The sequence below is a fragment of the Elaeis guineensis genome, chromosome 14 (genome assembly GCF_000442705.2).
Source record: "Elaeis guineensis isolate ETL-2024a chromosome 14, EG11, whole genome shotgun sequence".
Lineage (NCBI taxonomy): Eukaryota > Viridiplantae > Streptophyta > Magnoliopsida > Arecales > Arecaceae > Elaeis > Elaeis guineensis.
Genome location: NC_026006.2, coordinates 27,915,153 through 27,987,241, shown reverse-complemented (window position 1 = coordinate 27,987,241; position 72,089 = coordinate 27,915,153). Strand labels below are relative to the sequence as shown.

General features: G+C 41.5%; 2 non-coding genes across 2 annotated transcripts; both read left to right on the top strand.

The window, feature by feature from the left end:
• Nucleotides 1–36,689: 36,689 nt before the first annotated feature.
• LOC140853869 (small nucleolar RNA R71) lies at nt 36,690–36,794 on the top strand. The gene has a single exon (XR_012137012.1). It is a non-coding gene; the product is annotated as a small nucleolar RNA R71 (small nucleolar RNA).
• A 2,334-nt stretch (nt 36,795–39,128) lies between these two features.
• On the top strand, nt 39,129–39,234 carry LOC140853917 (small nucleolar RNA R71). The gene has a single exon (XR_012137058.1). It is a non-coding gene; the product is annotated as a small nucleolar RNA R71 (small nucleolar RNA).
• The last annotated feature ends 32,855 nt before the right edge of the window (nt 39,235–72,089 follow it).

Sequence of the window (72,089 nt, the reverse complement as noted above, 5' to 3'; positions counted from 1 at the left end):
GACCTTGTGTGGGGCATGAATACTCATGGTGTAAGGGAGTGGAGGCATGGAGGATCACTTAAATAGATGGGGTTTAGTTGGTTTAGTCCTATTCCAAATAGGGCTCATGAATTTTGGTCAAACTCTAACTAATTCTTGGACCTAATCCTAACTAACTAGGAATTAGTTATAACGAACTAACTAATTAGGTCCTAGCCCAATTATGAACTCAATTAGGTCCTAATCTAATTAAAAAAGTTTTAGATTAAAACTCCATTGATCTAGGGATTGATTTTTCTCATGTTAGTGGATATCAGGGAAGCATTTGATAATAGGGCTTGATCCAATCAAGCCTATTATCCAATAGAGTTTGATCCAATCAAAGCATATATAAAACTAAATTGAATCTTATTCAACTCAAAATTTAATATGCATCCCTAAGATCAATTGGAACAAGCCCTGTCATCCAATAGGGCTACATCCAATCAATCCAAAGCAAACCTAACTGAATCCAATTCAATTAGATTTAATCTAATTCTCATTGCTCAATCAAATTGAGCTAATAACAATCAGATTGTTAATTAATTATTTTTTTAATTTACCAACCATTAGTAAATAATTTATTACAATCATTGCACAAAATTAATCATCAAGTACATTGATAATTAAACCCTTCAACAATTCATAATAATCGAATAGCCATTTGATCAAGCGATACTTCTATGTGTGTGACCCTATATGTTTGAACCTAGGCCAGTAGCACAAAAATAATTTTTGTACCAATTGATGTTACCATCCAGTAATGGTTTTTGATGTTCGAATAGGCTGAATGTATGCCCAGTAATACTCTAAAACCTATATTGATATAGTTACCATATAATTCATTCCTTTGACACTCGATGCTTAAGGATGACTAAGGGTTAAACTGTCAACTCAAGATGAGTGGTCCACATTGTATCTCAATCTCAAAAATTCTGTGACTCCTCACTAGGACTATTTTGGCTAAAGTTTTACTGAATTGAAATATAGTGATGCATCATCTTCAATTTTACTTAGAGCGGTCAATCCCATCTTAACTCCTACTCAGACTTCACTAGTACTTAATAGTACCTGTTGGGTATAAAATCCCCCCCCTCAGCCGAAGTTTGAGTCAGGAGTGACCCTCCAGGGGTTTTACCGACGTTCGACCTATGGCGACATCTTTTTGAACCTCTCCGGTGGCCGAGCCTCCACAACATTCCCAAGTTCTGCCAACGGATAAACCCCCACCAACGTCGACCGGACTCCTACGGGAGCCGGACTCCTTCCCTGACTTCGACTGCAGGAAGACTTCATCCAGACTCCTACGGGAGCCGGACTTCATCCCTGACTTCAACTGCAGGAAGACTTCATCCGAACTCCTACGGGAGTCGGACTTCATCCCCGACTCTGGCTGCAGGAAGACTTCATCCGGAATCCTACGGGAGCCGGACTTCGTCCCTGACTTCAACTGCAGGAAGACTTCATCCGGACTCCGACGGGAGCCAGACTTCGTCCCCGACTTCAACTGCAGGAAGACTTCATCCGGACTCCTATGGGAGCCAGACTTCATCCCCGACTTCGACTGCAGGAAGACTTCATCCGGACTCCGACTTCAACTGCAGGAAGACTTCATCCGGACTCCTACGGGAGCCAGACTTCATCCCCGACTTCGACTGCAAGAAGACATCATCCGGACTCCTACGGGAGCCGGACTTCATCCCTGACTTCAACTGCAGGAAGACTTCATCCGGACTCCTACGGGAGCCGAACTTCATCCCCGACTTCGACTGCAGGAAGACTTCATCCGGACTCCTACGGGAGCCAGACTTCGTCCCAGACTTCAACTGCAGGAAGACTTCATCCGGACTCCTACGGGAGCCGAACTTCTTCTCTGACTCCGACTGCAGGAAGACTTCATCCGGACTCCTACGGGAGCTGGACTTCGTCCCCGACTTCAACTACAAGAAGACTTCATCCGAACTCCTATGGGAGCCAGAATTCGTCCCCGACTTCAACTGCAGGAAGACTTCATCCGAACTCCTATGGGAGCCGGACTTCATCCCGACTTCAACTGCAGGAAGACTTCATCCGAACTCCTACGGGAGCCGAACTTCGTCCCTGACTCTAAATGCAGGAAGACTTCATCCGCAGTCCTACGGGAGCCGGACTTCATCCCCGACTTCGAATGCAGGTAGACTTCATCCGGACTCCTACTGGAGTCAGACTTCGTCCCTGACTTCAACTGCAGGAAGACTTCATCCGAACTCCTACGGGAGCCAGACTTCATCCCCGATTTCAACTGCAGAAAGACTTCATCCGGACTCCTACGGGAGCCGGACTTCATCCCCGACTTCAACTGCAGGAAGACTTCATCCAGACTCCTACAGGAGCCGGACTTCATCCCCGACTTCAACTGCAGGAAGACTTCATCCGGACTCCTACGGGAGCCGGACTTCATCTCCGACTCCGAATGCAGGAAGACTTCATCCGGACTCTTACGGGAGTCAGACTTCGTCCCTGATTTCAACTGCAGGAAGACTTCATCCAGACTCCTACGGGAGCCGGACTTCGTCCCCGACTTCAACTGCAGGATGACTTCATCCGGACTCAAACGGGAGCCAGACTTCATCCCCGACTCCGAATGTAGGAAAACTTCATCCGGACTCCTACGGGAGCCGGACTTCATCCCCGACTCTGAATGCAGGTAGACTTCATCCAGACTCCTACGAGAGTCGGACTTCATCCCCAACTTCAACTGTAGGAAGACTTCATCCAAACTCCTACGGGAGCCAGACTTCATCCCCGATTTCAACTGCAGGAAGACTTCATCCGGACTCCTACGGGAGCCAAACTTCATCCCCGACTTGAACTGCAAGAAGACTTCATCCGGACTCCTATGGGAGCTCGACTTCATCCCCGACTCCGAATGCAGGTAGACTTCATCCAGACTCCTACGGGAGCCAGACTTCATCCCCAACTTCAACTGCAGGAAGACTTCATCCGGACTCCTACGGGAGCCGGACTTCGAGCTTCTACTGCAAGCGACCCACTCTGAGCTTTTGTTACAAACGATCTACTTCAAATTTCTATCACGAGCGATCCGTACCGGATTCATTGTGGATGAATTTCTTTTGGATTTCTATTGCAGATAGGCCACGGTTGAGATTTCTCGATAAATGATCCCCATCCGGACTTCTACGGAGATCGGACTCCAACCGAACTTCGACCGACAGGTCTGGATCCCCTGGCAGGCCATAGTAACGGCCACGACTCTGCTCCACTTCCTGCAATGGATTCTGTGTGGCTCCATCACTTCCTGGCAGACCACACTAATGGCCATGACTCTGCTCCACTTCCAGCGATGGATACCGCACGGCTCTTTCACTCTCTGGCAAGTCACGACAACGGACGCCGCTCCACTCCCCGCAACAGACTCCACGTGGTGGGTCACGGTGATGGCCATGATTCCATTCCACTACTCTTCATAACAAGCTCCTTCTGGCCCCGAACGGCCCACTGTCAGACGGTTACAAACATCGCTATCAGTCTGTTGCACCCTCCGCCTATAAAAGGGGGACCCCAGATACGTTATTCTCTAAGCTCTAATTTCTATCCCAAAAACTTTGCTAAAATTTTCGTTCGAGCACTTCATTCTTGTTGAGGCAGAGAACTGACTTGAGCATCGGAGGGTCTTGCCGGAGCAACCCCAACTCCGGTTTAGACTTCTTTTACAGGTCCCAACGGCGACCGCGACTCCCTCGACTCCAGCTTCTCCAATGCAGACGAATTTTTGCGCCAACAGGATTGGCGCTAGAGGAAGGGGCTGTGTCTTCGTAGTACCCTTATTCTTAAAGAAGCGCTCAACGGGACCACCTCCGATCATCTTTTTGGACGTCCTCTCCTCCTTTCCCCCTAGATCTTCGCCCGATGCCTCCCCGCAAAGCATCCACACGATGATCCACGGCCTCCGTGGCCAGATCTCAAGCTCCAGCCTCACCTTCAGTTTCCCAGCCTCCTCCTCCTCCGACAATGGCGGTTGGCATGGAACAATTCGACCTACTGGCCCAGCAGGTCAGAGGCCTCGCTGAAGCGGTGCAGGCCATACAGCAACAGCAACAGACGCAGACGTCAGTGCGACTAGAGAGAATATCGTCGGAACTCCAAAATCCGACAGTAGGACGGGCCACTTGGGCCAGCCGCCCCGTCTTTCCCAGAAAGATGAATCCGAGGGTGGAGAGCCCTCAATCGGATCATGATTCTACTCCTGGAAGATCTCTACCTCCATTCTACCAGAAGATCCTCGGGACCCGCAGTCAAGAGGATTTCCTGGATCAAAGGCTCCGGGAGATGAACCGGTGGATCGAGGAACTCTGCCACGCACCCTCCGCTTATGGTGAGGACATTTGTACTGACCCTCCCTTTTCTCAAATGATCATGCAAGAACCGATCCCGCCAAACTTCAAGCTCCCTCAATTTGAAAGCTCGATGGGATTTCGGACCCAGTTAACCATCTGGAGGCCTTCCGGACAATGATGCTGCTTCATGGTACGCCCGACGCCATCCTATGCCGAGCTTTCCCATCCACCTTGAAGGAAGCGGCGAGAAACTGGTACTCGATGCTGAAGCTGGGTACCATCTTTTCCTTTGATCAGATGAGTCATCAGTTTGTGGCTCATTTTGTTAGCAGCCGGCATCCCCGGAAGGGTTCGGAGTCCCTCATCAACATCAAGCAGAGGGAGGGGGAGTCCATCCGGGCTTACGTCAACCGTTTCAATATCGCCGCATTGGAGGTCCGGAACTTGAACCAATCGATCGTGATGGCCGCTCTAAAAGGCGGCCTTCAGAAGAATGACCTTTTATTCTCCCTAGAAAAGAAGTACCCCAGGGATTTTGTTGATCTGTTGGCTCGGGCTGAAGGGTACGCCCGAGCAGAAGAAGCCTTCAAAATGAAGGATGAGGAGACCGCGAGAGAGCGACAGATGGGAGACTCGAGTAAGCCCGCAATCAAAAAAGGACCGAGAGAAGCTCGACCGTATTCTCGAACTCCTCCCGGGCACAAGTGCGCCTAGACTCCTCTCCAAGCATGCAAGCAAAGAAGCCCGAAGCGTCGGGTTCGGCGAGGCTCTCCCCCAGGAAGATTCCACAGCTATGCCCCCCTCAATGCATCGAAAACCCAGGTGCTGATGGAAGTCAGAGAGTAGCTCCTTAGGCCAGAAAGGATGTGCACGCACCCCAGAAAGTACAATCCTAATAAGTTTTGCCTCTACCATCGTGACCACGGCCACGACACGGAGGAATGCATTCAGCTTCGAGATGAGATCGAGGAGCTCATCCGATGAGGTCGGCTCGACAGGTTCATTCGACGCTGGCCTGAGGGTAGAGAGGATCGACCAAGGGTCCTGTCGCAGCCTGAGCCATCGAGGAGAGAAGAGCAGTCCGGAGATCGGCCTCCAATTGGGATCATCAACTCCATCTCTGGAGGACCTTGACAGGAAGCAGACCTTCTACGGCCCTGGAATTTGAAAAACTTGTAAATGTATTATGAACGATCCCGCTTTAAATCAAGATTCCTTTCAGGTCTGCATATCTTTTCTTTTTTGGCATGGACTTGTAATGATAGGGGATGACCCCTTCGGACAACGAAAACAAACCCTAATGTGGGCAAAGTTGAAAGTCCGATTATTTGTAGACTGGATGGGGGGAGAGGCCATACAGCGCCCATATACGCCCCCACAGCCATGTTAGGGACAGGAGGAGAACCTCGCCCTAACATGAGCAAGATCGAAGGCCCGATTATTTGTGGACCGGATGGGGGGAGAGGCCATACAGCACCCATATGCATCCCCACTGCCATGTTAGGGACAGGAGGAGAACGTCGCCCTAACATGAGCAAGATCGAAGGCCCGATTATTTATAGACCGGATGGGGAGAGAGGCCATACAGCGCCCATATGCGTCCCCACAGCTATGTTAGGGACAGGAGGAGAATCTTGCCCTAACATGAGCAAGGTCGAAGGCCTAATTATTTGTAGATCGGATGGGGGGAGAGGCCATACAGCACCCATATGTGCCCCCACAGCCATGTTAGGGACAAGAGGAGAACCTCGCCCTAACATGAGTAAGGTCAAAGGTCCGGTTGTTTGTAGACCGGATGGGGGGAGAGGCCATACAGTGCCCATATATGCCCCCACAGCTCCGTTAGGAACAGAAGGAGAACCTCATCCTAACTTGAGCTAAAACTGATCACATCAAAAGAACCTCGTCCTGACACCAATTAAGGTCCGGCCATTCGAGATCTGACAAGAAAGAAGAAAACCTTCTCGACGGCCCTTCTACGCTACCGCGACTCCGTAAAAGGCTAGGAAAAACCCTTGCCTAAAAGAAGGAGGGAAACGTGAAGGAACAGCGATGGGCTACCCCAACGAAAAATAGAGGCCAAACTGCACTAAAAGCACGAAGGACCTCATCTTTATGAAGAGGGAGGAAGAGAAAGTAAGATCTACGGTCGCGAATAAAAAGGCAAATCGACACGACGATGGCTAGGAACCTCCAAGCAGCGTCGATACCGAACCAATCAAAAATGCAAGAAACTCGGTAATGATGACTTAATACAAAGATGAACAAGGAACCTTCGAACAACATCGACATCGCACGAGACAAAAATGAAAGAAGTCCGGCACATGACAATTCAACACAACGTACGGGTAAGGTAACAAAGATCTTTTCATTTCATTAGCAAAGTGTGCATTACAGAGCTTGGAAGGCCCAAAAAAAAAGAAAAACACACAACAACAAACAACAACGACAATAAATAGACAAGCAGCAAAAGAAGATACCTAGAAGGACGAAAGACAAAAAGAGCCCTAAGGGGGCTCGATTTCCTCCAACTTCGAACTTTTGGCTTCGACCCTCATCAGGGAGTGCTTTAAGCTCTCAACTTCTTCTTCCAATTCCTTCTCTCTCATTAGCATCTCCATATATCTCCGATGAAGTCGCTGGCTTTCATTCTCCACTTCTCGATGCCTTTTTCTCAGGACCTCGAATTCTGCCTCCGCATCTTTGACTGCCCGCTGCTCGTATACCAGCTGGATCTTCAATTGCTGCAGCTCGGCCTTCCCCTCCCCAAGGGTGACAGATAGCTCTTCTACGGTTCTTCTCAGGGATTGGAGTTCGTCGGGATCCCGAACGGGAGCAAACTGAGCTCCTTCAGCTAGCTGCCTTTGAAGGCGGGCAACCTCGTCGGTCGCCATCCTGAGCTTCCCCCTATAGTCGTCCACCTGCTTGCACCAGCTGGCACGGTATACGTTATAGCTCGCCTCGACATCCTGGAGCTGTTGCTGAAGGTCGGAGAACTTCTTCGACCATTCCCGATCGCAGTAGGCCCGAGTCAAAAGTCAAGACGAGCTTCCTTCCAACTAGCTAATCCTCTCCTGTGCAGCTGACAGCTCCACTCTGAGAGAGTTGATCTTGGCAGCTTGGGCCCAAGATCGATCGCTGGCGTGCTTCTTATGTTCCTCGAGCTCCTTCTCGAAGTTCGCTTTCCTCCGGCTGTACTCCATGATCTCCTTCATGTGGAGGTTCCAAAAGTGGGTGGCCTCCGTGGTGGCCTCAGAGTGACTCTCCCTCAACCTGCGAAGTTCGCCATCCATCTCCTTCGACTTTTTTGTTAAATGATGAATTTTCTTCTTCAGACGTTGGATCGTGGACTTCAGCGGAATTCCCTGTGGCAAGGGAAGCGCTTCGGCAGGACACTGCCATCGGGAGACAAAAGTGTCAAGGTGCATCTCATTGTAGAGAGAAAAAAAAAAAAGAGGAGGGAGGAAGAGTGGAGAAGCCCTCCAAAAGGAGAAACCCAATTTTATTGATCAAATGTTTCTTAAAGACAAGAGAGAAAAAAAAATTACAATAAAAGAAAAATACAAAGTCAGAGGTCTCAGACATCTGAAATAGGAGTTGGGGAGCTCGGTGTTCCCGGAAGGGGGGCTGCGGTGGCAGTAGCAGTGGGGAGGGCCCGACTTCGCCTTCGGATGCATCGTCCAAAAAGCTGAGGTCGAGCTCGAAAATTTTTTTGACCACCTTCTCTTGACAGAGCTCGAATCCTTTGATGAATGCTTATTGGCCGAACTTGACGTTCAGGTCCCTCATCTCCGCAGAGGCCTTGAACTCCTCCACTGCTAGAACCCTGGCCTCCGAGATCAGGATCGAAATCTACTCCATCAAATTCGCAACCTCGGCCTCCGCCTTCCTCACCGTCTCCTCCGAGGTCTGCTTTTCTTTCTCAAGGGCCTCTTGGAGGTTGACTACCTCGGCAGCCTTTTCTTTGAGGCGAGCGACTTCGGCCCGACGACTCTCCTCCACCTGGATGGCATCCCTCCTCGCCCGATTTGTCGCCTCGATGTTGGCAAGGAGCTGGTGCCCGATCTGCAAGGGTGGCTAGGAGGTCAGAACGGAGGTTGAGAAGCTAATTAAATGAAGGTGCGAAGGGAAGGAGGAAAGTGAATCTGTTTACCTCGAGAAAGGACTCTAAGGAGTCCCAAATCCACTGTTCGAGATCGGTGCGATCAATCCTCTGGATGACTTCGGACAGGATGCAGCCATCGATCAGTCACTTTATCAGGTCCCTATCATTAAAGGGATTCTCCCCCGGCTCTCCTTCAGAACTGTGGTACTCTTCGATGTTGGCTCAACGGCTACTCACCCTGCGGGCCACCGACTTCCTTCTCCTCCCCCTCTCAACCCCTGGCACCGCCTCGAAGCGGACCCCCAAAGCGGGAACCTCAGCGGGGGAACTCCTTGAAGAGGCCCAGGGAGCCAGAGGTTTGACATCTGAAGGAACGTCGACCATGAGGGCCGCCTGGGCAGGCGTGGCCGAGCTCGTTTCCTCCATTCTGGCCTTCTTTGCTGATCCGGAGGCTGCGATGCATTTTCTTTTATGAGCCTTGAGGCCCCTGGCGAGTATCCGTGCTGCTTCGGCATCCATTCCTAAAAAAAAAAAAAAGAAAAAAAAAAAGATCAGTGATGGGGTGAAAAAGGAAGAAGTGACACGAAAAAAAAAAGGGGGAGAGAAGCAGAGCAGGAGAAAAGTAGAGGAAAGGAAAGATGAGATACTTGCAGGATCCAGGAGGCTCAAGCCGATGTTGAACAAAAACTGCTCCTTCAGAAGGTTGGGAAGGAAAGGAGCCGAATAACTAAGAAGCTTCCGGGCGGCCTGAAGGTCGTCCTCCCCCATGCTAGGAGCCCAGCAGACAGAATCCCTCAGGGAGCCCTAAGGGGGCAATCCCAACCTCAAGGTCAAGCATTGGATGAAGAGGTACTTCCCTTTCCAGTTATGGATTGAAGAGGGAGCACCTTTCAGCAACCCCTTCTTGCCAAACTGGGGGGAGAAATACCACCAGTCCTTTGCCGAGGAGTGGCGCTTGAAGGTGTAAAAATACCTAAACAAAGAAAGAGATGGCTGAACTTCGACTACATGGCAAAAGGAGAGAAACCCTATCAGAAATCTAAAGGAATTCGACGCAACTAAAGCTAAGGAAATGTCTAAAAAATGAAAAAGAGTGACGACGAAGGGCGGAAGCAGAAGACGGAGCCCAGCATGAAAGGCCTCCTGATACAGGCAGAAACGGCTGGGTGGAGGGGCGCTAGCCCAGTCGGCGGGACTAGGAAGCTCCAGATCATACTCCGAAGGAACTCCATACTGAACCCTTATCAGTAAAAGTTCATCCGGAGTCAGAGAACAAGGAATGGCGTCCGGCATAAAAATCGAGCGAGGCCCAACCCTAGATGAGAGTTCGTCTACAGTATGAGGGTTCTGGGGGGTTGAGGTGGATGAACTCCGGGAACCACTAGAGGTGGAGGTGCCAGAAGATATTTCAAACAAGGATCCTAAAAATCCCAGAGAAATCAGGCAAAATAAGAGGTGAAAGGTTCGTAGGGGACCAAACTAGGGGAATGCGGTGGAAGAAAAATGGAGGAGAAAGGGCACCTAGATGGCAAGAAGAGAAATGAAAGTTTCGGGACTAACCTAAGTCACTCCGAAGGATGTAGAGGTGCGAGGATAGGGATGACTCGAAGAACGCTTAGGGCCAAGGTGGATGCCAAAGGAGGTCAGAGCTTTCAGAGAGAAGGCAGACACTGACAGAACTTTCAAGCGGAATGAGACTCCTGAAGGTGGAAAGACGGGTTTAAATAGACCCCCAGGCTATAATGATCGCGGATCTCCCCAGGCCAACCCACGCTCGCCATGTGTCTCACTCGCCACAGCAGGCGGCTAAAAGTGGCTGACAGCTGAAAGAGCCATTACTGTACCGTACCTGGGCCAACGCTCCAGCGGGAATTCCGAAAGGCCCCTTCGAATCACCCCGATTTGAAAAGACTCCGACATGCATGCATTAAATGCCAGAATATCTGAGGGCGATCATAAACAGGATTCAAGGGGACAACTTCGGCTGTGACAATTTCTCTGTACTTCCTTCATTCGAAACTCGAACTCGAAAGTAGGAGGCCTGGTGTTGGGTATAAAATCCCCCCCAGCTGAAGTTCGTGTCAGGAGTGACCCTCCAGGGGTTTTACTGACGTCCGACCTTCGGCGACATCTTTCCGAACCTCTCCGACGGTCGAGCCTCCATAACATTCCCAAGTTCTGCCGATGGATAAACCCCCACCAGCATCAACCGGACTCCTACGGGAGCCGGACTCCTTCCCCGACTTCGACTACAGGAAGACTTCATCCAGACTCCTACGGGAGTCAGACTTTGTCCCCGACATCAACTGCAGGAAGACTTCATCTGGACTCCTACGGGAGCCGGACTTCGTCCCCGACTCCGGCTGCAGGAAGATTTCATCCGGACTCCTACGGGAGCTGGACTTCATCCCCGACTTCAACTGCAGGAAGACTTCATTCGGACTCCTACGGGAGTCGGACTTTGTCCCCGACTTCAACTGCAGGAAAACTTCATCCAGACTCCTACGGGAGCCAGACTTCATCCCCGACTTCGACTGCAGGAAGATTTCATCCAGACCCCTACGGGAGCCAGACTTCATCCTCGACTTCAACTGTAGGAAGACTTCATCCGGACTCCTATGGGAGCCGGACTTCATCCCTGACTCCGACTGTAGGAAGACTTCATTCGGACTCCTATGGGAGCCAGACTTCGTCCCCGACTTCAACTGCAGGAAGACTTCATCCGGACTCCTACGGGAGCCGGACTTCATCCCCGACTCCGAATGCAGGAAGACTTCATCCGGACTCCTACGGGAGCCGGACTTCATCCCCGACTCCGAATGCAGGTAGACTTCATCCAGACTTCTACGGGAGCCGGACTTCATCCCCGACATCAACTGCAGGAAGACTTCATCCGGACTCCTACAGGAGCCAGACTTCATCCCCGATTTCAACTGCAAGAAGACTTGATCAGGACTCCTATGGGAGCCGGACTTCGTCCCCGACTTCAACTGCAGGAAGACTTCATCCGGACTCCTATGGGAGCCGGACTTCGTCCCCAACTTCAACTGCAGGAAGACTTCATCCGGACCCCTATGGGAGCCGGACTTCATCCCCGACTCTGAATGCAGGAAGACTTCATCCGGACTCCTACGGGAGCCAGACTTCATCCCCGACTCCGAATGCAGGTAGACTTCATCCGGACTCCTACGGGAGCCGGACTTCATCCCCGACTTCAACTGCAGGAAGACTTCATCCGGACTCCTACGGGAGCCGGACTTCGTCCCCGACTTCAACTGCAGGAAGACTTCATCCGGACTCCTACGGGAGCCGGACTTCATCCCCGACTCTGAATGCAGGTAGACTTCATCCGGACTCCTACGGGAGCCGGACTTCGTCCCTGACTTCAACTAAGGAAGATTTCATCCGAACTCCTACGGGAGCCGGACTTCGAGCTTCTACTGCAAGCGACCCACTCCGAGCTTCTGCTACAAACGATCTACTTCAAATTTCTATCACGAGCGGTCCGTACCGAATTCATTATGGACGAATTCCTTTCAGATTTCTATTGCAGATAGGCCTCGATCGAGATTCCTTGACAAATGATCCCCATCCGAGCTTCTACGGAGATCGAACTCCAATCGAACTTCGACCGACTAGTCTGGACCCCCTGGCAGGCCATAGTAACGGCCACGACTCTGCTCCACTTCCTGCAATGGATTTCGCACGGCTCCATCACTCCCTGGCAGACCACACTAATGGCCACGACTCTGCTCCACTTCCTGTGATGGATACCGTGCGGCTCCTCCACTCTCTGGCAAGTCACGACAATGGACGCCGCTCCACTCCCCACAACAGACTCCACGTGGCGGGTCACGGTGATGGCCACGATTCCACTCCACTACTCTTCATAACAAGCTCCTTCTGGCCCCGAACGGCCCACTGCCAGACGGTTACAAACGTCGCTATCAATCTGTTGCGCCCTCCGCCTATAAAAGGGGGACCCCAGATACGTTATTCTCTAAGCTCTAATTTCTATCCCAAAAATACTGCTAAAATTTTCATTCGAGCATTCCATTCTTGTTGAGGCAGAGAACTAACTTGAGTGTCGGAGGGTCTTGCCGGAGCAACCCCAACTCTGGTTTAGACTTCTTTTGCAGGTCCCGATGGTGACCGCGACTCTCTCGACTCCAGCTTCTCCAATGCAGGCAGATTTTTGCACCAACAGTACCCAAAAATCTTCGATCATCAAATTAGAAATTTGGATAGTCTGGCACCAAAGCACAGTGAGTTGCTTACAAGTCACTGAGGTAGTCTCAGATCAGAGGGATACTTATTTCTATATTCCATCAGAGCAACCCTTGATAGTAGAGTGCTCTGGAGGTAGTCACGCTCAGTAAAATATACTCCTACATATCATATATATATCATACTCGTGTCGCCATACATCTTGGTTAAGAGGACAACAAACTAATATGACACACAATGACCTACACTTAATAGAACTATCGTCATTGTAACAATTATATCATTTGATCGCGAGCAGGATTTAAGAACCACACGATAAATCTTCTTTTATTATTTTGAAAGTAGTTCTAAGGACTTCATCATAATATTTGAGTTCTATTAAAAGTATATTCCTTATGATGAATCTGTCAGATAACATTTATCATTTTATAATTTATATACGTGTATGAAGCACAATCATCTACAACCTAGATGATTGGCTTTAAGATATATTTCTCAATATTTATAGTCCAATTGCACTACTATCATAAAAGTGAAGGACATGGCTGATGCACATCATCAGGGCACCAAAAATAAACCTAATTCTAACTTACTACGTAGCTAGGATGAATCAGGATCGTTTCACAGGGATCTTGGATAATTATTTATAATTAATAAAAGAAAGAGAGGATTGATTTTAATTAATTACTAAAAAAATAATAATTTAAGTTTAATTCATGAAAAAAAATTGAATAGGAAAGAAACCTCAAAAATTCAGAATCCACCATGTAAAACAAATTCTATTTTCTTTTACTTTTATGTTGCAATGATGAGATTTGTAATTAAGAAGCAGCGTAATTTACCTCGGATAGGTACAAACTATATCCTTAAATTATGGCTCGTCCATCTAGACTAAAGATTACCTTAACTCAACTATCAGTTAGAAACTCAAACTTGAAATATAACGATCTATCTTTCCTAGTGCGTACCGTATCTGTAGATCACGGCATGTCTGTGAAAAGTATAAGTCGTACATATCGAATCCAAACCTCTAAAGAAATAAGAAAGAATATCAAATGAGCATGAAGCATAAAATAATTCTTTATTTTATTGCATAGAAAATAAATACAAGATAAAAAAAATAAATCTGTGTTCCAGGCTTCATCGTCTTTTCGAGTTGGAGGAGTCTAGCCTTCCATGGAACTCTTGCGCGCTGACATCTTAGGGTTGAGCAGATGGATTATTTGGAAGGTTGGAGATGGAAGAGGGGGGGGCTAGTATGTGATGGATGGTGGAAGCTTTTTGGATGTTTGGAGAGTTAGGCTAGATAAAAAATGGAATGAGAATGATGGGAGAAGAGACGAAGAATGGCGGAGTCCTGCACATCCCGTCCCTTTCATTCCTATGGTTTCTCTTTAAATAAAAATCCAAACTGCATCCGTATCGTGTCAAAACTTTCACACTGCATTCTCACATCTATTTCACAGTTTGCACATTGGTTCTGCATTCCAGGTGTGTCCGTTTCGCATTCCGCATGAGTTATGCATCGTGCGGCTCCCTTTCTCCCATATTTATTTGAATGCTTGCAGCATCCGGTCAGCGTCCAAGTATTTTCGTGTGAAGAAGCCATATAGCTTTTGTTGGTACAGCATGGACCACATGGAGGAAAACTAGAAGCCAATTAAATGCTTTGTTTGGAACCAGCTCACAGCACTCACTTTACTCCTCCTTGAGCATTAAATATACCATGGGCTTTCTCATTTAATGTTATGGTTTTCACTGAAGGCTAGCTTCAAGCCTTGAATGGCATGCACCCATGTTAGCTTTGGTGGAGCTTTGGAACTTGAGTTTTGACTATTTGGACATATTTGGGTCTTCATTAATTTTCTATAAAATTAATTAAATAACATCAATTCTCAACTAATTAATTTAATTCATGATATATTTAGGGTCTCTAATATATTAATTCTCATGTTTATCACACCTCCCAGCTTAGCTTTTGCTCGTCCTTGAGTAAAATAGAAAAATCAGTAATGGATACCGACTTGTCTTTGAATTAAAAGTTATATTAGGTAGTTCTAAAGTTAGTTGATACCCGGCTAGACAATCAAAGAAGTATTTCATTGGATTATTAATTTTACCCATTCAGTGGTTGAGTGAAGTCCATAAAAATTCTTAGAGATCTTCTTTTATCGACTCCCAACTCTACTCTTTAAATCCTCTAACTTGATGTGAGTTGAGTCTATTGTCTTCTTACAATTTAGTCCCCTTTATTATCTTCTATCTTCCTTTCTTGCTGACCCTTGTAGCAAGTTTTCAGTCAATGACTCCCAAACCAGTTGGCTTTAGGGCATTAGGTGTAGAATAACCCTCGGGCTTACTGACTCGAGTCCAAGAAAAGATATAATTTTATACTCAATTTCTTGCATCCTCACCTTTTGACATGAACCACAATGCTTACTTAGGCGAAGGGGCTCGATTACTCAATGAGACAATGCTAAAACCCTTTTTTTTTTTTTTTTACTAAGGAGAACTTTTGTATACTTCGACCTTTTCACTCAACTCCCATGAAGCAGATTCTTCATTGAGATCAGTAAGAAGAGGTTTTAGAATTACTCCAAAATTTATTCTGCTCTAAACCCTACCATTTATTGGGCTTCCTTAATAATTTGCCCCTCAATATCTCTAAAATTATCTAAATCGTTAATCATTCATCAATTAGAACACCTGATTTACTTCAAATCAAGATAAAATTTGGTACACAAAACTGATTATGGTAATACTTGAGAATTTGATTAATTTAATTATTCTCCCCCCAACCTTATTTCCATTGCCCCCAGTGGATGAAGAAAATAACAAAGTAGAATAGAGAAAGAAATTACAAGGAAGATACCACTTGGATGTGATGTGCTCGTTCATTGTGAGGTAAGGGATTCTTCCTTTGTGGGCGTGATTAGTTCATGACTCCATCTGGGCTTTGGATGAGATGCTCCCCCCAACTTGGCTGATTGCCTTTTTTAGATTTTTCTATGAAACGAAAAGAAGCTAGATAATTAAAAAAATATATAAACTGGGTTACCTCCCAGGAGTGCTAAGTTTAAAATCTTCAGCCAGACTGAACTGAGTATCATGACGGTACTAGATCCATTAGATCAATAGATTCAATTAATTCTCCATCGCTAATTCTATTTATGTAAGGTTTCAATCGCTGTCTGTTTACTTTAAAGGTATTCCCCTATTTAGCATCTCTGAGTTCTACGGTCCCATAGGGAAATACTTGAGTTACAATGAAAGGTCTGTTCCAATGTGAACGAAGTTTACCAAGAAAAAGTCGCAACCTAGAATTGAAGAGCCAAACTTTTTGATTGGGCTTGAACATTTTTCGTGCAATGAATTTATCATGGTATGCTTTAGTTCGAGCCTTATAAATTCTGGCACTCTCGTACGCTTCATTACGTAGCTCTTCAAGTTCATTTAGTTAAAGTCTCCTATTGGAACCTGCATTTTTCATATCAAAGTTAAATTGCTGTATGGCCCAAAATGCACGATATTCCAATTCCACCGATAGATGGCAAGTGTTGGGTATAAAATAACCCCAGCCGAAGTTCATAAGAGGCCAACCCTCGCAAGACTCTTCTGCCTTCCGACCTTGTGCGGCATCTTTCTGAACACCCCCGACCGTCCGAGCTTCTACAGTACCATCCGGACTCCTCCAGCAGTCGACCTTCCACAGTGCCCTCCAGATTCCTCGAAAGGATGAAGTTCTATCATACCCTCCAAACTTCTCCAATAATGAGCTCCTTCAGTCATCTATCAGAATGCTCCAAATGCTCTCTGGGCTTCACTATCAGCAGTCGATTTTCTACAGTGATCGACTACTCTCCGAATCTCTTCCAGACTTCCTTCTGTCGCGATCGACTTTACTCCGAGCTTCTTTCAAACTTCGTCAGTGTTCGGGCTTCTCTAGCAGCAGGACTTCTATAGTAACCAGACTCCATCCAAGTTTCTACAATGGTCGACCGCCTTTCGAATTTCATCTGAGCTTCTACAGTAAGCGAATTCCGTCCGAACTTCTATTGCAAGCGGACTTCAGCTGAGCTTCTACAATAAGCGATCTCCATCCGGGCTTCCAAGGCAACCAATCTCCATCCGGGCTTCCAAGGCAACCGATCTCCATCCGAGCTTCTACAGTAAGCGGCCTCCTTCCAGACTTCTGTAAGAACTGGACTCCGTCCGAACTTCTATAGCAGATGGATTCCAGACGAACTTCTACAACGGATGGGCTCTAGCAGCCGGATTCCTACAGTGATCGATTGTCTCCAGTGTCTTCCGTACCTCTCCAGCCATCAACCTTCAATAGTACCAATCAGACTTCAACAGTGCCAACCAGACCCTTTCAATGGATAAATTCCCTTCAGACCCCTCCAGCGGTCGATCTTCCATAGTGTCCTCCAGACTCCTCCAACGGACAAACTTCCATAATGCCGTCTGGACTCTTCTATCGGTCAACCTTTTATAGCGCCTTCCAAATTTTGCTATTGGTCGACCTTCTGTCGGATTCCTCATGCAACCGGACCTCTCCAGCGGACAGTCTTCAAACAAGCTTCTACATCAGATAAATTTTAGACGGACTTCTCTAGCAATCGGACTCCAGTCGGATTTCTCTAACAGAAAGTTTTCGCCCGGGCTTCTACAGTAGATGACTTTCGTCTGCAGCATCAACACCTAAGGCATCCAACAACAGTTAACCCGTCAGCAACCTCAAAAATATTCGAGCTTCTCTTAGATTGTTGAGACAGAGAGCTATTCTGCTCCACCAGACGTCCCAACCGAGCTTCAGCCATCCGACCCAAACTCTTCGACAAGTCACGACAACGGACACCACTCCACTCTCTGTAACAAACTCCATGTGGCCCCACCACTCTCCGGCAAGTTGCGACAATGGACACCACTACTCTCTGTAACAAACTCCACATGGCCCTAAATAGTCCACTACCAGGCAGTTACAGACATCGCTGTCAATCGGTTACGCTCTTCCATCTAAAAAAGAGACCCCCCAGATACGTTCTCCTCTAAGCTCTAAGCACTATCTCTAAACTCTGCTAAAATCCCATTCGAGTGCTCCATTTCTGTTGAAGCAGAGTACTGACTTGAGCATCGAAGGGTCTTGTCGGAGCACCCCCAACTTTGATTTAGACTTTCCTTGCAGGTCCCGACGGCGGCCGTGATCCCCTCGACTCCAACTTCTCCGGCATCGGCAGAATTCTGCACCAACAAAATTGGCACTAGAAGGAGGGGCTGTGTCTTCGCAGGACCCTTGTTCTTAAAGGAGTACTCAACGGGACTGTCTCCGATCATCTTCTTCGACATCTTCTTCTTCTTCTTCGATCAGATCCCAACCTGATGCCTCCCCGAAAGGCATCCACCAGACGATCTACGACCTCCGTCATCAGATCTCAGCAAGATCCACTAGCTCCGACCTCGTCTCTAGTTTTTCAGGCTCCTCCTCCTCCGGCAATAGCAGTCATTATGGAGCAGTTCGACCTGCTGGTTCAGCAAGTTAGGGGCCTCACCAAAGTGGTGCAGGCCATGCAGCAGCAGCATTAGTAGCTGTAGGCATCTGTGCGGCTAGAAAGAGCATCGTCAGAGTTCCAGAATCCGACAATCGGGCGGCCCACTTGAGCCAGTCGCCCTGTATCCTCCGAAAAGAAGAAGCAGAGGGCGGAAAGCCCTCTATCTGATCACAATTCCACCCCCGAAAGATCCCTACCTCCATTCTGCCAAAAAACCCTTGAGATTCATGATCGAAAGGATCTCCTGGATCAAAAGTTTCAAGAGATGAACCGACGGATCAAAGAGCTCCGCCATGCTCCCCCTACTTACGGTGAGGATATCTATATTGACCCTCCTTTTTCTCAAAGGATTATGCAGGAACCGATCCCGTCGACCTTCAAGCTCCCCCAATTTGAGAGCTACGATGGGACTTCGGATCCGATTGACCACCTGAAGGCCTTCGGATAATGATGCTGCTCCATGGTGCGCCAGACACCATCCTGTACTGAGCTTTCCCATCTACCTTGAAGGGAGCAGCAAGAAATTGATACTCGACACTGAAGCCGAGTATTATCTTCTCCTTTGACCAAATGAGCCACCAGTTTGTGGCTCATTTCGTCAGCAGCCAACATCCCTGGAGAGGTTTGGAGTCCCTTATCGACATCAAGCAAAAAGAAGAAGAATCCATCCGAACTTATGTCAACCATTTTAACACCGCCGCATTGGAGGTCCAGAACTTGGACCAATCAGTTGCAATGGCCGCCCTAAAGAGCGGTCTTCAAAAGAATGACCTTCTATTTTTCCTGAAAAAGAAGTATCCTAGGGACTTCGCTGATTTGCTGGCTCGGGCCGAAGGATATGCCCGAGCAGAGGAAGCCTTCAAGCTGAAGGATGAGGAGGCCGCGAAGGAGCGACAGGCGGGTGACTCCAGCAAGCTCGCAGCTGAAAAAGGGCCGAGTGAAGCTCGGCCATATTCTCAAACTCCCCCCGGACACAAGCATATCCGAACTCCCCCCGGACACAAGCATGTCCGAACTCCCCCCCATAGTTTGACGGAGCTCTCCCCCAGGAAGATTCCACAGCTACACCCCTCTCAATGCTCCAAAAACTCAAGTGCTGATGGAGATCAGGGAGCAGCTGCCAAGGCCAAAAAAGATGCGCACAGACCCCGAGAAGCGCAACCCTAATAAGTTCTACCTCTATCATCATGACCACGGTCGATCTACTACATAAGTCGAGTATTGAGAGACGTCCAAACCAGGTATACTAAGTTAGAGAAACTAACTTACGCCTTATTGATTGCAGCCCGAAGGCTCCGACCTTACTTTCAAGGGCACACCATAACACTGCTCACCGACCAGCCGATTAAGGCAGTTCTGTATCGAGCAGATGCTTTCGGAAGGATAGCAAAATAGGCAGTCGAGCTCACAAAATTTGACATCAACTATCGACCTCGGCTGACGATAAAAGCTCAGATATTAGCAGACATCATAGTGGAATGCACTATCCCGAAAGAAGCTGAACTTGAACGAGGTGAAGCTGACAACCCAGGGCTCCAGCCAAACTCCCCTAAGGAAAGAACAAATCTCCCTGATAGTTTTTGGACCCTCTATGTGTACGGTTCCTCCAACATGTCAGGCACGGATGCGGGCCTGATCTTGGTCAATCCGGAAGGAATTATCGTGGAGTACATACTGTGCTTTGAATTTTCTGCGATAAATAACAGAGCAGAATATGAAGCTCTGATTGTAGGACTGAAGATCGCCAAAAAATTAGAAGTAGATCGGCTCCAAGTCTACAGTGACTCCCAATTGGTGGTGGGACAAGTCAGCAGAAACTATGAAGCTCAGAAGGACAGTATGGCCAAGTATCTAGAAAAGGTAAAAGAGATCATCTCTGCCTTTGGTAGCTTTGACATCAAGCAGATTCCAAGAGTAAAAAATACCAGGGCCGTTCTTCTCTCCAAGTTGGCTACACTGGTTCTGGCTGAACTACCCAAGGAAGTCCTCTTCGAAGTTATGAAATGTCCAAGTACGAAAGAACCACAGCTTGTAATGGAGATCAGCCATGAACCCAGCTGGATTGACCCACTGGTTGCATACCTCAAAGACGGGGTTCTTCCTCATGATGCAAAAAAAGATCGGAAGCTTAGAAACCAGGCCTCCCAATATATCCTTTATGAGGGCAAGCTGTACAAGAGATCGTACTCTTTGCCCCTCCTGAAATATCTCCGACCTTCTGAAGCCGACTTTGCCTTGTGGGAGGTACATGAAGGAGTCTGCGGAAGTCATCTGGGGGCCAGATCTTTATCCCACAAACTACTCTGACAAGGTTATTACTGACCTATAATGTACCATGACTCTATTGAATATGTCAGAAAGTGTGATCAGTGTCAGAGATATGCGAATATCTAAAGACAGCCCGCCTCCGAACTTACACCTTTGAGTGTCCCATGGCCATTTGCACAATGGGGGATGGATATCCTTGGACCTTTTTCCATGGCGTCTGGACAGTGAAAGTTCCTCCTGGTGGCAATTGACTACTTCACCAAGTGGGTCGAAGCTGAACCTTTGGCAAAAATCACAGAAGTTAAAGTATAGGACTTCGTCTGAAAGTCAATCGTTTGTAGGTTTGGCTTATCTAGAACTCTCATTGCTGATAATGGATGATAATTTGCTGGAGCTAGGTTTGCTAAATTTTGTGAGGACTTAAACATCTCCCATAACTTCATGTTAGTAGTCCATCCGCAGGCAAACGACGAAGCCGAAGTGACCAACAAGACTCTGCTGTAAAGAATCAAGGCGAGAATTGAAAAAGCAAAAGAAACTTGGACAGACGAGCTTTATCATGTGTTATGGGCATACCGAACTACCCAAAGACTACCCATGGGGCAGACCCCCTTTGCCTTAGCCTTCGAAATAGAAGTTGTTATCCCGATTGAACTCAAGCTGCCATCGGCGCGAGTCGTGGCATTCGACGAGCAGTGCAACTCACAAGATCTCAAGGCCAACCTCGACTTGTTAGAAGAAAAATGGGAGACAGCTCAAGTTCGGATGGCAGCCTGCAAGCAGAAAGCAGCCCGCTACTACAACTCTAGAGTCAAGAGCAAAGCCTTCAGAGCGGGGGACTTAGTACTTCGGCGAGCCATTGTTTCATAACCTTAGAACCAAGGAAAACTTGCCCCAAACTAGGAAGGCCCGTATGAAGTCAAGGAGGTAGTCTGGCTCGGAACATCCTACCTAAAAAAGCTCAAAGGAGTGGACCTTCCACGACCATGAAATTTGAAAAAATTATGAATATATTATCGATAACTTTGCCTTAAATAAAAGTTTCATATTCGCATATCTTTTCTTTTAGCATGAGCTTATAATGACAGGGAGTAGCTTCTTCAGACAATCGAAACTAAGCATGTCAGGAACAAGAGGAGAACCTCGTCCCGACACAAACGAAGGCCTGATTATTAAGAGATCGGATGGGGGGAGAGGCCCTCGCAACGGCCCTTATGTGTCCCCACAGCCATGTTAGGAATAGGAGGAGAACCTCATCCTAACATGAGCAAAGTCGAAGACCCAGTTATTAAGAGATCGGATGGGGGGAGAGGCCCTCGCAACGGCCCTTATGCGCCCCTACAGCCATGTTAGAAATAGGAGGAGAACCTCATCCTAACATGAGCAAAGTCGAAGACCCGATTATTAAGAGATCGGATGGGGGGAGAGGCCCTCGCAATGGCCCTTATGCGCCCCCACAGCCATGTTAGGAATAGGAGGAGAACCTCATCTTAACATGAGCAAAGTCGAAGATCTGGTTATTAAGAAACCGGATGGGGGGAGAGGCCCTCGCAGCGGTCCTTATGCGGCCCCACAGCCATGTTAGGAACAGGAGGAGAACCTCGTCCTAACATGAGCAAAGTTGAAGGCCCGATTATTAAGAGACCGGATAGGGGGAGAGGCCCTCGCAATGGCCCTTATGCGCCCCCACAGCCATGTTAGGAACAGGAGGAGAACCTCATCCTAACATGAGCAAAGTCGAAGACCCGATTATTAAGAGATCGAATGGGGGGAGAGGCCCTCGCAATGGCCCTTATGCGCCCCCATAGCCATGTTAGGAACAGGAGGAGAACCTCATCCTAACATGAGCAAAGTCAAAGATCCAGTTACTAAGAGATCGGATGGGGGGAGAGGCCCTCGCAATGGCCCTTATGCGCCCCCATAGTCATGTTAGGAATAGGAGGAGAACCTCATCCTAACATGAGCAAAGTCGAAGATCCGGTTATTAAGAGATCGGATGGGGGGAGAGGCCCTCGCAACAGCCCTTATGCGCCCCCACAGCCATGTTAGGAACAGGAGGAGAACCTCATCCTAACATGAGTAAAGTCGAAGATCCGATTATTAAGAGATCGGATGGAGAGAGAGGCCCTCGCAATGGCCCTTATGCGCCCTCACAGCCATGTTAGGAGTAGGAGGAGAACCTCATCCTAACATAAGCAAAGTCGAAGACCCGATTATTAAGAGATCGGATGGGAGGAGAGGCCCTCACAATGGCCCTTATGTGTCCCTACAGTCCTGCTAGGAACAGGAGGAAAATCTCATCCTAACATGAGCTGAAATTGACTGTGTCGGGAACAGGAGGAGAACCTCATCCTGATACAAACAAAGACCTAGTCGTTTAAGACTGGATGAGGAGAAAAGCCTCCTCAACGGCTCCTCTGCACCCCTACAACCCCGTTAAGAGCAGAGAGAAAACCCTTACCCAAACATAAAAAAAAAAGAGGAGAGAAAAAGAAAAAGCGACGAGTTGCACCAGAGATAAGAAAAAAATGAACTACATCTAAGACACAAAGGACCTCATCTCAACGAGGAAGAAAACTCTTGTCAAAAATCCTCAGTCTCTAAGGGAGAACCCAACACTAGCAGGAAAAAATAGACTTTCTCAAGATAACGAGAAGTTCAGGCCCCAAGTTCGAACATCGGGAGAAAGCGTCAAATTTGAATAGCCTCAAAAAGACCTTCAATCATGAACAAAAAGGGCGAATCAACGTGGCGATGACCAGGAACCTTCAAACAACATCAACATCGAATAAAATAAAAGATAAGAGAAGCTCAGTAAATGACAACTCAGAGCAAGAATAGACAAGACTCCAGCATCGATGCGCCAAATGCCAAAATATCTGGAAACAATTGAGTACAAAAATCAAGGGGGGCAACTTTGGCTGTGAAAATTTTTCTATACTTCCTTCATTCGAAACCCGAACTCGAAAGTAGGGGGACTAGTGTTGGGTATAAAATAATTTCAGTCGAAGTTTGTAAGAGGCCAACTCTCCCAGGACTCTTCCAGCTTCCGACCTTATGCGGCGTCTTTCTGAACTCCCCCGACCGTCCGAACTTCTACAGTACCATCCAGACTCCTCCAGCAATCGACCTTCCACAGTGCCCTCCAGATTCCTCCAACAGACGAACTCCTATTATATCCTCTGGACTTCTCCAATAATGAACTCCTTCAGTCGTCATCAGACTACTCCAAATACTCTCTGGACTTCACTATCAGCCGATTTTCTACAGTGATCGACTACTCTCCGAATCTCTTCCAGACTTCCTCTTGTCACGATCGACTTTACTCCGAGCTTCTTCCGAACTTCGTCAGTGTCCGAGCTTCTCCAGCAGCAGGACTTCTATAGTAACCAAACTCCATCCAAGTTTCTACAGTGGTCGATCACCTTTCGAATTTCATCCAAGTTTCTACAGTAAGCGAATTTCATCTGAACTTCTATTGCAAGCGGACTTCAGCCGAGCTTCTACAATAAGCGGTCTCCATCCAGGCTTCCACGGCAATTGATCTTCATCCAAGCTCTACAGTAAGCGGCCTCCTTCCAGACTTCTACAAGAATCGAACTCCGTCCGAACTTCTACAGCGGATGGATTCCAGACGGACTTCTACAACGGACGGGCTCCAGCAGTTGGATTCCTACAGTGACCGACTGTCTCCAATGTCTTTCATACCTCTCCAGCCATCAACCTTCAACAGTGCCAACCAAACTTCAACAATGCCAACCAGACCCCTCCAATGGACAAATTTCCTCCAGACCCCTCCAGCGATCGACCTTCCACAGTGTCCTCCAGACTCCTCCGACGGACAAACTTCCACAATGCCTTTCAAACTCTTCTATTGGTCAACCTTCTATAGCACCTTCCAAATTTTGCTATCGATCGACCTTCTACCGGATTCTCATGCAACCGGACCTCTCCAACGGACAGTGTTCAGACAAGCTTCTACATCAGATAAATTTCAGACGGACTTCTCTAACAATCGGACTCCAGTCGGATTTCTCCAATAGAAAGTTTCTGCCCGGGCTTCTACAGTAGATGATTTCATCTGCAGCATCAATGCCTAAGGCACCCAACAACAGTTAACCCGTCAGCAACTTCGAAAACATCCAAGCTTCTCTTAGATTGTTGAGACAGAGAGCTATTCCGCTCCACCAGACATCTCAACTGAGCTTCAGCCGTCCGGCCCAAACTTTTCGACAAATCGCGACAACGGACACCACTCCATTCTCTGTAACAAACTCCACGTGACCCCAAATGGCCCACTACCAGGCAGTTACGGATGTCGCTGTCAATCGGTTATGCTCTTCCGTCTATAAAAGAGATCCCCCAGATACGTTCTCCTCTAAGCTCTAAGCACTATCTCTAAACTCTGCTAAAATCCTATACGAGTGCTCCATTTTTGTTGAAGTAGAGTACTGACTTGAGCATCGGAGGGTCTTACCGGAGCACCCCCAACTCCGATTTAGACTTTCCTTGCAGGTCCCTATGGCGGCCGTGATCCCCTCGACTCCAGCTTCTCCGGTATCGATGGAATTCTGCACCAACAACAAGTTTTACCGAATACAAGTCGATGAGGAGACATTCCTATAGGTGCTTTAAAAGCAGTACGGTAAGTCCATAATGCATTATCCAAGCGTGCTGACCAATCTTTTCTATCGGGTCTTATCATTTTTTCAAGAATATGCTTGATCTCCCTGTTGGACACCTCAACTTAGCCACTTGTCTGGGGGTGATAAGGTGTGACGACTTTATGGGTTATTCCATATTTTTTCATTAGCGTGTCGAAGTGCTTATTCATGAAGTGTGTACCTCCATCGCTAATTACGACTCTTAGGCATCCAAATCAACTAAAGATGTTATGCTGAATGAACTTGATCATGACTTTATGATCATTGGTTCGGATTGCCATAGCCTCTACCCATTTTGATATGTAGTCCACTACTACCAAAATATACTCGAATCCAAATGATAAGGAAAAGGGTCCCATGAAATTAATTTCCCAAACATCAAAAATTTCTACTACAAGTATAGGGGATAGAGGTATCATATCTTTTCTCGAAATATTCTCTGTTTGCTGGCATCACAGACAATTATGACTGAATTCATGTGCATCTTTGAATAGTGTCGGCCAATAAAATCTACTCTACAACACCTTTGTTGTAGTTTTCCTTCTACTAAAATGTCCCCCACATGCTAGCGAGAGGCAGAAGTTAAGAATACTTTGGACTTCACACTCAGAGACACAACGTCGGATTACTTGATCTGGGTAATATTTGAACAACTCTGATTCTTCCCAAAAATAGTACTTTACTTGGGAGAAAAATCTATTTTTTTCTTGTTAGGTCCAATGTGATGGTATTTGTCCCACAGCCAAGTAATTGACTATATGAGCGAACCAGAGAAGACCAATGGAAGATATTGAAAAGAGTTGTTCGTCCAAAAACCAATCTCTGATCATTTCTCTATTGTGTTCTACCAGAATCCTAGAAATGTGATCTGTTACCCAGTTTTTGGAACCTTTTTTGTCTAAAATTTTTAAATCAAATTCTTGTAATAGAAGGATCCATCTAATCAGCCTACATTTTGTATCCTTTTTGGATAGCAGATGTTTTAGCACTGTATGATCGGAGTATACTAGGACCTTGGAGCCCAAAAGATATGATCTTAATTTATCTAGGGCAAACACAACAGCGAGCAACTCTTTTTCAGTCGTGGTGTAATTCAGTTGAGCATCTGAAAGAGTTTTGTTTACATAATAGATTACATGCAGTTCTTGATTAAACCTTTGCCCAAGGACTGCCCCTATAGCATAATCAGAAGCATCACACATGATTTCAAATGGTAGGGTCCAATCTGGAGATTTTATGATTGGTGCAGTGGTTAAGGCAGTTCTGAGTTTATTGTAAGCAGTTAGGCAATCTTCATTAAAATCAAAAAAAAATTTCTTGGCAAGCAAGTTGCACAAGGATCTTGAGATCTTGCTGAAATCCTTAATGAAGCGCCTATAGAAACCTGTGTGGTCTAGGAAGGATCGCACTTGTTTAACTGAGGTTGGGGGAGGCAATTTCAAGATTACTTCAACCTTTGCTTTATCTACTTCGATCCCCCGCTTGGATATAATATGTCCAAGCACGATTCCCTCACGAACCATAAAATGGCTCTTCTCTCAACTCAAAAGCAAATTTGTCTCTACACATCATTGGAGAACCTTATTTCTCCAATAATGGTGTCAAAATTTGATGCACATCGTTAGGGCACCAAAAATAAACCTAATTCTAACTTACTACGTAGCTAGGGTGAATCAGGATCATTTCAAAGGGATCTTGAATAATTGTTTATAATTAATAAAAGAAAGAGAGGATTGATTTTAATTAATTACTAAGAAAATAATTATTTAAGTTTAATTCATGAAAGGAAATTGAATAGGAAAGAAACCCCAGAAATTCAGAATCCACCATATAAAACAAATTCTATTTTCTTTTACTTTTATGTCGCAATGATGAGATTTGTAATTAAGAAGCAGCATAATTTATCTTGGATAGGTACAAACCGTATCCTTGGATTATGGCTCATCCGTCCAGAGTATAGATTACCTTAACTCAACTACCAGTTAGAAACTCAAACTTGAAATGTAACAATCTATTTTTCCTAGCGCATACCGTATCTGTAGATCACGGCATGTCTGTGAAAAGTATAAGTCATGCACATCGAATCCAAACCTCTAAAAAAATAAGAAAGAATATCAAATGAGCATGAAGCATAAAATAAATCTTTATTTCATTGCATAGAAAATAAATACAAGATAAAGAAAATAAATATATGTTGCAGGCTTGAATGTCTTTCCGAGTTAGAGGAGTCTAGCCTTCCATGGAACTCTTGCGCACTGACATCTTGGGGTTGAGTAGATGGATTGTTTGGAAGGTTGGAGATGGAAGAGGGGGGGGGGGGCTGGTATGTGATGGATGGTGGAAGCTTTTTGGATGTTTGGAGAGTTAGGCTAGATAAAATATGGAATGAGAATGATGGGAGAAGAGACGAAGAATGGCAGTGACCAGCACATCCTCTCCCTTTCGTTCCTATGGTTTCTCTTTAAATAAAAATCCAAGCTACATCCGTATCGCATCAAAACTTCCACACTGCATTCTCGCATCTGTTCCGCAGTTCGTGCATTGGTTCTGTATTTCAGGTGTGTCTGTTTCGCATTTCGCATGAGTTTATGCATCGTGCGGCTCCCTTTCTCCCATATTTATTTGAATGCTTGCAGCGTCTGATCAGCTTCCAAGTATTTTCGTGTGAAGAAGCCATGTAGCTTTAGTTGGTACAACATGGACCACATGGAGGAAAACTAGAAGCCAATTAAATGCTTTGTTTGGAACCAGCTCACAGCACTCACTTTACTCCTCCTTGAGAATTAAATATACCATGGGCTTTCTCATTTAATGTTATGGTTTTCACTGAGGGCTAGCTTCAAGCCTTGAACGGCATGCACCCATGTTAGCTTTGGTGGAGCTTTGGTACTTAAGTTTTGACTATTTGGACATATTTGGGTCTTCATTAATTTCCTATAAAATAAATTAAATAACATCAATTCTCAACTAATTAATTTAATTCATGATATATTTAGGGTCTCTAATATATTAATTCTCATGTTTATCACACCTCCCAGCTTAGCTTTTGCTCATCCTCGAGTAAAATAGAAAAATCAATAATAGATACCGACTTGTCTTTGAATTAAAAGTTATATTAGGTAGTTCTAAAGTTAGTTGATACCCGACTAGACAATTAAAGAAGTATTTCATTGGATTATTAATTTTATCTATTTAGTGGTTGAGTGAAGTCCATAAAAATTCTTAGAGATCTTCTTTTACCGACTCCCAACTCTACTCTTTAAATCCTCTAACTTGATGTGAGTTGAGTCTATTATCTTCTTACAATTTAATCCCCTTTATTATCTTCTATCTTCCTTTCTTGCTAACCCTTGTAGCAAGTTTTCAGCCAATGACTCCCAAACCAGTTGGCTTTAGGGCATTAGTTGTAGACACCCCTCGGGCTTACTGACTCGAGTCCAAGAAAAGATATAATTTTATACTTGATTTCTTGCATCCTCACCTTTTGACACAAACCACAACGCTTACTTAGGCGAAGGAGCCTGGTTACTCAATGAGACAATGCTAAAACTCTTTTTTTTTTTTACTAAGGAAAACTTTTGTATACTTTGACCTTTCCACTCAACTCCCATGAAGCAGATTCTTCATTGAGATTAGTAAGAAGAAGTTTTAGAATTACTCTAAAATTTATTCTGGTCTAAACCCTACAATTTATTGGGCTTTCTTATTAATTTGCCCCTCAATATCTCTAAAATTATCTAAACTGTTAATCATTCACCAATTAGAACACCTGATTTACTTCAAATCAAGATAAAATTTGGTACACAAAACTGATTATGGTCATACTTGAGGACTTGATTAATTTAATTATTCTCTCCCCCCAACATTATTTCCATTGCCCCCAATGGATGAAGAAAATAACAAAGAAGAATAAAGAAAGAAATTACAAGGAAAGATACCACCTGGATGTGATGTGCTCGTTCATTGTCAGGTGAGGGATTTTTCCTTTGTGGGCATGATTAGTTCATGACTCCATCTGGGCTTTGGATGAGATGCTCCCCCCAACTTGGCTGATTGCCTTTCTTGGATTTTTCTATGAAAAGAAAAGAAGCTAGATAAGTAAAAAAATATATAAACTGGGATGCCTCCCAAGAGCGCTAAGTTTAAAATCTTCAGCCAGACTGAACTGAATATCATGATGGTACTAGATCCATTAGATCAACAGATTCAATTAATTCTCCATCGCTAATTCTATTTATTTAAGATTTCAATCGTTGATCGTTTACTTTAAAGGTGTTCCCCTGTTCAGGATCTCTGAGTTCTACGGCTCCATAGGGAAATACTTGAGTTACAATGAATGATCCATTTCAACGTGAATGAAGTTTACCAGGAAAAAGTCGCAACCTAGAATTGAAGAGCCAAACTTTTTGATTGGGCTCGAACATTTTTCGTATAATGAATTTATCGTGGTATGCTTTAGTTCGAGCCTTATAAATTTTGGCACTCTCGCACGCTTCATTGCGTAGCTTTTCAAGTTCATTTAGTTGAAGTCTCCTATTGGAACCCGTATTTTTCATATCAAAGTTAAATTGCCGTATGGCCCAAAATGCACGATGTTCCAATTCCACCAGTAGATGACAAGCTTTACCGAATACAAGTCGATAAGGAGACATTCCTATGGGTGTTTTAAAAGTGGTACGATAAGCCCATAATGCATCATCCAAGTGTGCTGACCAGTCTTTTCTATCGGGTCTTATCGTTTTTTCAAGAATATGCTTGATCTCTCTGTTGGACACCTCAACTTGGCAATTTGTCTGGGGGTGATAAGGTGTGGCGACTTTATGGGTTATTTCATATTTTTTCATTAGCGTGTCGAAGTGCTTATTCGTGAAGTGTGTACCCCCATCGCTAATTATGGCTCTTGGGCATCCAAATCGACTAAAGATGTTAAGCTGAATGAACTTGATCACGACTTTATGATCATTAGTTCGGATTGCCATAGCCTCTACCCATTTTGATATGTAGTCCACTGCTACCAAAATATACTCAAATCCAAATGATGAGGGAAAGGGTCCTATGAAATCAATTTCTCAAACATCAAAAATTTCTACTACAAGTATAGGGGATAGGGGCATAATATCTTTTCTCGAAATATTCTCTGTTTGCTGGCATCGCAGGCAATTATGACTGAATTCATGTGCATCTTTGAATAGTGTCAGCCAATAAAATCTACTCTGCAACACCTTTGCTGTAGTTTTCCTTCCACTAAAATGTCCCCAACATGCTAGCGAGTGGCAGAAGTTAAGAATACTTTGGACTTCACACTCGGGGACACAACATCGGATTACTTGATCTGGATAATATTTGAACAACTCTGGTTCTTCCTAGAAATAGTACTTTACTTGGGAGAAAAATCTATTTTTTTCTTGTTGGGTCCAATGTGATGGTATTTGTCTCACAGCCAAGTAATTGACTATATGAGCAAACCAGGAAAGACCAATGGAAGACATTGAAAAGAGTTGTTCGTCCAGAAACCTATCTCTGATCATTTCTCTATTGTGTTCTACCAGAATCCTAGAAATGTGATCTGCTACCAAGTTTTTAGAACTTTTTTTGTCTAAAATTTCTAAATCAAATTCTTGTAATAGAAGGATCCATCTAATCAGCCTACATTTTGTATCCTTTTTGGATAGCAGATGTTTTAGCACTGTATGATCGGAGTATACTAGGACCTTAGAGCCCAAAAGATATGATCTTAATTTATCTAGGGCAAACACAACAGCGAGCAACTCTTTTTCAGTCGTGGTGTAATTCAGTTGAGCATCTGAAAGAGTTTTGTTTACATAATAGATTACATGCAGTTCTTGATTAAACCTTTGCCCAGGGACTGCCCCTATAGCATAATCAGAAGCATCACACATGATTTCAAATGGTAGGGTCCAATCTGGAGATTTTATGATTGGTGCAGTGGTTAAGGCAGTTCTAAGTTTATTGTAAGCAGTTAGGCAATCTTCATTAAAATCAAAAAAATTTTTCTTGGCAAGCAAGTTGCACAAGGATCTTGAGATCTTGCTGAAATCCTTAATGAAGCGCCTATAGAAACCTGTGTGGTCTAGGAAGGATCGCACTTGTTTAACTGAGGTTGGGGGAGGCAATTTCAAGATTACTTCAACCTTTTCTTTATCTACTTTGATCCCCCGCTTGGATACAATATGTCCAAGCATGATTCCCTCACGAACCATAAAATGGCTCTTCTCCCAACTTAAAACCAAATTTGTCTCTACACATCATTGGAGAACCTTGGCTAGATCCTGAAGATAGTCATCAAAGGTAGAGCCAAATACTGAAAAATCATCCATGAAGACCTCTAGAAATTTATCGACCATATCAGAAAAGACGGCCAAAATGTACCGTTGAAAAGTGGTTGGTGCATTGCAGAGACCGAATGGCATACATCTAAATGCAAATATTCCATATGGGCATGTGAAGGTAGTCTTTTCTTGATCAGCAGGGAATACCAGGATCTGGTTATATCCTGAATATCCATTTAGAAAATAGAAGAAACTTTGTCCTGCCAGCCGTTCTAAAATTTTGTCAATAAAAGGCAAAGAAAAATGATCTTTCCTAGTAACGGCATTCAGCTTTCGGTAGTCCACACATACTCGCCAACCAGTTGTTGCCTGAGTAGGAATTAATTCACCCTCATTGTTCTCTACTATGATAATACCTGACTTCTTAGGTACTACTTGGGTTGGACTAACCCATTGGCTATCTAAAATTGGATAGATAATTCCAGCATCTAGCCATTTTACTACTTCCTTCTTCATGACTTCCCGCATATTCGGATTTAATTTTCATTGCATGTCCCTATGTGGTTTTGCCTCAACCTCGTAGTGAATATGATGCATGCAAACAGAAGGATCTATACCCTTCAAATCAGCAATCGACTACCCTATAGCCTTTTTATGCTTTTTGAGCACTGCTACAAGTTTGTCTTCCTGGTCAGTATCTAGGTCAGATGCAATGATCATTGGAAGGGTATCATTGGGTCCAAGAAATGAATATTTTAGCATGACAGGAAGAGGCTTTAGTTCTAGAGTAGGTGGTGCTTCTAAGGATGGTACCAGAAGACTTGATTGAGTTGGTAATTGTTTATACTTTACAGTCCAAGGAGAAGTGGTGCTAAAATTGGAAGGTTCTAACAAAACATGTATTTCTTCAGTGTATCCATCGATATCAAAATTATTCATTCCAAAATGTGTTAGACATGCCTGCAAAGGATCTGAGTTGAGTAAGGCAAGAGCTTTATCTTCTACAACTTCCTCTAACAGGTTGATCTCATTATGGTCGTACGTAGGTGGTCCTTGAGATGCATTGAAAATATTCAACCTCAACTTCTTATTTTCAAAAGATACATCCATAACCCCGGTCCTACAATTTATACAAGCATTAGCGGTTGCTAAGAAGGATCTACCTAGGATGATCGGTATTTGGCTAGGGTTGCTGTCAGATTCCATATCCAGCACAAGAAAGTCAACAGGAAAATAGAATTTATCTACTTTCACCAACACATCTTGTAGCATTCCATGGGATACCTTAATAGATCGGTCTGCTAGTTGTAAGGTCACCGTCGTGGGTTTTAACTTTCAAAATCCAAATAGGTCATATACAGAGCTCGAGAGAAGGTTGACACTTGCACCCAAATCTAATAATGCCTTCTTAATCATGAGGTCCCCTATGACACAAGAAATAATTGGGGTACCTGGATCTTTCAGTTTGGGTGGGGCAATTTACTGAAAAACTGAGCTAGCCTGCTCAGTTAGGTGGACTTTTCTTGGTATCTGTGCCTTTGATTTTTGTTTCTGTGTACACAGGTCCTTTAGAAATTTGGTATAGGTTGGAACTTGCTTAATGGCATCAAGAAGGGGTAAGTTTATCAGGACTTGTTTAAATAGTTCCAGCATTTTATTCATTTTTATACCCTTCTTATCAAGAGGCAGAGGGGATTCTAAAGCATTGGAAAATGGAGCCTTAGGTGCAGGTGCTGGGTTAACATGTTCTTTCCTCTCTTCAAATTTCTTCCTTTTTGGTGTAGCTGGAATTGGTTGCTCTTGTTGTTGGATTACTTCAGGTTGATTTAACATTTTCCTGCTTCTAAGGGTCATAATCAATTTGGCATGTTCGAGAAAAGTTTCAGGACCAATGGTGCTTTCAGCCATGTACTGTCCTTTTGGGTTATTAATAGGCTGACTGGGTAATTTGCCTTCTTCCCTCCTACTGAAAGCTGTTGCTAGCTGATCTATCTGGATCTCTAGCTTTGCTATTGATTGCGTATGGGAGTGAAGGAGTTGGGTATTCATTCCTAGTCCTTTAAGTGCTTGCAGCACCTTTTCTTCGAAAGCCGAGTTATGAGTACTCAGGGTGGGTTGAGGAGGGTTCTAGTATTGTGACTGAGATGGATGCCTATAAGCCCTTCCAGATAACCTGATCTTTGTTGCACTGGAGGAACCACTGGTTGTGATTTTCATGAGAAATTTGGATGGTTTCTCCTATTGGGAATTGTGTCCCAAAAAGCTAATCGTCAAGCTGTTGACGGTTGAGCAACCAAGTATTGTAATTGATTTGTTAATAAATAAAATATATTTGGTATTTTCATCATAAGCTTTCATCTTCTAATGAAATCCGTTGTTATGATGAAGTCTTTAGGACTATTTAGATTCGATAAAGAGAGGATTTATTGATTAGTCCTTAAAACTGTTCACGACCAAATGATAGGCTGTTAATAAGGACGACAGCTTCTATCGAGCATAGGTCGCTGTAGGCCATATGGGTTGGTTGTCCTCTTAACCAAAGAGTGTGGAGATATTGGTATGGCATACAGGTGAGATGTAAGGGTACATCATCATTGAACGTGACCAACTCCAGAGTATTCTGCTATCGAGAATGTCTCTGATGGGATATAGGTATAAGTGTTCCTTAGACTTAAGATCGCCTAGTGACTTGCAAGCAACTCACTGTGCTTTGGTACTGGACTAACTGAATTTCTAATTCAGGGATGGAAGGCTTCTGGGCACAGTCAAGTACTTGCGAAGTCAGAGTGTGATCGAGATGGGATTGACCACTCCAAGAGTTGGAGAAGAATGAGTCACTGTATTTCAATTTAGCAAAACCTTGGCTAGGATAATCCATCAGATGGATTTGATATTTTGAAATACAATGTGGACAACCTGATCAGAGTTGACAGTTAAACTCTGGGGTGTCCTATGATCATTTTGGTCAAGGGGATAAATTATATGAAAACTATATCCGCATGGGTTCTAAGGATGTTGTTCTACACATTCGACCTATCCGATCGTCGGGTACCATTGCTAGATGGTCACTTCGATTGGTATAAAAATTTGTTCCTATGCTACCGGCTTAGGTTCGGACCTATGAGGTCACACACATTAGAGTTCATGATCCGATCGGATGGTTGATCAACGATTAAGAATCGTTCTAGGGTTAAATGATCAATACGATTGACATTTAACCCAGTACAAGTGTTGCAGGAGGATCGATTAGGAATTCGATTGCTAATTGGCTTAATTTGATTAAGCCAATGGGCTGAGATTAAGTCTAATTAAATATGATTTAATTAGATTTAGTTTGGGCTTGATTGGATCAAGTCCAATTGGTTTATTGGATAAGCCAAGTGCAAGGAAAAACTAGTCCTAGTTCAACTAGGACTTGGGTCAATCTAATTTCTAATTTGATTAGAAGATTAAATCAGATTTAAATCTAATTTAATCTGATTAAATTAGGTTTTTAATTGGGTTAAGACCTATTTTAATTAGATTGATCTAATTTTGGTTTGATTTGGTTTGGGAAACCAAATTAAAACAAGTCATAAGATAGAATCCTAGTAAGACTAGGATTCCACCTTGCGCCACATAAGCCTTCTCCACGCCCTCTCTCTTAATTCAATGCCAATCTCCACTTATTTTGTGTGATAAAAGCCCTCTCCCAGATCTCTCCCACGTTCACAAAAGGTCTCTTCTCTTCTTTCTTACATGGAAGGTGGTTTGGATCAAATCTAAAAGGAATAAGTTTGGATTTTGAATTCTATGAGATAGAGTTTTAGAAATCCAAAACTCTTTCAATTTTGCACCGAATTTATCCAAATTTTTTTTGAAATTTTTGTGGCTTTTAGGATTTACATTGTGCACCATTTGATAGTAATCCATGCATGAAAATATGGAGGAGGTGCTCAAGAGTTGGGCGTCCCTTAACTTGCCATATTTGGATAAGCCTTGACTAGGTGTTTGACCTAGACAAGGACTCTATCATATCTCTCTATATAAGATGATTTTCTTTATAAAATTTTAGGGGAAGTCAGAGATTTGAGATACCTTTGTTCCATCCAAAAATCAGAGAGAAATACCTTTGGGTTGTGGAGATATAAAAGATGCAAGTTTGGGTGTCTAGAGAGAAAAATGTGAAGAAGAAGAGGGTCTTCTTCTAGGGTTTTTGTTTTCATATCTTTCCTCCCTCCATCTTGAGTTTCCTGAGAGTGTCTCAGATCTGAAACTCCTCCTTCTACTTTTCATCTTTGGAAGAGTCCAAATCAAGAAGAAGGAGGCACCTGATCAACCATCAAAGAAGGATCAGCGCAGTACTAGCATACTGTGCTGATTTCCTGAAGCAGGACTTCTGATCGAGATTCGTGGGCTCGTGTGGACGACTCCTAGAGGCCGGATGCATGTGCGGCTTGCAACATCATCCTCAAGCCCAGATCAACAAGGTTAGAACATCTAACCTGCAAGGTAATAGATCTGATCTATTGTTTAATACATACATTTGATGTGGTATAGAAATATGTTGATATGATCAACATGTAGTTCATGCTATATTTATATATTTTCATTTCTGATTTAATGCCATGTAATAATCATGTAATAAGATCTTAGATCTAGAGATTCTCTAGTTTTAAAAAATAAATTTTGATTTATTTTAGTCTTCCGCTGTATGATCTTGAAAAAGTTTCAAGATCTAACCCTGAAACCCTAGATCTGGTTCCTTCATCTCCATCCTGGATTGTATGTATTAGAATAGAGGTTGTTCCCTGGTCTATGAGTAGTTTGGGCTTGATGGACTTGTTCTTGTATATATTCAAGAAACTGTGGTGCAACTGGACAATCATTCACACAATGAGTGGGGCTTGAACATAATGCACATATATCTTGCATCTGACAAGATGGAGAAGAGGAATGTCCCATACTTAATAATTGATCTAACTTTTGAGACAATTCATCCACCTTATGATGGATATCTATTGAGTTTCCTACTTCATATATTCCACCTCTCTTTGGGTTTAATATGGGTTTATCTCTAATGGAGGCAGACATATGATGTAATAAATTTTCACTTAAAATTTCAAATAGTTGCCATGCCTCTTCCTCACTTTTGAGCATGAATGTTCCACCACATGATGCATCGATCATTTGTCGATGTCTTTCAGATAACCCATCATAAAAATATTGGATTAACTGCCACTTGGGTACAGCATGGTGGGGATATTTTCTAATAAGATCCTTTAACCTCTTCCATATTTCATGAACATTTCTCCATCTAATTGGAAAAAACAAGTTATGGCTTTTCTTATTTGATTAGTTTTTTCTATGAAAAAATATTTCTTGAGAAACTCTCCTTGCAGCTGGTCCTAGGTTGATATAGTCATGGAATCCAAGGTATGTAGCCAGTATTTGGCTTTGTCCTTAAGTGAGAAAGAGAATAATTTTAACCTAAGAGCATCATCGAAGAAGTTGTGAATCTTGACAGTTGAGCATATCTCAAGAAATTCTTCAAGATGTTTATAAGGGTCCTCATTACTAAGTCCATAAAATGAAGGTAACATTTGGATTATACTGGACTTAATTTTATATTGAGTGGCCTCCACAGGCGGCACTTGAATACAAGGAGAGTAGGTATATGTGGAAGGAGTAAAGTACTCCTTCAACTGCCTAGGTGGATCATTTTCCTGATTTCATTTTATGTTTTTACGTCTATTGGCTCTAAAGGTTCTTTCTATTTCTGGATTAAAAGGTTGGATTTCTGATTGTAACGATCTATGACCGAGCATACACCTTACAATTATACTTTAGAGTACACATGAAAAATTTTAGTTTTTTTTTATTTAAAAAAAGTGAGAAAAGAATGAAAAAAATCTAAAGAGAAGAACCTAAGAATCTTAAAACTATGAGAAGGAAGAAATTAGTTAATGTTTAGGTGTTAATTACAATCAAATTAGACAAGCATGTACTTTCTATCCTAGGATTAATGTAGATCTAGACAGCTCCTAACTTCCAGGGCCGCCTTTGAGCACTCCAAGCTCAAGACTTACTAACTGACTCAGCCAGGTAAGTGTAAGATGTGGGAGATTCCCTGCTCGTTGTTTTCCTTAGACACCAACTGAGTTGGCCAGGTCAGTCAACGGAACCAATTGAAAATTACTTTCTTTAACCACTTGCCTTAGACACCGAGCAATTAACCAATCCGCACTCGGTTCAACTCTAGAGCTTTCTTGTCCTATTGAGCTCAAAATTTCTAGGGCTGACATCTAGTTGATTTTAAAATTAAGGCTTGGTTTAATGCAAAATGAAGGATATAATTTTTGGGCCAAAGAAGGGTGATCAAATCTCCATCTTATCTGATTAATGGGTTATTGCCCTTAAAATTAATTATGGAGATGAGATGCAACAAACCAAGATGTCCAATCTTCATAATTAGTATATAGTCAAGACTAAATTAAATCAATTTATTTCTCTTTTTGGATTTTATGATTAAGTCTCTAATTTTCTAAATGATTTATGAGGTGTCAATGTAGAGATAATTTTTTTAAGCAATTAAAATAAAAAGAAAATTTTAATTATATTAAAAGTTAACTCAAGAATATAAAGAAAATAAACTAAAGCAATTCAGCAAGTAAGCAAATATTTATAATATATCTTTTTTTTTATAAATCAAGAGAACAAAAAGCAAACAAGTAAATAAAGTAGTTAACTAAAAAGACTATAAATTAAAGAAAGCAATAAATAAATTATTTTTTTAAAAAAAATATATATCAACCGTGCCAAGGTCATAATCGATTTGGCATGTTCGAAAAAAGTTTCAAGACCAATGGTGCTTTCAGCCATGTACTGTCCTTTTGGGTTATTAATAGGCTGACTGGGTAATTTGCCTTCTTCCCTCCTACTGAAGGCAGTTGCTTGCTGACCTATCTGGGTCTCTAGCTTTGCTATTGATTGCGTATGGGAGCGAAGGAGTTGGGTATTCATTTCTAGTCCTTTAAGTACTTGCAGCACCTTTTCTTCGAAAATCGAGTTATGAGTACTCGGGGTGGGTTGAGGAGGGTTCTGGTATTGTGACTTAGATGGATGCCTATAAGCCACATCCGGATAACCTGATCTTTGTTGTACTGGAGGAACCACTGGTTGAGATTTTCATAAGAAATTCGGATGGTTTCTCCATCCTGGATTGTACGTACTAGAATAGGGGTTGTTCCCTGGTCTATGAGTAGTTTGGGCTTGATGGACTTGTTCTTGTACATATTCAGGAAACTATGGTGCAACTGGACAATCATTCACATAATGAGTGGGGCTCAAATATAATGCACATATATCTTGCATCTGACAAGATGGAGAAGAGGAATGTCCCATACTTAATAATTGATCTAACTTTTAGGACAATTTATCTACCTTATGATGGATATCTATTGAGTTTCCTACTTCATATATTCTACCTCTCTTTGGGTTTAACATGGGTTTATCTCTAATGGTGGCAGACATATGATGTAATGAATTTTTACTTAAAATTTCAAACAGTTGCCATGCCTCTTCCTCACTTTTGAGCATGAATGTTCCACCGCATGATGCATTGACCATTTGTCAATGTCTTTCAGATAAACCATCATAAAAATATTGGATTAACTACCACTTGGGTACAGCAAGATGGGGATATTTTCTAATAAGGTCCTTTAACCTCTCTCATGTTCCATGAAATATTTCTCCATCTAATTGGGAAAAACTAGTTATGGCTTTTCTTATTTGATTAGTTTTTCTTATGAAAAAATATTTCTTTAGAAACTCTCCTTGCAGCTAGTCCCAGATTGATATAGTCATGGAATCCAAGGTATGTAGCTAGTATTTGGCTTTGTCCTTAAGTGAGAAAGGAAATAATTTTAACCTAAGAGCATCATCGGAGAAGTTGTGAATCTTGACAGTTGAGCATATCTCAAGAAATTCTTCACGATGTTTATAAGGATCCTCATTACTAAGTCCATAAAATGAAGGTAACATTTGGATTATATTGGAGTTAATTTCATATTGGGTGGCCTCCACAGGGCGCACTTGAATACAAGGAGAGTAGGTATATGTGGAAGGAGTAAAGTACTCCTTCAACTGCCTAGGTGTATCATTCTCCTGATTTCGTTCTATGTTTTTACGTCTGTTGGCTCTAAAGATTCTTTCTATTTCTGGATCAAAAGGTTGGATTTCTGATCGTAATGATCTACGATCAAGCATACACCCTACAATTATACTTTAGAGCACACACAAAAAATTTTAGTTTTTTTTTTATTTAAATAAAGTGAGAAAAGAATGAAGGAAATCTAAAGAGAAGAACCTAAGAATCTTAAAACTATGAGAAGGAAGAAAATAGTTAATGTTTAGGTGTTAATTACAATCAAATTAGACAAGCATATACTTTCTATCCTAAGGTTAATCTAGATCTAGATAGCTCCTAGCTTCTAAGGCCACCTTTGAGCACTCCAAGCTCAAGACTGACTAATTGACTCAACCAGGTAAGTGTAAGATGTGGGAGGTTCCCTGCTCGTTGCTTTTCTTAGACACTAACTGAGTTGGCCAGGTCAGTCAACGGAACCAATTGAAAACCACATTCTTTAACCACTTGCCTTAGACACCAAGCAATTAACCAATCCACACTCGGTTCAACTCTAGAGCTTTCTTGTCCTATTGAGCTCAAAATTTCTAGGGCTGACGTCTAGTTGATTTCAAAATTAAGGCTTGGTTTAATGCAAAATGAAGGATATAATTTTTGGGCCAAGAAAGGGTGATCAAATTCTCATCTTATCTGATTAATAGATTATTACCCTTAAAATTAATTATGGAGATGAGATGCAACAAACCAAGATGTCCAATCTTTGTAATTAGCATACAGTCAAGACTAAATTAAATCAATTTATTTCTTTTTTTAGATTTTATGATTAAGTCTCTAATTTTCTAAATGGTTTATGGGGTGTCAATGTAGAGATAATTTTTTTATTTATTTTAAGCAATTAAAATAAAAAAAAAATTAGTTATATTAAAAGTTAACTCAAGAATATAAAGAAAATAAACTAAAGCAATTCAGCAAGTAAGCAAATATTTATAATATATATATATATATATATATATATATATATATATATATATATATATATATTTATAAACCAAGAGAACAAAAAGCAAACAAGTAAATAAAGTAGTTAACTAAAAATACTTTAAATTAAAGAAAGCAATAAATAAAAGATATTTATTTTTCTTATAATCTTTCAGACTCGTATAATTGATATTTTATTAATAAAAAGTATTTATTTTTTATCATATGCTACATCTTATTTTTGTAATGATTATGATGAACTCCATAAATCAGGACAATGGCTCTAGGGTCATGATGAGATCATACCTATGAGATCTAAAATCTTTAAAATTTTAATTTAGAATATTTTTTATCATAGGAGCATTGAGTAGGGGATCAATATTCTAGACAGATTGGCACTTCCTATGTATGTTCGATGGAGAGGGTGGCTGATCTCATAAGCCACTTGTGTGAGACACTAATACAAGGATGTGGGTGCTCATTAGAGAATGAATTCACTGAATTGATCCAACTTAAGAAACATCTTATGGAATCTACTTATCCATCAAAAGATATTTTCTTATAGTGGGAGTTGTGCATGTAATCCTTTGACCGAAGACTACCATAGAATCTTGTATACATGAATTCATATTTTGGTTTATACTCATTCATGACTTAGTCATGTATAGAATGATTTGGATATGATGAAATGTGTATGGAGGTTATGAGTAGGTCAATATGGAATCAATCACTCATAGTAAGAGGAGATCGCATCCTACTTGCTCTTATCGATTGATGATTCAAGAAGCCTTTGATCAAAGTAAAATAAAAATTAGAAAGAGTTTCAAATATCTCATTAATTGAATCATCATTAAAGATTAAGAAAAATATGAATATGATATTAAATTTAACATCATTTCATATCCAGAGTCATATTCGGGATGTAGGGAGATCGCAGGATTGAATTGCATAGTAACTTTCTACTGAAGGATATTTTTGATATTTTTATCAAAATTTTATATCTTTTAGGTAAACATGATATGTTGGTAGATATCAATCTTATCTTATAAGTTTGATTGAATGAAAGAGTTTATTTCGATCGTCAATTAGAAAAGTTTTAATTGCTGAAATTGGGTTAGCTCGATTGGATCTAGATCGGTTAGAATAAATTCTAATCAAATCAGATCAACTTGCACTTGGATCCATTGCTAGCTAGATATAGAACCAATGAGTCACACACAAAGAAAATTGATCAGGGGTTTAATTGGATTAGATCTTGTTTATAAAATTGACATGCTAGCACATATTGCAAATCCTAGCTCCTTGTTTCGAATCAGATTTGAAATTGATTCCAGATTGGGCTAATTAAGTTTAAATCAATTCAAATTAATTTTGAATTTGAGTTGGGTCAACCCATGGCTGGTTAAACCAGAGATTTGATGTCATATAATTAGGTTCCCATGCATCAAGAATTTTTCTTGCGTGTGGGATGCATTTTTTGTGCGCAAGACATGAGTTGGCATCCCATGAGATGGGATGCCCCTTCCTCGATCTTATCCATATGTTCCACACTAAAATAATTTTTTAGAGAATCATGATTTAATTTTAAGCATAGAGGAATCCTTCTATGGCTAAATCACCTTCTGATTTAATCATGAAAATTGGTTAAAGTTGATAGACTAGCCAAGTAAATCCATGTGCCTAACCTAGAGTCTATGCTGTCAAGGACTAATCTATTTGTCACACCTCATCTTATCTCTGATTTTTTCTCATGTCATCACCAGGTTAGCACCTCAATTTTGGGCCATTGGATGGACAAATATACATTGATGAGTGGTAGAGAAAAAATATGCTAAGAGAAGCCATGTGACGCATCAGAGAAATATCAAAAAATATATTCTGAAGAGTCTTTCTACGTGAAGCATTTCTTAGATTTTTTTTTTGATGATTGCCATGTGTCAAAAGCTTCCTGATGGGTATGGGATTTTGGCTTGGAGTGTGAGAAATTTTGAAGGGGTGTAGAGGGCGTGAACAAGTCTGAAGGCAACCCATCGCTAACTATTTAAAGGGGGCTACGCTAGAGATTTGATTCATTTAGATTTCAATTTCTTTTCTTTTTCTTACATACTCTCCCTATTATCCAATTAGTCTCTTCCTTCTCTTATGAGGACAAGTCCAAAAATAGTAAGAACAAGTCTGATTTTAGGACAAGAGCCTAGGAATAGATATAAGGAAGACAAAGAGAGAAGAAAGGTAGAGATAAGAAGGCTAGGAGGAAAGGAAGAAGATCTTGAGGTCCTGCTATCCAAAAAAAATTTTAAAATGCATAAAAGATACTTACAGCAATTTTGGATGTACTGCTTTGTTGTGTTACCATAAGGATAGTAATATTTGAATTTGACTGTATTGAAATGAAGGATCTTACTCAACTAAAATATTATAGCTTGTTATATTATCACAAGGCTTATAATATTTTAGAGGCCAAGATATAATATTGAGAATTGTATGAGATGCAATTGAAAAGAGTTTCCAACCTATAAACTCATAAAGATTTGTTATGTTAACACAAGATTATTATAAGGAATTAGGATCTCAATCCCACTAAGATAAATATCTCGTTCATCATAGTAGAGGGTTATGATATTTGATAAAATAGTGGGAGGTACAATTAAATCTAAAGACCTTATTTAATTGTGTAAGTCAGTATGAGTTATTTGCTTATACAATATTTTTATTTATTGTAGATTAAATTTTACAAATGACATCTTCATTATCATTGCGATAAATTTTAGATTCCAACAAGTTGACCGATCTCAATTATGTGGACTGGTTGAAGAATTTAAAGATTGTACATACTCAAGAGAAACTCTCCTATATTCTCGATGTTCCTGAAGTACAAGAGGTTGGGGATGATGCCACAAAGGAGGAGGTATCCACATACAGGATATGGAAGAATGATAGTTTAATTATCAAGTGCATTATACTGGCCTCTATGAGTAATGAATTATAGAGGCAGTATGAGAGCATGGATCCTCAATCCATACTCATTCTTAAAGAGTTGTATGGAGAACAAAGTAGGATAGCTAGATATGAGATATCTAAGTAGTTATCATAGGGACCAGATCTAAGGTTTCAGGGTTAGATCTTGAAACTTTTTCAAGATCATGCAGCGGAAGACTAAAATAAATCAAAATTTATTTTATAAATTAGAGAATTCCTAGATCTAAGATTCTATTACATAATTATTACATGGCATTAAATCAAAAATTAAAACATATAGAGAATGAACTACATGTTGATCATATCAACATGTTTCTATGCTACATCTAAGACAATGTAACAAACAATAGATCAGATCTATTACCTTGCAAGTTAGACATTCTAACCTTACTGAGATGCTCTCAGAAAACTCAAGATGGAGGAAGGGAAGAGATGAACACAACAACCCTAGAAGAAGACCCTCTTCTTCTTCTCTTTGCTCTCTCTAGATACCCTATCTTGTGTCTATTATATCTCCACACCCCAATCTTCTTTCTCTTTGGTTTTTGGATACTCCAAAGGTCTCTCTTTGATCTACTTTTCATAAAAATTTTATAAAAAAATTTATTTTATATAAAGAGATCTGATAGAGTCCTTGTCTAGGTCAAATACCTAGTCAAAGTTTATCCAAACATGGCAAGATAAGGGGCACACAACTCTTGGGTGCCCCCTCCTTCCTTTTGTGCATGGACCAATAGAAAAAGGTGCCTATCAAGTGCCATAAAAGCCACAAAAATCTCAAAAAAAATTTGGATAAAATTGATGCAAAAAGGAAAGAGTTTTGAATTTCTAAAACTCTATCTCATAGAATTTGAAATCCAAACTTATTCCTACTTTGATTTGATCCACAACCATCTTCCATGTAAGAAAGAAGAGAAGAAACCTTTTGGCCATGGTGAAGACCTAGGAGAGGATTTTTGTCACACAAAATAAGAGAGAATTGGTGTGGAATAAGAGAGAGGGCGTGGGGGGCTTATGTGGCGTAAGGTAGAATCCTAGTCTTACTAGGATTTTATCTTATGACTTGTTTTAATTTGGTTTCTCAAACCAAATAAAATCAAAATTAGATCAACCCAATTAAAATAGGTCTTAACCTAATTAAAAACTTAATTTAATCAGATTAAATTAGATTTAAATCTATTTTAATTTTTTAATCAAATTAAAAATTAGGTTGACTCAAGTCCTAATTGAACTAGGACTAGTTTTTTCTTGCACTTGGCTTATCCAATAAATCAATAGGACTTGATCCAATCAAGTCCAAACTAAATCTAATTAAATCATATTCAATTAAACTTAATTTCAACTCATTGGTTTAATCAAATTAAGTCAATTAATAATCAAATTGCTAATCGATCCTCCTGCAACACTTGCACTAGGTTAAATATCAATCGTATTGATTTTTAACCCTAGAACGATTCTTAATCATTGATCAACCATCCGATCGAATCATGAACTCTAATGTGTGTAACCTCATACATCTGAATGTAGGCCAGTAGTATATGAACAAATTTTTATACCAATCGAAATGACCATCTAGCAATGGTACCCGACGGACGGATAGGTCGAATGTGTAGAACAACATCCTTAGAACCCATGCGGATATAGTTTCCATATAATTTATCCCTTTGACCAAAATTATCATTGGACACCTCAGAGTTCCACTGTTAACTCTGATCAGGTTGTCCACATTGTATTTCAAAATATCAAATCCATCTGATGGATTATCCTGGCCAAGATTTTGCTAAATTGAAATACAGCGACTCATTCTTCTCTAACTCTTGAAGTGGTCAATCCCATCTTGATCACACTCTGACTTTGCAAGTATTTGACTGTGCGCAGAAGCCTTCCATCACTGAATTAAAAATTTAGTTAGTCCAGTACCAAAGTACAGTGAATTGCTTGCAAGTCACTGAGACGATCTCAGGTCTAAGGGACACTTATACCTATATCCCATCAGAGACATTCTCGATAGCAGAATACTCTGGAGTTGGTCATGTTCAATGATTATGTACCTTTGCATCTCATCTGTATGCCATACCAGTGTCTCCACACTCCTTGATTAAAGGATAACCAACCTATATGGCCTACAGCGACCTATGCTCGATAGAAGCTGTCGTCCTTATTAACAGCCATCATTTGGTCGTGAATAATTTTAAGGACTAATCGATAAATCCTCTCTTTATCAAACTTAAATAGTCCAAAGGACTTGATCATAACAACGGAGTTTGTTAGAAGATAAAAACTTATGATGAAAATATCAAAAATATATTTTATTTATTAACAAATCAATTATAATACTTGGTTGCTCAACCGTCAACAGCTTGACGATTGGCTTTTGGGACATATTTCTCAACAACTTTCACTTGTCCTAAAGCCACTCGGCACAACATCTAATACCCATCTTCAACTTGTGGTTGTCGAACTCCTTTACGTCAGGGCTTTAGTGAAGGGGTTGGCAAGGTTCTCATTTCTGTCAATCTTCTGAAGGTCAACATCACCTCGATCCATGATCTCCCAGACCAGATGGAAGCGATGCAAAATGTGCTTTGTCCACTGGTGTGCTTTGGGTTCCTTCACCTGAGCTATGGCACCAATGCTGTCATAGTAGAGCAGGACCGGACCATCGAGAGAGGGTGCTACTCTGAGCTCGGTGATGAATTTTCTCAGCCACAGCTTCCTTCACAGCATCCAATGCTGCGATGTACTCTGCCTCACAAACAGAGTCTGCCATAGTATGCTGCTTGGAACTCTTCCAGCAGATGGCTCCACCATTCAGAGTAAAGATATAACCCAACACGCTTCTGCTGTCATCATGGTTAGATTGAAACCTGGAGTTTGTGAACCCCATAAGTTTTAGATCTGACTCTCCATAAACCAACCATTGGTCTTTAGTATTTCTCAAATACTTAAGGATGGCTTTAACCACTTTCCAATGATTTTCTCCAAGATCAGATTCATATCTACTCACTACTCCTAGTGAGTATACCACATCTGGCCTTGTACATGTCATGCTGTACATGATAGATTCCACGATCAAAGCATATGGGACTCTACTCATACCCTCTCTCTCTTCGAAAGTTGTCAGACAATCCTTTTTAGAGAGAGAAATTCCATGGTCTATCGGTAGATAGCCCTTCTTAAAATTTTCCATGCTGAACCTCTTCAGTACAGTGTCTATGTACGTGGACTGGGATAATCCAAGCATCTTTTTAGATCTATCCCTATAGATCTTCATCCCTAGGATATAGGATGCTTCATCCAAGTCCTTCATGGAGAACGGCAATGACAACCAAACTTTTATTCTCTGTAATGCGGGGATGTCATTTTCGATTAAGAGAATGTCATCCACATACAAGACAAGAGATACCACAACTGGACCATTTGCCCATTCATAGATGCAGGGCTCTTCTCTATTCTTGATGAAGCCATACATTTTGATCACCTTATCAAAACACATGTTCCAACTCTGAGAAGCTTGCTTCAATCCATAAATGGATCTCTAAAGCTTACACACCTTGGACTCATCTGTGGATGTAAACCCCTCAGGTTGTATCATATACACCTCTTTGGTTAGCTCTCCATTCAGGAAAGCTATCTTTACATCCATCTGTCAAATCTCATAATCCAGATGAGCAGCTATTGCAAGCATTATCCGAATGAATTTGAGCATTACCACAGGAGAAAATATCTCATCATAGTCAATACCATAACGTTGATGATACCCCTTGATAACCAGACGGACTTTATAGGTCTCCATCTTTCCATCTGCACCCCTTTTCTTTTTGAAGACCCATTTACACCTAATGGGTTTAATCCCTTTAGGTGGGTCAACCAATGTCCATACATCGTTGACCTTCATGGATTTTATTTTAGATTTCATAGCTTCAAACCATTTTTCGAAATCAGGTCTCTGCATTGCATCTATATAGGTAATCGGATCCTCATCGTTCTCATCGAGTTTGATGGGATCATCATCCCGGATCAAGAAATCATAGTATCTGTTCGACTGACATGGTACTCTACCGGATCGCCTTAATGGTGCAGATACATTGGGCTCCGGATCTTATCTAATCAAATCTGACTCAAGTTCAGCTGTTGGTGTCGGTCCTTCTACCTGTTGAATTTCATCAAGTTCAACCTTAGAGGCAACGGTTCCTTCACCAAGAAACTCTTTTTCTAAAAATATTACCTTAAGGCTGACGAACACCTTTATTCATCAGCATGGTAGAAAAAATATCCTTTGATCTCTTTGGGGTACCCTATGAATGTGTATTTGTCAGATCTAGGTCCGAGTTTATCTGTAACTAACCGTTTGACATAGGTCGGGCACCCCCAGATCCTAAGGTGGGAAAGTGCTGGCTTACGTCTATTATGATCTAGGTGGTGTGTCCAAGGCCCAGGGGACCAAGGCTAAGGCCAAGGTCCATCATTCATGAGGGCTTCATGGAGGCTCTAGGGCTAGTTGGGCCCTAGGTTGAAAGGCTATGGGCCTTTCAAGTTCTTGAGGTCTATGTTGTGTGGGCCTCAAGGGACCAACTCTTTATGGGCCAGTTCTGAGCCCAGGATAGGTGAGATTATGTCGAATCATGGGTGTACATGGGCTTGGATTAACCTAATCTCCTATAGAGTTGGTCAAGGGAGTTTTGGGTTTGGGTCACTTGACCCGGTGTTTATATATACATGTACTGTGTATAGGTTGAATTAAGCCAAGAAAATAGACAACTCTTTCTCCCAAGTCTCTCTCTCTCTTCTCCCTCTCTCTTCAAAAATCTTCCATGCACCAGGAGCAAGAAACCCTAGGGTTTCTTGCCACCAGTCCATAAAAGGAAAGAGAAGAAGGGGAGGCGCTAGCCCCTTCCCCCCTTGGCAGCCGCCAGCCATTTCTTCTCTCCCCTCTCTTGCAGGCACCCAAACACCAAGTCCAAGACTTGAAATATCTTGAGAAGATGTTGGTACAAGTCTCTCTCAGATCTGGAGTTGATCTGAGGTCATTTGAGGCACGGGTGAGATCTCCATCAACAGATCTACAAAAAGACTACAGCAGGATAAATCTGTGAGGTCTGTCTCCATCTATCTTCTTCCCTATCTAGAATATCCTGATTTGAGATCTACAAATTGGAGGACCTCAGTCCAGGTATGATCTGGTTGGGTACCAGATCTTGAATTTTTTAGAGGTGGTTTCAAAGGCGTTCTTCATCTGAAACGAAAGGCTGATGAAGAAGACAGCAACCAGGCTGATTTTGTCAAGGGCCTTGGATCGTGTCCAGAAGTCTCCAGATCTATTCGTTGCTGGTTCTGCTACACCAAAGGTCCATGGGAGGAGCTGGGATCATGCTCAAATAGTTGGTATTAGAGCTACAGTGGTGAGGAAGCGGTTCCAAGTACGAGAAGTTGAAGATCCCAAGTGCTGAAAATTTTCAGCAAGGTACCATCAAGGTATATTCTATACTTTTTGATTTTATATTGCTTGTTTGGCTTGGATCCAGTCATGGACAGTAATATGAAGGTCAATTTCGAGAAGTTTGATGGTAAGGAGAATTTTTCCATGAGGAAAATCTTGATGGAGGATCTTCTGGTGCAAGCAGATCTGGATCAGGCTTTGGATGAGAAGCCTGAGGGAATGACAGATAGACAGTGGGCATCATTGGAGAAGAAAGCATGCTCGGTGATCAGAGGATGTTTGGCAGATGCGGCATTGTATTCGGTGCTGGAAGAAAAGACCCCGAAGGGCCTTTGGTCGAAGTTGCACACCATGTACATGGGGAAGAATATGTGCAACAAGATGATGCTAAAGAAGAGGTTGTACAGTCTTCGGATGCAGAAGGGATCTGATGTGATTGGCCACATTCAGAGGTTCGACCAGTTGTGCACGGAGTTGATGAATATCAGGGTGAAGCTGGATGAGGAGGATAAGTCTCTATTGCTTCTATGTTCGCTGCCCGGATCATATGATTCTTTGGTGACTACACTGCTCTATGGCAAGGAGACTCTGGAATATGAGGGTTTGGCAGTAGGGGAGAGGACAGGTAGAGGCAGAGGCAGAAGCAAGTCCACGGGGCAGTCCAAGTCCAGGAAGGGAAAGAGAGAGGTGAAATGCTTCAAGTGCAAAGAGTTCGGGCACTTCAAGCGAGAATGTCCACTATGGAAGAACAAGAAGGGAGAAAGAAGTGGCTCAGAATCAGTGAGTGCAGTTGCTGGGCAGCAAGTGGAGGATGATCTACTTGTGGTATCAGATGGTCACAGGCATTACACAGAGGAGTGGATACTAGACTCTGCGTGCTCACATCACTACACACCACACAGGTCTTGGTTTGCGACATACACCAAGACAGATGAGGGATCAGTGACTCTAGGTGACAATCATCCTTGCGAGGTGGCTGGGATAGGGATAGTCAGGGTGAGGATGTTTGATGGGATTGTGAGGACATTGACAAATGTAAAGCATGTCCCGGAGCTGGAAAAGAATCTGGTGTCACTAGGCTACTTGGAGCGCAGTGGATACAGCTTCAGCAGTAGGGCTAGAAGCGGAGTACTGAATATCTCCAATGGAGCTATGGTGCTGATGAGAGGCAGGAGGTTGGACAATAACCTCTATCGCATGGAGGGATCTGTGGTGACCGGAGAGTCTGATGCAGCAACTGCAGCACAGGACCAGCAGGGGGCTTACAGGATGTGGCACTACCGCCTAGGCCACATGGGTGACAGAGGGCTGAGGGAGTTGAGCAGGAGAGGACTCATCTCTGATCTAGAGGATGGTGCAACAGGGGAGATCTGTGAGCCTCACCAGATGGAAAAGTAGAGAAGAGTTCAGTTCACCATCAGTACAGCCCGGAGTGCAGCCCCTCTGGAGTTAGTACACACGGATGTGTGGGGACCAGCCCCAGTTTTAGCTTGGAATGGGGTCAGATACTTCATGATCCTGATTGATGATTTCTCAAGGAAGCTCTGGATTTACTTCATGAGAGAGAAGTCAGAGGTCTTCACCAAGTTCAAGATCTGGAGAGCTGAGGTGGAGAAGGAGCAGGGGAGGAGCGTGAAGTGTCTGAGGTCAGACAATGATGGAGAGTACACCAGCAGAGAGTTCCAGGACTACTGTGAAGAGTGTGGGATCAAGAGACACTTCTCAGTTAGGGAGACTCCACAGCAAAATGGGATGGCTGAGAGGATGAACAGAACACTTTTGGAAAAGGCATGATGCATGAGGCTGCAGGCAGGGCTTCCAAAGGAGTTCTGGGTTGACACAGTAGACGCAGTCGGTTACTTGGTCAATCGATCACCTCACACCAGGTTGGATGGCAGGCTTCCAAAAAAGGTGTGGTCTGGGAGGACAGTTGGGCTGGGCCATCTACAGGTATTTGGGTACACGGCCTATGTGCACATTGGAGTTGGTGAGTGGAGCAAGCTAGACACCAGATCACGCAAGACGGTGTTTCTAGGCTATCCGCGAGGACTCAAGGGATACAGGCTGTGGGATCCCTTGAAAAAGAAGGTCATCATTAGTCGGGAGTAGCAGGAGCAGGAGGAGCAGCAGGAGTAGGAGCAGCAAGAGCAGGAGGAGGTCCAGCAGGATGCTGCTGGACAGCTTACCTCTTTTATTTTGCCTCTTGCAGGTACTACGGGAGAACATGACATTTAGGTGGAGAACATACCTAAGGTGTCTCCACAGGTGGAGAGGACTCGGACGGATGATCGAGGCGGAGAGGTCCAGTAGGAGCGAGCTAGACCGAGGACTGATATCGGTGTTGCCCTACACAAGCCCAAGAGGACCATCAGGCAACCAGACCGATATGGCTTCGAGGAGATGCTGTCATATGCCCTGGTGATAGTGAATAGAGACCCATATACGTATCAGGAGGCTATTGAGAGTCAGGACAGAGATTGGTGGGTCCAGGCAATATCCAAGGAGATGCAGTCTCTCCACCAGAATCAGACGTGGTGATTGGTGCAGTTGCCACAGGGGAAGAGGCCCATTGGTTGCAAATGGGTCTACAGTCGCAAGGACAGAGTGGAGCTGGTTGAGGCCTTGGGACACCAAGGTGGAGATTGTTATGATCCAGGTGGTGTGTCCAAGGCCCAGGGGACCAAGGCTAAGGCCAAGGTCCATCATTCATGAGGGCTTCATGGAGGCTCTAGGGCTAGTTGGGCCCTAGGTTGAAAGGCTGTGGGCCTTTCGGGTTCTTGAGGTCTATGTTATGTGGGCCTCAAGGGACCAACTCTTTATAGGCCAGTTCTGGGCCCAGGATAGGTGAGATTAGGTCGAGTCATGGGTGTACATGGACTTGGGTTAACCTAATCTCCCATAGAGTTGGTCAACGAAGTTTTGGGTTTGGGTCACTTGACCCGGTGTTTATATATACATGTACTATGTATAGGTTGAATTAAGCCAAGAAAATAGACAACTCTTTCTCCCAAGTCTCTCTCTCTCTTCTCCCTCTCTCTCCAACAATCTTTCATGCACCAGGAGCAAGAAACCCTAGGGTTTCTTGCCGCCAGTCCATAAAAGGAAAGAGAAGAAGGGGAGGTGCTAGCCCCTTCCCCCCTTGGCAGTCGCCAGCCATTTCTTCTCTCCCCTCTCTTGAAGGCACCCAAACACTAGGTCTAGGACTTGGAATCTCTTGAGAAGAGGTTGGTACAAGTCTCTCTCAGATCTGGAGTTGATCTGAGGTCGTTTGAGGCGTGGGTGAGATCTCCATCAACAGATCTACAAAAAGGCTGCAGCAAGACAGATCTGCGAGGTCTGTCTCCATCTATCTTCTTCCCTATCTAGAACACCCTGATTTGAGATCTACAAATTGGAGGATCTCAGTCCAGGTCTGATCTAATTGGGTACCAGATCTTGGATTTTTTAGAGGTGGTTTCAAAGGCGTTCTTCATCTGGAACGAAAGGCTGACGAAGAAGACAGCAACCAGGCTGATTTTGTCAAGGGCCTTGGATCGTGTCCAGAAGTCTCCAGATCTATTCGTTGCTGGTTCCACTACACCAAAGGTCCATGGGAGGAGCCGGGATCGTGCTCCAACAATGTCCTATCCATATCTCATATGGAGTCTTAATTACAGACTTACTTGGAACCCTATTTAATAGATAACAGGCCGATTCGAGTGCATATCCCCAGAAGGATATCGGCAAACTGGCAAAACTCATCATGGATCAGACCATGTCTAACAAAGTCTGATTTCTCCTTTCAGACACACCATTATGCTGTGGTGTTCCTAGAGGAGTCCATTGGGAGAGAATCCCATTCTCTCCTAGGTATGTAAGAAACTCACCAGAAAAGTATTCCTCTCCTTGGTCAGATTGAAGAGTTTTAATACTCTTTCCAGTTTATTTTTCTATTTCACTTTGGAATCGTTTGAACATTTCAAATGAATCTGACTTATGTTTCATCAGATAGACATATCCATATCTGGATAGATCATCCGTGAAAGTGATGAAGTAAAAATATCCACATCTAGCACTTGTGCTCATGGGCCTGCATACATCAGTATGTACTAGGCCTAGGAGCTCAATAGCTCTCTTACCTTTTTCAGTAAAAGATGACTTGGTCATTTTACCAAAAAGACAGGGCTCACAGATTGGAAGTGATTCACAATCATTAACTTCGAGGATTTCCTCTTGAGTCAACTTATTTATTCTGTTCTTGTTTATATGACCTAGCCTATAGTGCCATAAGTAGATATCTGATACACTATCTAATCTAGGGTGCTTGCCAGTAGAATAGACTCTTATCGGGCTTGATCTTTCTGGTCTGGCCTTGCACTGATGTCCCAGCCTGAACTTGCACCTTCTTTACTTTCTTCTTCTTGTTCTTCTTCTCTTTCTTAATGGGTCGAGAACCAGAAGACAAACCTCCCACTAAGTTCACCGACTCCTTGTGGAGTTGGTGATTCTTCTCAAGGTTCTGAAGCAACCCTAGTAACCCATGGTAGTTTACTTCAGACTTTGTCATTCTATAATGAGTGAGGAATGGGAGATAAGACTTGGACAGTGAGTTCAGTATTGCATCTTTCCTAAACTGCTCATGCACGAAAAAGTCGAGCTTGCTCAAATGCTCCATTAGCTTGATCATGTATAATACATGATCAGTGACAGAGGCACCATCCCGTATTTTGATGTTGAAGATGGCACAACTAGTCTTGTGCCTCTTCATGTCATCGGGTGTGCCAAAGGCATCCTCCAACACTTGAAGCATGTCCTTTGACTGAGCCATCTCAAATTTGTGATGAAACTCATCGCTCATGGCAGCCAGCATGATGCAGCACACCGTAGTTCGGTCACTGAGCCACTTCTAGTAAGTATCTCTGACTGTTCCACTTATATTGGCAGCTGGCTCCTCAGGTGCAGGATCCGTTATCACATATAGGATCCGTTCATGCTCTAAGACTATCTTCAACTTTCGGTACCAACTACCGAAGTTGGATCCCACCAAAATTTCATTATCCAACAATGATCGGAGCGATAGGAAAGTGGCCATATCTGCATAAAAAAAAATCATAACCTAATAGTAATTGATTCATTAAACCTAAAGATTTGGACTTTAATTAAAAGGTTTCTACCACTATTTTATTCGAATGGGTAGCCTCTACCTCCAATTCGAGGGATTACCCTAATTCCTTAGTGGGTACTAGAATCCACTTAGACTGCACACTGTAGTGAAAATTTTGTGCAGGGGCAAAATGGTAATTTTAAATTTTTTTCAAAATTACTATTTTATAGTGGAATTATTAATTAATCTCATTAATTAATACTAATTAACCCTACACTAGGATCTAAATATGATACAACAGCATGCATTTAAATTTGAAATTCAAATTTGAATCAGTAAACCTTTTATAGTACTGTGTTCAGAACACATCATCTTTTGCGGGTAGTCGATCACCGCAATCTGATCACCGTCAGAGGGCTCTGATCATCATGTCACAGCCACACAAATGTCTAGCCTCTGTGGATCATCCACACGAAGCTCCCGTCTGATCAGCTCCTCACGAATGCTAGTTCGTGATTTCACCCTTTTGATGGCAGATGTTGATCGAACTACTTCGATCAATGTGTGCCGACTCCTCGAATGCTCCAGATCATTTGCACGGTTGCTTGAGAGGCTGATGGATCTCTCCCTAAAATTTGGTGGACTCACGACACTCATGGCACACCAATCTCACTTCCCAAACCCTAGGTAGAAACCCTAGGGTACACACTAGAAACCCTGCGCTCAATTTTCTTTCTTTTCTTTCTTTTTCTCTCGAAAGGTTTTGGACCTTCACCTTGTGCACAAACTTTCCTCACGCCCCAAAGTTTCTCTCCTAAAATTTTTACACACACCCCACCTTTCTCCTCTTTTTAAAACAACATCGAACGTGTCTTATCCGGGTGAGAGGATAAAGATAAGTGGTTGCACATTTGAATTCAAATCAAATTTGAATTCAAATGCAAAACCAACTCATCCCTATCCACTTGTGTGTGAGAAGAGAAGGGGCGTGAGTTGATTTGTGCATGGAGAGTTTACACGAGAAACATTTTCTCATGTAAAATATGGGGCACACAAGATAAGACCATGGCGCATGGATTAGTTGGTTGCTCATTCAAATTCAAACTTTCTTTTGAATTTGAATGGCCAACCAACTTATTTTTATCCAGATATTTGGCACACAAGGGTGGGTGTGGGATGGATTCTATGTGGAGAAAATTCATGAGAAGTTGCTTCTCGTGAATTTAAATATGCACAGAAGAAGTGAGGTGGCGCAGGGAGAAAAGTCAAGGTGGTTTGGACCTAATTGAGCCAACCTAATCTAAATAGGTTAAGCACAATTAGAATAAATTAAATCCAACTTAATTAGGCTTAATTAGGCTCAATAAAATCCTAATTAAATCAAGAATTAACTAAATCTAACTCCCGATCAAATCAGGGACTAAACCACCTTAGCGATTAGGTCAACATTTAACCTAATCGGGTCAATCCAAACTGAATCCAATTCAATTGGACTTGATCCAAAAATAATTACTTAATCAAATTGAGTTAATTAGCGATCAAATCACTAATTAAACCTCTCATAAATATTGAGTCCAAATCCGATGGGCAATCAGGCATCAGAGACCATCGATATGAAACCCTGATCAAAGAGTTCAAATTTCAAATTCAAAATTTAAAATTTAAAATTTTGACCCCGGTACCCAAAATATGTGAAACTAATGATCAGAGAATCCTAATTCTCAATCATAGAGTCTCAAACACATAAGACTCATAATCAGCCATCTGATCAGAAAGGAACCACTAATGTGTGTGACCCCGCAGGTTTGAATCTAAGCCAGTAGCACAGGAACCAATTCCTGTACTAATCGAAGTGACCATCTAGCAATGGTACCCGATGATCGGATAGGTCGAATAATCACAATCGCAACATTCAAAACCTACGTGAATATGGTTACCATATAATTCATCCCTTTTGATCCCTGTGTTTAGGATGACTCAAAGTTAAACTGTCAACCCTGATGATATCGTTCGAATCGTGCTCAACTCAATTAGTCCTGTGACTCCTCACTAGGACTACCCTGGTCAAGGTTTTGCTAAATTGAAACACGACTGTACACAGCTCCTAAACTGAAGTGGTCAATCCCATCTTGACACACGCACCGACAAGTCAAGTACTTGACTACACCCAGCAGCCTTCCGTCATTGAATTAGAAATTCAGGTAGTCCAGTGCCTAAGTGCAGTGAGTTGCTTGCAAGTCACCATGGCGGTCTCAGGTCGGAGGGACATTTATACCCATATCCCATCAGAGCAAATCTTGACAGCAGAAATAGCTCCAGAGTTGGTCACGTTCAGTGCAGATGTACCATTACATCTCACCTGTATGCCATAGGAGTGTCTCTACACTCTTTGGTTATGAGGACTATCAACCCATATGGCACACAACGACCTATGCTCGATAAACGTTGTCGTCCTTGGTAACAACGTATCATTTGGTCACGAACATGTTTAAGGACTAAGCGACAAATCCTCCTTTGTCGAGTCTAAATAGTCCTAAGGACTTCACCACAACACAGGAGTTCATTAGAAGATGAAACATTTGTGATGAAAAAATACCAAAATAACTTTTATTTATTTATAATTCATGTACTAATACAAAAGGAGCACAACCGTCAACAGGCTGACGATTGGCTTTGGGATACTATTCCCAACAATCTCCCACTTGGCCTAAAGCCTATCGGTGCAGTATCTAATACCCATCTTCGACTTGTAGTCGTTGAACTCCTTCACCGTAATGGCTTTAGTGAATGGGTCGGCCAGGTTCTCCTTCCCATCGATCTTTTGAAGGTCAACGTCACCTCGATCTACGATCTCCCAGATGAGATGGTAGCGGCGCAGAATATGCTTCGTCCGCTGGTGTGCCTTTGGTTCCTTCGCCTGAGCAATGGCTCCAGAGCTGTCGTAGTAGAGCAGAACTGGACCAACAAGGGAGGGTGCTACTCCGAGCTCGGTGATGAATTTCCTCAGCCACACCACTTCTTTGGCAGCATCTGATGCAGCAATATACTCTGCCTCGCATACTGAATCAGCCACAGTGTGCTGCTTGGAACTCTTCTAGCAGACATCTCCACCATTAAGGGTAAAAATAAATCCTGACACACTCTTGCTATCATCGCGATCAGACTGAAAACTAGAGTCTGTAAACCTTATAAGTCTCAAGTCTGATTCACCATATATAAGCCACTGGTCCTTAGTATTTCTTAAATACTTCAGGATGGTTTTAACAACCTTCCAGTGATTCTCTCCTGGATCAGATTGGTATCTACTCACTACCCCTAGTGAGTATGCCACATCTGGTCGTGTACATGTCATGGCGTACATGATAGATCTCACTGTCGAAGCATATGAAATCCTACCCATACGCTCTCTCTCTTGAGGTGTTGTCGGACAATCCCTCTTCGAGAGAGAAATTTCATGGCCTATCGGTAGATAGCCTTTCTTGAAATTTTCCATGCTGAACTTTTTCAGCATAGTATCAATGTACGTGGACTGGGATAAGCCAAGCAACTTTTTGGATCTATCCCTATAGATCCTCATCCCTAGGATGTAGGAAGCTTCTCCCAGATCCTTCATGGAGAACTGTGACGATAGCCAAATCTTTATTCCCTGTAATACAGGGACATCATTCCCGATTAAGAGAATGTCATCCACATACAATACAAGAAATACTACTACTATACCATTAGCCCACTTATAAATGCAGGGCTCTTCTCCGTTCTTAACGAAGCCATACATTTTGATCGTCCTATCAAAACGTATGTTCCAACTCCGAGATGCCTGCTTAAGTCCATAAATGGACCTCTGTAGCTTGCACACCTTAGACTCATCTGTGGATGTGAACCCTTCAGGTTGTATTATATACACCTCTTCGTCCAGCTCTCCGTTTAGGAAAGCTGTCTTCACATCCATCTGCCAGATTTCATAGTCCAGATGGGCAGCTATCGCAAGCATAATTCGAATGGATTTGAGCATTGCCACAGGAGAAAATGTCTCATCATAGTCTATACCATAACGTTGATGATATCCCTTGGCAACCAGAAGGGCTTTATAGGTCTCCACCTTTCCGTCTGCGCCCCTCTTCCTTTTGAAGACCCACTTACACCCTATGGGTTTTACTCTTCGGGTGGGTCAACCAATGTCCACACATCGTTGACCTTCATGGACTCCATTTCGGATTTCATGGCCTCTAGCCATTTCTCAGAGTCAGGTCTCTGCATTGCATCGATGTAGGTGATCGGATCCTCATCGTTTTCATCAAGTTCGACAGGATCACCATCCCGGACCAAGAAACCATAGTATCTGTCCAGTTGATGTGGTACTCTACCAGACCGCCTTAAGGGTGCATAATCAATGGGCTCTGGATCTGATCTAATCAAATCTGGTTCAGGTTTAGTAACATGTGTCGATTTTTCCACCTGTCGAACTTCGTCAAGATCGACCTTAGAGGCAACAGTTTTTTCACTAAGGAACTCCTTTTTTAAAAAAATTATCTTAAGGTTGACAAACACCTTTTGCTCATCAGCAAGGTAGAAATAATACCCTTTGGTCTCTTTTGGGTACCCTATAAAATTACACTTGTCAGACCTAGGTCCAAGCTTATCTATAATTAAACGTTTAACATAAGCTGGACACCCCCAAACCCTAAGGTGCGAGAGTACTGGCTTACGTCCTATCCATATCTCATATGGTGTTTTGGCTACAGACTTACTCGGAACTCTATTTAGAAGGTAACAAGCCGATTTGAGCGTATATCCCCAGAGGGAGATCGGCAGACCAGCAAACCCCATCATGGATCGAACCATGTCTAACAGGGTCCGATTCCTCCTTTCAGACACACCATTATGCTGTGGTGTTCCAGGAGGAGTCCATTGAGAGAGAATCCCATTCTCCCCTAGATACGTTAGAAACTCATTGGAAAGGTATTCACCTCCTCGATCAAATTGAAGAGTTTTAATACACTTTCCAGTTTATTTTTCTACCTCATTTCGGAATAGTTTGAACATTTCAAATGATTCCGACTTATGCTTCATTAAATAGACATACCCATACCTAGATAGGTCGTCTGTGAAGGTTATGAAGTAGAAAAATCCACCTCTTACACTTGAGCTCATGGGTCCACATACATCAAAATATACCAGACCTAAGAGTTCACTGGCTCGCTCACCTTTTCTAGTAAAAGGTGACTTGATCATCTTCCCAAGAAGACAGGACTCACAGGTTGGAAGTGATTCACAATCACTAACTTCAAGAATTCCTTCTTGAGCCAACCTGTTTATCCTGTTCTTATTGATATGACCTAGCCTACAGTGCCAAAGGTAGACTTCTGACACATTATCTATTCTAGAGCATTTACCAAAGTTTTGAACCACATTAATAGGCTGTGATAGTAAGTAAATTCTATTATTTAATTGTCCAACAAATATTGTAACACCATTTAAAATGATATTGCAAATATTTTTTTTATTAAAAAATCATAACCGTACATGGCCAAAAGACCTACAGAAATAATATTTAATAAAAAACTTGGACAATAGTAACATTCACTCAGAATTACATTACGAGAATTGATTACAAGACTCATGATTCCTAAAGCTAGAACTGAAACTTTGCTTCCATCTCCAACGTTCAGGAACCTCTCGCCTTCATCAAATCTCCTACTGATCTGCAGACCCTGCATCGAATTACAAATATGATAAGGGCTTCCGGTATCCAATACCCAAGCAGTAGTATCACAAATCAAAAAGTTGCAAGGAGTTATCATATAATTACCTTGCTTCTTCTTTGGCCTGTTCGGGTCCAGGGAGGCAATGTATTGAGGACAGTTCCTCTTCCAATGCCCTTGCTTCTTGCAAAAGAAGTACTCCGCCTGGCTCTGGTCGTGCTTGCGCTTCCTGGTCTGACCCTGTGCTACTGTCCCAGCATGAGATTGTACCTTCTTATTTTTTTTCTTCTTGTTCTTCTTCCCCTTCCCAAAGGGTTGACGACGAGAAGAAGACCCTCCCACTACATTCACCGACTCCTTATGGAGTTGGTGATCCTTCTCAAAGTTTCGCAGCAACCCCAACAATCCGTGGTAGTTTACTGCAGGCTTTGTCATTCGAAAATGAGTAAGGAATGGGAGGAAGGACTTGGGCAAGGAATTAAGGATCGCATCCTTATCGAGCTGCTCGTGTAGAGGAAAGCCCAATTTGCTTAGGCTCTCAATCATCTCGATCATGTATAGTACATGATCAGTGACTAAGGCCCCATCCCTCATCCGAGCATTGAAAATGGCACAACTAGTTTTGTGCCTTTCAACATCGTCAGGCGTGCCAAAGGAGTCGTTCAACATTTGAAGCATCTTCTGTGGCTGGGCATTCTCAAACCTTCAGCTGAACTCATCATTCATTGCTGCTAGCATAATACATCGAACGGTGGTGCGGTCATTGAGCCACTTCAAGTAAGTATCTCAGATCGCCTTACTAGCATTCGGAGCTGGCTCCTCAGGTGCTGGATCCGTTACTACATAAAGGATCCGCTCATGCTCAAGGATGATTTTCAATTTTCGATACCAGCTATCGAAATTGGGTCCCATGAGCTTGTCATTATCTAATAATGATCGGAGCGATAGGGTAGTGGCCATAGCTACATAAAGGAAAACGAGACCTCTATTAGTACATAAATTAATACTAAAGACTTGGACTTTAGTCTAAAGTTTTTTCCAATATTTTTACGAACTGGTAGCCTCATCCTCCAATTCGAGGAATTACTTTAATTCCTTAATGGGTACTAGAATCCACACAGACTACACACGAGCCCAACTTTGGTTGGTCAATCCATGTGCATCTATGGGTAGGTTCTTAACCAGTTGTTTCTCTAAATAACTTCTAGTAATTGATTTTGTCCCAGAACCTAATCAGTAGGCTTTGGCCTCCACTGAAAAGATCTGGTTAGGTCCAACCATTAACATGACTTAATTTAGTGAATCGGACCAATAAATGATCAAGCCTGACTTTAGCCGGCCAACCTAACCATCATCAGAAAGACTCAATCAAATTATCATATTATGAATAATAATTCCATTAGCCAATGAGCACCAGGCCTTTGGGCCTCCAATGATCATTGAACTAATGGACTCATTATCATTCACTTAATGGGAGGCTATGACTTAGTTATCATTATAACTTAATCATTTTAGGGATCTAATAATTTTGAAGATTTTATTAAAGAATAGTAGAGAAGAAATCATCCAGCCAATTTCAATCCTCCCACTGACTTCACCAAGTCAGATTAAAAAGGATTTAATTAAAGCTGGCATTAGGAGCACCTAAATCAGTCACACTAATTTACCTAATGACATGGGTGAGCTTTAATCACCAAGTGATCTAATCAAAATCTAACTTACCAGATTGGCCAGGTAAGTGAGATCAGTGGTGGGGATTTGCCATTAACTCGTCAATGATCGAATCAATGCGAGTAGCTCCCGCTTAAGAACCACTGGTCAAAACTGTCGAACTTACCTTAGACACCAACCGATTCATTAGTTTTAATTTTGATCAACTTAGTAAATAGGGCTCCACCGCGTAGCCATGAATTAAGTCCATCTTGGTCTAGTTAAAGACATGGACCCATTCAACTACAACTATTGAAGTTGTGTCTAGAGTATCCTTGACCTAATCTAATTCAACTTTTGATTAGATTTGACCAATTACTCCATTTAGTCTATTTTTTAAGCTAACCTTAGGTCTAACCCAATTATGGACCTAATTCATCTAACCCATTGACCCACAAGTTTATGCAATTGTCTTAGGTCTTAATTCACAATTCTAGACCTACTAGACAACACTTAATTTTTTTAATTAAGTACTTGAGCTGATGGGTCAGGGTTTGGCATTTTGAAAACAATTTTCAAATTTTGAAAGATTTTATTTTTTGTTCACCAAATGTGTTGACTCATTTCACAAACGAGGCAGCACAATTCATAAACAGCAATCCTATTGCTCATTTCATAACAGAAAATAACTCAAAATAAATCATAAATTTTTTTTTAGATCTAATCTAACGCATTCATGATAAATTTTATAATTAAGTCCTTTCGCTGCTTCATCGGCATGGGATATAATTGCATCGACACCCCTACCGCCATAGGAGACCCCATCGAATGGGAAGAGAGGGCCTTTAAACCCTATTTTTCTCCTATGACCGGACGGCCATGGCAACAACCCAATTAGATTACTTGCTACTTGGATCAAGTATATCTAAATATACCAATTTTGAATTTTAAATTTTGAATTTCAAATTTCAAATTTCAAATTTCAAATTTTAAATTTCAAATTTGAGATTTCAACCAAATTTCAAATTTTGAATTTCCAATCTTTGAATTTTAAATTTTGAATTTTGAATTTTAAATTTCAAATTTCAAATTTCAAATTTCAAATTTGAGATTTCAACCAAATTTCAAATTTTGAATTTCAAATTTGAAACTTCTAACAAATTTCAAATTTCAAATTTCAAATTTTTTTTTTGAATTTCGAATTTTGAATTTTGAATTTCAAATTTAAACTTATAGATTACACATTAATCTACGCATGCATATGTATATCATATTCTAGAACCTGGCTCTGATACCATTTGTAGTGAAAATTTTATGCAGGGGCAAAATGGTAATTTTAAAACTTTTTCAAAATTATTATTTTACAGTGGAATTATTAATTAATCTCATTAATTAATACTAATTAATCCTATACTAGGATCTAAATATGATACAACAGCATGCATTTAAATTTGAAATTCAAATTTGAATCAGTAAACCTTTTACAGTACTGTGTTCAGAACACATCACCTTTTGCGGGTAGTCGATCACCGTAATCTGATCACCGTCGGGGGGCTCTGATCATCACATCGTAGCCACACAAATATCTGGCCTCTGCGGATCATCCATACGAAGCTCCCATCTGATCAGCTCCTCACGAATGCTAGTTTGTGATTTCACCCTTTTGATGGCAGATGTTGATCGAACTCCTTCGATCAATGTGTGCCAACTCCTCGAATGCTCTGGATCATTTGCACGGTTGCTTGAGAGGCTGATGGATCTCTCCCTAAAATTTGGTGGACTCACGACACTCGTGGCACACCAATCTCACTTCCCAAACCCTAGGTAGAAACCCTAGGGTACACACTAGAAACCCTGTGCTCAATTTTCTTTCTTTTCTTTCTTTTTCTCTTGGAAGGTTTTGGACCTTCACCTTGTGCACAAACTTTCCTCACACCCCAAAGTTTCTCTCCTAAAATTTCTATGCACGTCCCACCTTTCTCCTCTTTTTAAAACAACATCGAACGTATCTTATCCGCATGAGAGGATAAAGATAAGTGGTTGCACATTTGAATTCAAATTAAATTTGAATTCAAATGCAAAACCAACTCATCCCTATCCACTTGTGCATGAGAAGAGATGGGGTGTGAGTTGATTTGTGCATGGAGAGTTTACACGAAAAATATTTTCTCATATAAAATATGGGGCGCACAAGATAAGACCATGGCGCATGGATTAGTTGGTTGCTCATTCAAATTCAAACTTTCTTTTGAATTTGAATGGCCAACCAACTTATTTTTATCTAGATATTTGGCGCATAAGGGTGGTCATGGAATGGCTTCTGTGTGAAGAAAATTCATGAGAAATTGCTTCTCATGAATTTAAATATGCACAGAAGAAGTGAGGTGGTACAGGGAGAAAAGTCAAGGTGGTTTGAACCTAATTGAAACAACCTAATCTAAATAGGTTAAGCACAATTAGAATAAATTAAATTCAACTTAATTAGGCTTAATTAGGCTCAATAAAATCTTAATCAAATCAGAAATTAACTAAACCTAACCCCTGATCAAATCAGGGACTAAACCACCTTAGCGATTAGGTCAACATTTAACCTAATCGGGTCAATCCAAACTGAATCCAATTCAATTAGACTTGATCCAAAAATAATTACTTAATCAAATTGAGTTAATTAGCGATCAAATCACTAATTAAGTCTCTCATAAATATTGAGTCCAAATTCGATGGGCAATCAGACATCAGAGACCATCGATATGAAACCCTGATCAAAGAGTTCAAATTTCAAATTCAAAATTTAAAATTCAAAATTTTGACCCCGGTACCCAAAATATGTGAAACTCATGATCAGAGAATCCTAATTCTTAATCATAGAGTCTCAGACACATAAGACTCATAATCAGCCATCTGATCAGAAAGGAACCACTAATGTGTGTGACCCCGCAGGTTCGAACCTAAGCCAGTAGCACAGGAACCAATTCCTGTACTAATCGAAGTGACCATCTAACAATGGTACCCGATGATCGGATAGGTCGAATAATCACAATCGCAACATTCAGAACCTACGTGAATATGGTTACCGTATAATTCATCCCTTTTGACCCCTGTGTTTAGGATGACTCAGGGTTAAACTGTCAACCCTGATGATATCATCCGAATCATGCTCAACTCAATTAGTCCTGTGACTCCTCACTAGGACTACCCTGGCCAAGGTTTTGCTAAATTGAAACACAACTGTACACAGCTCCTAAACTGGAGTGGTCAATCCCATCTTGACACACGCACCGATAAGTCAAGTACTTGACTACACCCAGCAGCCTTCCATCATTGAATTAGAAATTCAGGTAGTCCGGTGCCTAAGTGCAGTGAGTTGCTTGCAAGTCACCGTGGCAGTCTCAGGTCGGAGGGACATTTATACCCATATCCCATCGGAGCAAATCTTGAAAGCAGAAATAGCTCCGGAGTTGGTCACGTTCAGTGCAGATGTACCATTATATCTCACCTGTATGCCATAGGAGTGTCTCCACACTCTTTGGTTATGAGGACAACCAACTCATATGGCACACAACGACCTATGCTCGATAAACATTGTCGTCTTTGGTAACAACGTATCATTTTATCGCGAACATGTTTAAGGACTAAGCGACAAATCCTCCTTTGTCGAGTCTAAATAGTCCTAAGGACTTCACCACAACACAAGAGTTCATTAGAAGATGAAATATTTGTGATGAAAAAATACTAAAATAACTTTTATTTATTTATAATTCATGTACTAATACAAAAGGAGCACAACCGTCAACAGGCTGACGATTGGCTTTGGGACACTATTCCCAACACACACAAGCCTAACTTTGGTTGGCTAACCTATGTACATCTAAGGGTAGGTTCATAACCAATTATTTTTCTAAACAATTTTTAGTAATTTTAATTTTGCCCCAGTCCCTAATCAGTAGGCTTTGGCCTCCATTGAAAAGGACTGGTTAGGTCCAACCATTAACATGACCATACTTAGCCCATCTAGCCAATGAATGATTAGGCCCAACTTTGGTTGGCTAACCTAACCACCATTTAGAAAGATGCAGTCAAAAAATCATATTATGAATGATAATTCCATCAGTCGATAAGCACCAGACCTTTGGGCCTCCAATGATTATCCAGCTGATGGACCTATTATCATCCACTTAATGGGAGACTATGATCTACTTATCACCATAACTATTTCATTTTAAGGGCCTAATAATTATAGAAGATTTAATTGATTTAGAGGATGAGGTTAGATGAACCAGCTTATCATGATCCTCCCACTGGCTTCACCAAGTCAGGGAGACCATTAAAAGGGCTGGTCTAGGAGTACCTAAATCAGCCACACTGATTTATCTAGTTGACATGGGTCAGCTCGAATAGTCAAGTGATCCAATCAAAATATAATTTCACCAAGAGGTCAGGTAAGTTTGATTGATGGGAGGGTCTGCCAAAGCTTGCCTTAGACACCATCAGAAATGGCCAGATAAGCGGGCTCCCGATTAAAAACCACCGGTCTGGTTTATCTTAGATACTAACTAGTTTAATTAGTTTCAATTGGATCAACCTAACAGTTCGTGTTAGATCGCTTTGCCAAGAATCAAGTCTATTTGGTTCTCGTTAAAGACATGGACTTGACCAACTACAACTATTGTAATTGATCTAGAGAATCCTTGACCTAATCTAAGATAATAATTGATTAGATTTAGTCAATTCTCTAATTAAGTCCATCTTTAATCTAACCTTAGGTCTAACTCAATTAATGGACCTAATTCTCACTAACCCATTAACCCAATATGTTATGGTTTGTGTCTTAGGTTCTTCAATTTACAATCCTAGAACCTAATCAAAATAACTTCTTAATTCTCAATTAAGTTTTGGGCTGAGGGTTGGGGTTCGGCTTTTTAAAAATAATTTTTATATTTGTAAAATAATTTTACAACATGGTTCCACCAACCAAGTTGCATGTTTGATTCATAATCAAGATGCAAATGAAATAAATATGAAACTACTTTAGATCTAATCTAAACAGGTTCATGTAATTGAAATAATTTCAACTTTAAACTACGCAAATTTTCAGACAAAAATATGATGGTTCTTTGCGCAGGTTATATTAACAAAAAGATTTTATTTTATATTTAAATATCTTTTAAATCTAATAAATTATAAATTTAATCTAGATCATATCTAACAAATTTATGATTAAAGATAGATCTACACGATCTAGAATAATTTTTGCACTGTAAGGGGTAAACCTTATAGCAAGACAACCTTACAGTTCGTGATTGATCTAAAAATTTTAATTTTAGATTTAATAATCAGATTATAAATTAGATCTAATTTAAAAAATAATCTAAGCATATATAAATAATCATGTAATAAATAACCTGGGCTCTGATACCAATTGTAGGGACCAGATCTAGGGTTTCAGGGTTAGATCTTGAAACTTTTTCAAGATCATGCAGCAGAAGACTAAAATAAATCAAAATTTATTTTATAAAATCAGAAAATTTCTAAATCTAAGATTCTATTATATGATTATTATATGATATTAAATCAAAAATTAAAACATATAGAGAATGAACTACATGTTGATCATATCAACATGTTTCTATGCTACATTTAAGACAATGTAATAAACAATAGATCAGATCTATTACCTTGCAAGTTAGATGTTCTAACCTTACTGATCTAGGCTTGAAGATGATGTTGTGAGCTGCATATGCATCCGACCTCTAGGAGTTGTCCACACGAGCTCACAAATCTCGATCAAACGTCCTGCTCCAGAAAATCAGCACAATATGCTAGTACTGCGCTGATCCTTCTTCGATGGTTGATCAGGTGCCTCCTTCTTCTTGATTTGGACTCTTCCAAAGATGAGAAGTAGAAGGAGGAGTTTCAGATCTGAGATACTCTTAGAAAACCCAAGATGGAGGAAGGGAAGAGATGAACACAACAACCCTAGAAGAAGACCCTCTTCTTCTTCTCTTTGCTCTCTCTAGATATCCTATCTTGTGTCTATTATATCTACGTGCCCCAATCTTCTTTCTCTTTGATTTTTGGATGCCCCAAAGGTCTCTCTTTGATCTAATTTTCACAAAAAATTTATAAAAAAATTTATTTTATATAGAGAGATAAAACTCAAGATGGAGGAAGGGAAGAGATGAACACAACAACCCTAGAAGAAGACCCTCTTCTTCTTCTCCTTGCTCTCTCTAGATATCCTATCTTGTATCTATTCTATCTCCATTCCCCAATCTTCTTTCTCTTTGATTTTTGGATTCTCCAAAGGTCTCTCTTTGATCTAATTTTCACAAAAAATTTATAAAAAAATTCATTTTATATAGAGAGATATGATAGAGTCCTTATTTAGGTCAAATACCTAGTCAAGGTTTATCCAAACATGGCAAGATAAGGGGCGCCCAACTCTTGGGCGCCCCCTCCTTTTGTACATAGACCAACAAAAAAGGGCTCCTATCAAGTTCTATAAAAGCTACAAAAATCTCAAAAAAAATCTGGATAAAATCGATGTAAAAAGGAAAGAGTTTTGGATTTCTAAAACTCTATCTCATAGAATTTGAAATCCAAACTTATTCCTACTTTGATTTGATCCACAACCATCTTCCATGTAAAAAAGAAGAGAGAAAACCTTTTGGGCATGGTGAAGACCTGGGAGAGGATTTTTGTCGCACAAAATAAGAGGAAATTAGCGTGGAATAAGAGAGAGGGCCTCGGGGGCTTATGTGGTGCAAGGTAGAATCCTAGTCTTACTAGGATTCTATCTTATGATTTGTTTTAATTTGGTTTTTCAAACCAAATCAAACTAAAATTAGATCAACCCAATTAAAATAGGTCTTAACCCAATTAAAAATCTAATTCAATTAGATTAAATTAGATTTAAATCTATTTTAATTTTTTAATCAAACTAGAAATTAGGTTGACCCAAGTCCTAATTGAACTAGGACTAGTTTTTTCTTGCATTTGGCTTATCCAATAAATCAATTGGACTTGATCCAATCAAGTTCAAACTAAATCTAATTAAATTATATTCAATTAGACTTAATCTCAATCCATTGGCTTAATCAAATTAAGCCAATTAGCAATCAAATTACTAATCGATCCTCCTGCAACACTTGCATTAGGTTAAATGTCAATCGTATTGATCATTTAACCCTAGAATGATTCTTAATCGTTGATCAACCATTCGATCGGATCGTGAACTCTAATGTGTGTGACTTTATAGGTTCGAACCTAAGTTAGTAGCATAAGAATAAATTTTTGTACCAATTGAAATGACCATCTAGCATTGGTACCCGATGGTCGGATAGATCGAATGTGTAGAACAACATCCTTAGAACCCATGCGGATATAGTTTTTATATAATTCATCCCCTTAACCAAAATGATCATAGAATACCTCAGAATTCAACTGTCAACTCTGATCAGGTTGTCCACATTGTATTTCAAAATATCAAACCCATCTGATAGATTACCCTGGACAAGATTTTGTGAAATTGAAATACAGCGACTCATTCTTCTTCAACTCTTGAAGTGGTCAATCCCATCTTGATCACACTCTGACTTCATAAGTACTCACTCTGACTTTGCAAGTACATAACCCAGAAGCCTTCCATCACTGAATTAAAAATTCAGTTAGTCCAGTACCAAAGCACAGTGAGTTGCTTGCAAGTCACTGAGGCGATCTCAGGTCAAGGGATACTTATACCTATATCCCATCAGAGACATTCTCGACAGCAGAATACTCTGGAGTTGGTTACGTTCAATGAGGATGTATCCTTATATCTCACCTGTATGCCATACCAGTGTCTCCACACTCATTGGTTAAGAGGACAACCAATCCATATGGCCTATAGCGACCTATGCTCGATAGAAACTGTCATCCTTATTAACAGCCTATCATTTGGTCATGAATAATTTTAAGGACTAATCGATAAATCCTCTCTTTATCAAACTTAAATAGTTCTAAGGACTTCATCATAACAACGGAGTTCGTTAGAAGATAAAAACTTATGATGAAAATATCAAAAATATATTTTATTTATCAACAAATCAATTACAATACTTTGTTGCTCAACCATCAACAGCTTAACGATTGACTTTTGGGATATATTTTCCAACAGTTATTTTATGCTAGAATGATGAAAGGGTCATCCGTACAAGATCATATCCTGAAGGTCATTGACCTAATCACTAGATTGGGTCAATTGAGTTTTATGATGGATGGAGAATTAAGTCAGGATTTGATCCTGCAATCTCTCCCCGAGTCATTCGCTCAGTTTGTCATGAACTATCATATGAACAAACTAAATACCTTCTTGCCTGAGCTGTTAATCATGCTTAAGATAGCTGAGAGCCACAAAAATAAAAAAAAAGATCCACTTCTTCTAGTGGGTAAAATGTCTAAGAAGAAGTCAGGCTTTAAGGGTTCAAAGAAAACACTGAACCCTAAGGGTGGCCAGATGAAGAAGAAGGAAAAAAAAGTCTCCAGATAGGGTACCTACTTTCACTATGGCAAGACAGGACTCTGAAAAAAGAATTGCAAGTTATGTGTTGCAACTATAAAGGTTGGTGCTAGCACGCACCAAAAGGTATGTATGAGATACATACAATTTTATTATTAAATTCTTCCAATTCAAACTCTTAGATATTGGATACCGTTTGTGATTCTTATATATGTAAGTCATTACAGGGGCTACAGAATATTAGAGTACTGAAGAAGGGTGACTTTGAACTCTACGGTGCTGGAGGAGAGTCCATCCAAGCAGAGGCTGTAGGGATATATATGTTAGAATTACCTTTTGAGAAGATCTTAGAGCTAGAAAACTGTTATTATATGCCTAAGATCATTAGAAATATTATTTCTGTACCGTTACTATTGCGATAAGATTTTGAAATAAATGGAAAGAGCAATAGTTTCTCAATTTCTTTTTCTAATGAAATTCTTTGTCATGGCATTGTTAATAATGGTTTCTGATTCTGTCTAATGACAATATTTTTCATATAGATGAAAGTAAAAAGAAAGAGAGAAAAGATTAATAATACTTTACTTTGGCATTGTCGACTTGGTCATATAAGTGAGACGAGGATTAACAAGTTATACAAAGAAGAGTTTTTTGATCCTTATGATTATGAATCATTAGGAACTTATAAATCTTGTCTTTTGAAAAAATGACTAAAACTCTATTTAATGGACACGGAGAAAGGACAAGTGAGTTATTAGGACTTGTACATACTGATGTATGTGATCCTATGACAACAGAAACCAGAAGAGAATACTCTTATTTTATAATATTCATGGATGATTTATCTAGATTTGGATATATGTATCTTATGAAACACAAATTCGAGACCTTTAATAAATTTAAAGAGTATCAAAGTATGATCATGAAATAAACTAAAAATGGTATTAAAATCTTTTGATCTGATTGAGGAGGAGAATATTTATCTAATGAGTTTCTAGATCATCTTAAAAAAAATAAAATTCTCTCAGAGTAGACTACTCCTTATACACCACAGCTAAATGGTGTAGCAAAAAGGAGGAATCACACTTTATTAGATATGGTGCGGTCCATGATGTGCCTTATGGACTTGCCTATTTTCTTTTGGGGATATGCTCTAGAAACTACTGTCTACATTTGAAACTAAGTACTTTCAAAATCTGTGTCGAGCACTCCATATGAGGTATGGAGAGGAAAGAAGTATAATCTTAAGTATCTTAAGATATGGGGTTGTCGAGCTCATGTTAAAAGAAACTTTGGACATAAGATAAGGGCTAGGGCAGATAAATACTTATTTGTAGGTTATTCTAAAGAGTGTATAGGATACCTCTTTTACTATCCTACTGAACAAAAGGTATTTGTCAGTAAACATTCTACTTTTATAGAAAAAGAGTTTATCCTAGAAAGAGGCAGTAGGAAGAAAATTAAGCTTGGAGAAGTTCAAAACCTATAAATAGAAGTACAAGATACTCCTCAATCAGAAATATCTATTGATGAGGTACAACCACAAAATGCACCTCTTCTTCGAAGGTCAGATCGGGTGCAAAATACACTTCTAAGGTATGGGTTCATTATTGAGAATAATGAAGCCCACATGTCATGTATCCGATCTGAGATTGCGAGCCGGAGATCATGGCAATCGCCGCATACTTATGAAGAACCCTCTCCATAAGCATGCAAGGCATCTCATCACGATATCAATGCATCACAGTGAAATAAAATTTAAATAATTATTATTCAATTTTAATTCAAATAATTAAATTAAATATCTTACATCCAATAAAGTTTTATTAAAAATAAAATAATAGTTTTAAGTTCAATGAAGTTGACAGTACTAAATCTCACCTCTAAAAGCTCTATCCCAACATTATTACCCATGCTCGTAATTAATTATCTGAATCTGTAAAAGATAAAAAGAGAGGTAATGAGCTAGACAGCCTAGTAAGTAATAAATATCTCAACTAGATATTTCAGATATTATATAGTATTTAAGAATAATGCTATGAATAAATATAAAAATATATTTCATGCTAATTCAATACAAATCTAATCTTTTCAAATATTTATATATAATATAATTATAAATCTAATTCAAATCAAAATACTCATAACTCAATAACCTCGACTATGACTAATGT